General features: G+C 49.2%; 1 protein-coding gene across 1 annotated transcript; it reads left to right on the top strand.

The window, feature by feature from the left end:
- The first annotated feature begins 12,671 nt into the window (after positions 1 to 12,671).
- On the top strand, positions 12,672 to 51,430 carry Grid2ip (Grid2 interacting protein). The gene is made up of 22 exons (XM_070033735.1): positions 12,672 to 13,070; positions 19,203 to 19,357; positions 30,988 to 31,236; positions 31,408 to 31,493; positions 33,805 to 33,874; positions 34,312 to 34,406; positions 34,678 to 34,861; positions 37,830 to 37,984; positions 39,261 to 39,401; positions 39,566 to 39,663; positions 39,886 to 40,003; positions 41,886 to 42,241; positions 42,581 to 42,997; positions 45,304 to 45,391; positions 46,175 to 46,252; positions 47,019 to 47,215; positions 47,498 to 47,653; positions 47,765 to 47,851; positions 48,771 to 48,900; positions 48,990 to 49,108; positions 50,750 to 50,914; positions 51,076 to 51,430. Exons 1-22 carry the CDS (start codon positions 12,672 to 12,674, stop codon positions 51,145 to 51,147), a joined length of 3,615 nt encoding a protein of 1,204 aa, XP_069889836.1. The 3' UTR covers positions 51,148 to 51,430.
- The last annotated feature ends 6,267 nt before the right edge of the window (positions 51,431 to 57,697 follow it).

Consider the following 57,697-nt stretch of genomic DNA (forward strand, 5'->3'; position numbering starts at 1 on the left):
GGCATGGCTCAAATGGTGGAGTATCTACCTAGCAAGCACAATTCAGAATTCAAAACTCAGTACTGAAATTTAAAAAAATTAAGTATCCAGTAATATGAAATAGCTGGAATGATGGCAGCAACATATAAAAAGTCCCCATAATTTATAGATGAAAATGCCACAGTGAAAATATAGGATGCTTTGGAGATCCAGCAGTATATAGAGGCAAGTGCCCTTTATTTCCCAGACACAAAGGCAAATCTATTAATAAAATTCCTTCCTGGCAACTGTCTCCTGGTACAGATTCAAGGAAATGTGCATTCAAAGGCAAGAAAAAGAAATCTTATCCACAAAGCTGCAGTTACACCCTGGTGCAAGGTCACCCAGAATGGATGCAATTCCTTAAGAGGGACAAGGGAGTGTAAAGAGAGAAGAGGTCTTGGTGCTATCACCTCACTGGGCCAGCAGAAAAAGAGGAGTTGGCAAAGCAAGCCAAGTTCAGATGGTCAAAGATGTAAGAGAGCCAGGCACTAGTGGCTTACACCTGTAATCCCAGCCATGCAGGAGGCTGAGATCTGAGGATAATGGTTCAAAGTCAGCTGGGGCAGAAATGTCCCCATGAGACTCATATCCAATTAACTAGAAGTGGTGCTACCCTTGAGCAAAAAGAGCTCAGGACAGTGCCAAAGCCCTGAGTTCAAGCCCCATGACAGAGAGGGGTGCAGGGCTGGGGGGGGGGAAGGGCAGAATAAGGCAAGAGGAGCATCTTGGGAGCTAGAAAGAGAGGTGACACAGGCTCTGATCTCTCCAAGGAGCCAAGAACAACAGTGAAGTCAAGTGGTGGAGCCTGGAATAAGCCACATGCCAGCCCACTAGATGCTAAAAACTCTACTTACAGCTAACTTGACCTTTGGGGAAAGCAATGAGTGTCAGGAATGGGAAGGTCAACTTCAAAATGGGACTCTTGGGCTGGGAATGTGGCTTAGTGGTAGAATGCTTGCCTAGCATGCATGAAGCCCTGGGTTCGATTCCTCAATACCACATAAAACAGAAAAACCCAGAGTGGTGCTGTGGTGCTATGGCTCAAGTGGTAGAGTGCTAGCCTTGAGCAAAAGATGCTCAGGGACATTGTCCAGTCCCTGAGATCAAGCCCCAGGACTGGAAAAAAATGGGACTCTTACACTCCCCAATACCTCACTTGGTATTGGAGACTGAATCCAAGGCCTTGTGCTTGCAAGGCAAGTGCTCTACCACTTACATCCTGATTTTTTAGTTTATTTACTATGCTTTTGCACAAGATGACATCAGACTACAATACTCCTTCCTCCATGTGCCAAGTAGCTGGGATTATGGGCATGCATCACCATGTCTAGCTCACTGTATTTCTTTATATTGGGGAAGGCATGCAAAGACAAAGCAAGAGAAAATCTTTTCTTTTTGGCGGTCATGGGCTTGAACTCTGGGTTTGGGCACTGTCCCTCAGCTCTTCAGCTCAAGGCAAGCACTCTACCACTTGAGTCACAGCACTACTTCCAGTTTTCTGGTGGTTTATTGGAGATAAGAGTCTCATGGACTTTCTTGCCCAGGCTGGCTTTGAACTGGGATCCTCAGATCTTAGCTTTCTGAGTAGCTAGGATTACAGGTGTGAGCCACCGATGCCTGGCTGAGGAAAATCTTAAAGTGAGTAGAAAGGAAAAGAATAGAAAAACAGCAAGGCAAAGCCAGGTGTTCCATCAAGAAGTGTGGTGCTAGAGGCTGACACAAAGACTCCCAGACCAGCACTATACTGTGAGTAGGTGACAAAGGAAATTTGATCATGGGAAACCATGGAGATTGAAGTCTTGTTATAGCAACTCGCATTATGAGGCTGACTAATACACAGCCAAGATGTTGGTGAAAGCCAGAGTGGCCCAATGCCAACCATCAAGCCTGCTCTCAAAATGCCACTGTCAAAATGTCACTGGTCAACCTCAGTTCAGTCATGTGGATAGACAATCATCTGATCCAATTCATTCTCCACTCTAGGCTATCATACCTCCTCCTTGGTCTGTCATCCAAGGTTGGGAGAGGACACAGAACAAACATGTACAGAGACTTTATACAGGTGTGTATGACCTCAAGATATGAATTTCAGCTTGGACTCTGTCTCCTCAGTCCAGAAAGGCTGGATCTGTTGTGTAGGCTCAGCAGGAGAGGACATCTGGATTTCCTAATAAATCCCTGTCTGCTCTCACTTGCTCTCCTTCACGGAGGCCTCTTAACCCCATGCCCTCTCAACACATCCTAAATGGAAAGTCTTTCAGCCCTGTGCAGATGTTAAGTTCACTGTGGCAGCCCATTTGTCTACTAGAGCCTCCATGACAGAATATCAAGCCTGAGTAGCTCCAAACACAGAAACTTATTCTTTCATAGTTTGCGGCCACTGGTCTGAGATCAAAGTGTCAGAATGTTCATTTCTTCTAAGGCCTCTTTCATGTCTTCTAGTCAGAAGTCTTTTTTGTGGTCCATGTGAGTTTCTCCTCTTATAAGAATACCATCTGTTCAGGCCCACAACCGGACCCCCCCCCCCCCAAAAAAAAAAAGTGGTACAGCACTAGCCTTAGCTGAAGAGCTTAAGGACAGCACCCAGGTCCAGAGTTTAAGCCCCACAACTGACAAAAACAAAAAACTGTTGTTTGGGGCTGGGAAGGTGGCTCAGTGGTAGAGCGCTTGCCTTGCATGCATGAGGCCCTGGGTTCGATTCCTCAGAACCCCATAAGCAAAAAGAAAAAAGTGGGAAGTGGCACTGTGGCTCAAGTGGTAGAGCGCTAGCCTTAAGCTGAAGAGCTGAGGGACAGCGCCCAGGCCCAGAGTTCAGGCCCCATGACCAGACCCCCCCCCAAAAAAAAATACCATCTGTAAGCCAGGCCCTAGTGGCTCACACCTATAATTCTAGCTACTCAGGAGGCTGAGTTCTGAGAACTGCAGTTTGAAGCCAGCCCAGGCAGAAAACGCCATGAGACTCAGAAAAAGCCCAAAGTGGAACTGTGGCTCAAGTGGTAGAATGCTAGCTAGCCTTGAGCACAAAGAGGCTCAGAGTTGAAGCCCCATGACTGACAAAAAAGGAAGGGAAGGGAAGGAAAAGGAAAGGAAGGAAAGAGAGAGAGAAAGAAAGAGAGAAAGGAAGGAAGAAAAAGAAAGAAAGAAAGAAAGAAAGAAAGAAAGAAAGAAAGAAAGAAAGAAAGAAAGAAAGAGAACGAAAGAAAGAAAGAAAGAAAGAAAGAAAGAAAGAAAGAAAGAAAGAAAGAAAGAAAGAAAAGAAAGAAAGAAAGAAAGAAAAAGAAAAGAGAGCTGGGCACCAGTGACTCACGCCTGTAATCCTAGCTACTCAGGAGGTTGAGATCGTGGTTCGGAGTTCAAAGTCAGCCCAGGCAGGAAAGTCCGTGAAACTCTTATCTCCAATAAGCCACCAGAAAACTGGAAGTGGTGCTGTAGCTCAAGTAGTAGAGTGCTAGCCTTGAGCTGAAGAGCTGAGGGACAGCACCCAAGCCCAGAGTTCAAGCACCATGACTGAAAGAGCGAGGAAGGAAGGAAGGAAGGAAGGAAGGAAGGAAGGAAGGAAGGAAGGAAGGAAGGAAGGAAGGAATACCATCTGGCTGGGCACAGGTGATTCACACTTGTAATCCTAGCTACTCAAGAGACCGAGATCTGAGGATCAAGGCTCAAAGCCAACACAAGGAGAAAAGTTTGAGTTGTTTTTTTGGTTGGTCATGGGCTTCAACTCTGGGCCTGGGAGCTGTCCCTGTGCTCTTCAGCTCAAGGTGAGCACTCTACTGCTTGAGCCACAGCACCACTGCCTGTTTTCGAGTTTATTGGAGATAAGAGTCTCTTGGACTCTTTCCTGCCCGGGCTGACTTTGAACCGAGAGCCTCAGATCTCAGCCTCCTGAGTAGCTAGGATTACAGGTGTGAACCTCTGGCGCCCGGCTAAGTTTGAGACTTTTATCTCCAATTAACCAGCAGAACGCAGTACTCATGGCTTGAGAGAATGAGAAAGCTGAGTAAGAGTGTGAGGTCCTAAGTTCAAGCTGCAGTCCTGACACAAACACAAAAGCAGAATACCATCTGAAGTCCCTTTCACAGTCCACTGACACTATTAAGGATAGACTGCAGGAAGCACAGGAAACCCAATGAGGAAGATCATTTGATGATGACTTGAAATGGGACAGGCCAGTCATGGGGCCTGAACTCTGGGCCTGGGCGCTGTCCCTCAGCTCTTCAGCTCAAGGCTAGCACTCTACCACTTGAGCCACAGTGCCACTTCCAGCTTTTTTCTTTTTGCTTATGTGATGCTGAGGAATTGAACCCAGGGCCTCATGCATGCAAGGCAAGCGCTCTACCACTGAGCCACCTTCCCAGCCCCTCCCCCCTTTGTTTTGGTTGGTCGTGAGGCTTGAACTCTGACTCTGGGCTTGGGTACTGTCGCTCAGCTCTTCAGCTCAAGGCAAGCGCTCTACTGCTTGAGCTACAATGCCCCTTCTGGTTTTCTCATAGTTTATTGCAGATAAGAATCTCACGGACTTTCCTGCCCAGGCTGGCTTTGAACCCCGATCCTCAGATCTCAGCCTCCTGAGTAGCTAGGATTACAGGCGTGAGCCACCGGCGCCCAGCTGAAATAGGAGCTTCTGATGATTTGAAAGTAGAGGATGGAGTCTAGGATTTGCTGAAGCTTAAATCTAAGATGTAAAGTAGAGAGAGAGAAAGAGAGGCCTGAGGTGGTAGCCCAATGACAGCACTTTCCTAGCACACACAAGACCATGGGTTCCATCCCTACACCACAAATGTGAAATGAGTAGAACAGTAATAAGAACAGAATAGAAAACATGGTTGAAAATAGAATAGAATGAATAGAGACTAAAATAGGAGGACAGAATAGGATAGCAGAATAGAAAGAATAGAATATGTTAAGCTGGGCTGGGAAGGTGGCTCAGTGGTAGAGTGCTTGCCTTGCATGCCTGAGGCCCTGGGTTCAATTCCTTAGCACCACATAAGCAAAAAGAAAAATGCCGGAAGTGGCGCTGTGGCTCAAGTGGTAGAGCGCTAGCCTTGAGCTGAAGAGCTGAGGGACAGCGCCCAGGCCCAGAGTTCAGGCCCCATGACCGGACCCAAAACAAAAACAACAACCAAAAAAAAAAAAAAAAAGAATATGTTAAGCTGGGTGCCGGTGGCTCACCCCTGTAATCCTAGCTACTCAGGAGGCTGAGATCTGAGGATTATACTTCAAAGCCAGCCCAGGCAGGAAAGTCCAAGAGACTCTTATCACCAATAAACTACTTAGAAAAAACAGGAAATGCAGCTGTGGCTTAAGTGGTAGAGCACTAGTCTTTTCTTTTTTGCCAGTCCTGGGGCTTGAATTCTGGGCCTGGGCTCTGACCTGAAGCTTTTTGCTCAAGGCTAGCACTCTACCACTTGAGCCACAGCACCACTTCCAGTTTTTTCTGTTTGTGTGGTCCTGAGGAATTGAACCCAGGGCTTCATGCATGGTAGGCAAGCATTCCACCACTAAGCCACATTTCCAGCCCTAGAGCACTAATCTTGAGCACAAAAATGCTCAGGGACAAAACTCATGACCTTAGTTCAATCTCCAGGACCGGCGAGAAAACAACAACAACAAAACAAAACAAAACAAAAACCTAGAATATTTCAAGAATGCCAATCTTGGGGGATGGGTAGTTGTGGAGGTGGGAGGGAAGGGATGGTAGGGGGAAAACAAAAGGAGGAGGCAACAATTCTCAATAGAAAATGTACTCATTACCTTGCTCATGTAACTGTAACCCCTCTGTAGAGCATTTTTACAATAAAAAAATGTACAAAAAAAGAATGCTAATCTTCCACAGTGCCCCTCAACAGGTTGCAGGGGTTTGTTTTTCCACACCCACAGATAACCCTGCTGATCCAGCACCCTCCCTCTATCAGGTGGTGAGAAGATGGAACATGTAGGATGGAGAAGGTAGTCCGAGCAGGTATGAAGCAATGCCTCTCTTCTACAGTGAATAGAAAGAGCACAGGAGACAAGAGTCCCCCTGAAGGCTGACAGGCAGCTGGGTTCAGTCTTCAGTACCACAAAAATATATAAGATAAAATTAGATCTATATGCTTGAGAAAAATGAAGAGCATGAATGAGCATCCAGAGGAGCAGGTTAGGGATCCACAGAGCAGTGACACCCAGCCCTTCTTCTCAGCATGAAATGCGTTCTTGTTCACCATCTTCACTCTCTTAAGCCAGCCCCTCTTTCTGGGTTTTATGGAACTTCTACCCTGTAGGATGGCTGAGTCCCTCATTTTCCACTGAAGGATCAACTTTCATTGTCAGCCCTTCCTGGGCTGGAGGCTAGGGATTGGGACTGAAAACTCCAGCCATATAATCATCTAGTTGGTTACCCTGGCAACAAGCCCCCATCCCCTGCAGCTCTCCAAGAGCCCACCAAGAGTCAGAGTCAGCTCATAAGAACAAAAGATGCTCCTATAACCCAGGAAATTCCAAGGGGGTTAAGAGCTGTCTCTACTCAGGAAATTTACACAGATCTTGTGTCAGAATCCAGGATTGAGATCAACCTGTGAGTGTGTGTGTGTGTGTGTGTGTGTGTGTGTGTGTGTGTATGTCTCTCTGTGTGCACACGCACAATGTGCACACATACACACCAGTACTGGGACACTGTACATCACTACTGGGACTTGAATTTAGGACCTGGACACTGTCCCTTAGAATTTTTCACTCAAGTCTGGCAACAACTTGAGCCACAGTTCCACTTCTGGCTTTGAAGATTAATGGAGATAAGAGTCTCAGGATTCCTAGGAAATATTTTTGCCTTACTTAGAAATACGATAATTTTTGTACAACAAAAGGGTCAAAGGGTTTTCCAATTTAAATAAAGTTACCTGAATTTCAAAAAAAAAAAAGAGTCTCAGAAATGTATTCTAGCTGTGCACCAGTGGCTTATGCCTATAATCCTAGTTACTCAGGAGGCTGAGATCTGAGAATCACAGTTCAAAGCCAGCCCAGGTAGGAAGGTTCGTGAGACTCTTATCTCCAATAAACCACCAGAAAACCAGAAGTGGCACTGTGGCTCAAGTGGTAGAGCTCTAGCCTTGAGCTGAAGAGCTGAGGGACAGATCCCAGGCCCAGAGTTCAAGCCTCACAACAGACAAAAAAAAAAGAAAAAAGAAAAGAAAAGAAAAATTAAAAATAATGAAAAACAAAAAGAATGTGAGGTGCTGGGAAGATGGCTCAGTGGCAGAGCGCTTACCTTGCATGCATGAGGCCCTGGGTTCGATTCCTCAGCACCACATAAGCAAAAAGAAAAAAGCCGGAAGTGGTGCTGTGGCTCAAGTGGTAGAGAGCTAGCCTTGAGCTCAAGAGCTGAGGGACAGTGCCCAGGCCCAGAGTTCAGGCCCCACGACCGGACTCCCCCCCCCAAAAAAAAGAGAATGTGACTTCTTAAATTCAATCCCCAGTACCAGCTCAACCAAAAGGGGGGAAAAAGTATCAGAAACTTTCCTGCTCTCATTGTCTGCAAACTGTGATCCTCAGATCTCAAGTAATGTATTTCTTATTATTTTACAGAAGCAGATCAAATACTACTACATAGTAAGGTGTGGTGGTACATGATTATAATCCCATCACTCAAAGACTTCAGTGGGAGACTCAAGAATTTGAGGCCAACCTGGACTACACAGTGAAAGATTGTCTCAAAAGCAAAAAAAGCCCAGGAGCCAGAGGCTCATACCTGTAATCCTAGCTACTCAGGAGGCTAGAGGCTGAGATCTGAGAATTGTGGTTTGAAGCCAGCACAGGCAGCAAAGTCTGTGACTCTATTATCTCCAATTAACTTACCAAAAAAGCCAGAAGAGGAATGGTGGCTCAACTAGTAGAGCAGTAGCATTGAGCATAAAATCTGAGGACAGTGCCCAGGCCCTGAGTTGAAGCTGTACACACATGTGTGCATGCACACACACACACACACACACACACACACACACACACACGGAAAGAAAAAATACTCCCTTAGCTGCTGACGGACTCATGTGACCCTGGATTAGTCTCTTACTCCCTCCAAAGGTCTACTTATTCATCTGAAAACTAAGACAAACAACTCAGTTGGTTGAAATGATTGTGACAATTGAATGAGGATAAGAAATATATGAAAACCGATAGAAGAATGAGGTCTGGCTCTACAACCCTTACTTTTCCCAGCCTCTTGAGCTATAGGTTTAGAAAATTTTCCCTCAAGGAATTCAAGTTTTAAAAAAATCAACTTTGGAAGTGGCGCTGTAGCTCAAGTGGTAGAGCGCTCGCCTTGAACTGAAGAGCTGCGGGACAGCGCCCAGGCCCAGAGTTCAAGCCCCACGGCCGACCAAAAAACAAAAAACAAAAAAAATCAACTTTGGCTGGGTGCAGTGTACATGTCTATAATCCCAGCTACTTAGGAGGTATCTAACAGGAACAGATATGTAAATATGCTCACAAGTGTATTTTAGCTTAATAAGATTTTTTGGTTTTTTTGTTGTTTGAGGGGTTTTTTTTGCTTTTTGTTTTGCCAGTCCTGGGGCTTGAACTCAGGGCCAGGGCACTGTCCCTGAGCATCTTTTGCTCAAGGCTAGCACTCTACCACTTGAGTCACAGCACCACTTGTGGCATTTTCTGTTTATATGGAACTGAGGAATCGAACCCAGGGCTTCATGACTGGTAGGCAAGCACTCTACCACTAAGCCACATTCCCAGCCCTAGGATTTGGTTTTTTCCCATTTTCTTCCTCAATCTCCTATCTCTCTGCTTCCTGTTCCATTCCCATGTGAAGGACATAAAGAATGTCTTTAGAGCTCAAGTAAGGTCATCATGATTTTCTCCCTATCTTACTAATCAGAGGAGTAACAGGACATTCAAGACAGCAAGGAATATAACTCTGGAGACTAACACCAGCCCATTAGAAATTAAGGACGCCCAAGGCCACTAACTGTTTGGCCCAGAATAATGCCTTAGCACACACATCCAGAAGCCCTAGCCTGTGGAATTTGCCTAGAATCGCTCACACACACTAGAACTGTGTTTTCTTCTTGGAGAGCTGTGTAAGCAGTTCTCATTTTTGTCTGGCAAAATGAGTAAGCCTTTATTTCCTGTTCTCCAAAACCTTGATCTCATTATTTGTAAAGTAGCACTGAGTTCAGGGGACTGAATTTCCAGTAACAGCTGGACATAAGAGGATCAAGGTCCCAGAATGGCCTGCACAAAAAACATGTGACCCTTCCTAAAAACCAAAATTCTGATGGAGTGGCTCACACCTGTAATCCTAGCTACTCAGAAGGCTGAAATGTTAGGAGTGCAGTTCCAAGCCAGACAGGACAGAAATGTCCATGAGATTCAAATCTCTAACTAGTAAAAAAAAAAAAAAAAAAATCTGGAAATGGCCGAGAGCTGGTGGCTCACACCTGTAATTCTAGCTACTCAAGAGGCTGAGCTCTGAGGATCAGAGTTCAAAGCCAGCCCTGGCAAGAAAAGGCCATGAGATTCTTATCTTCAATAAACAACTCAGAAAAAACCACAAGTGGTACTGTGGCTCAAGTGGTAGAGCACTAGCTTGGAGCACAAAGAGGCTCAGGGACAGCACCCAAGCCCTGAGTTCAAGCTCCAGTACTGGCATACATGCTTACATTTGCATGCACACACACAGACACAGACACAGACACAGACACAGATACAGACACACACACAAATTGAGATAGTAGTGTTCCTTCTCTATCTGGACCTAATTTTCCCAATTGTGGTCATCTTACTTATGGTACATTTGTCACCAAGAGTGATCTATTTTTGTAAATGCATTTTTTTCCTGTTGTGGGGCTTGAACTCAGGGCACTGTCCAGCACCACTTCTGGTTTTCTGATGGTTAATTGGAGATAAGTGTCTCAGGGACTTTCCTGCTTGGGTTGGCTTCGAACCTTGATCCTCAGATCTCAGGCTCCAGTACTCAGGAATTACACACTTGGGATTACAGGTGTGAGACACTGATCGGTGGTACCCAGCTTAACCTATTATTTACTTTTTTTTTTTTTTTTGTCGGTCCTGGGGCTTGAACTCTGGGTCTGGACACTGTCCCTGAGCTCTTCAGCTTGAGGCAAGCGCTTTACCACTCGAGCCACAGCATCACTTCCAGTTTTCTGGCAGTTAATTGGAGATGAGTCTCAACAGACTTTCCTGACCAGGCTGGCTTTGACCCATGATCCTCAGATCTCAGCCTCCTGAGTAGCTAGGATTACAGGCGTGCGCCACAGGCACCCAGCTATTAGTTACTATTTTAGAGTCTGTTGCCATTTGTTTATAAAATGTCCCCAAAGGCTATGTTTACTGAAGGCCCCATTGGTAGTTGCTCCTGAAAGGAGATTAGATTGTGAAGACGCAAACTCATCAATGGAGTTCATCAATGGATTGGCCCAGTGTTATGTTCATCACTAAGTGGAGTATTGGGAGGCGGGACCTGTTGGAGGAAGTTGGTCACTGGTCCCATTGAACCAAAAGCTACTTCCTGCCCACAAGTAGCCCTACTGAGTCTGCTCCCCCCGCCCCCCTTGCCAAGCCCCTGGGCTTCATGGGTGGAAAAGCCCAGTAAATCTCCACTTCCTGCTCAGGAATGGCTGCTTGCCCCCTAAGACCATGCAGTGGGGGCCAATAAGCCTGGGTCTTGGCCAAGCTGCTCAGCATCCCACTGGTCTACCTGGTAACAGGGGCCTGACAGGGGCCCTTCTCAGGTTACTCAGAGGATCACTTTGCCTTAGAAACTCCAGCTGTCCCCTTGGGTGCACCAGTAACCGATGCCAGGGCCCTGTGCAGCCAGAGCCCACAAAAAGCAAGTGTCCCTGTGCGTTCCTAGAGCGCTGTGCTTTGTCATTTGTGACCACAACAATTATCAGCGTGGAAGGTGAGCAAATGCGGGGAGAGGGTCTACCACCCCATGATCCGGGATGGGGTCTCTAAGATGCCTCCACTCATATCCTGAGATAACCTAGTTAGCCTTGAGATGGTGCAGGAGGAGAGAACAGCCAGTCTCTGGGCTCTGGATAAATAGGAGAGAGCTTGGGTCATCTGCAGAGTTGGGAGAAACATCAAAGGGCATGCCCTGCTTTTCAGAAGCCCTGGGGAACTGCTGGCAGCTTCTTAGGTCCCATGGGGACCCTCAGGATGGTTGTAGAGGTTTTAAGGATGTATGTTCTGGCCTTTGCCAGGCAGCCCTGCCACCCAGTGTTAAGTGTGCGTTTGGAGGGGAGTGGGGTCCCCAGTTTCAGCATCTGCTCAGCTTTTCTCTATGGGACCTGCTGGACTGAGGTTTGAGGGGTGGGAGGAAACACTATTCTAAGAGGGAGTGGCCTCTGCCATTCCACAAAGGGGTGACCTTGGATCAAGACCCTCCTGTCTTCAGACGCAGGCATTCTACTGCCTGGAACTGGAGAAATTTGTAAAGTTCTTCCTGGGGTCTGCATGAGCTCCAGACCTCTTCATGTGGGGCTGTGAAGGAGAATGTGAACAGCTATGTAAATATGAACAGATATATAAATTCAAACAGGTAAATAAGAAGAGGGTTGAAGGTTTAGGGAAGAGTAAGGAGAGGGCCATGAAAACTTTGTACCATGGAAACCAGACAGTAAAACAGCATGGAAGACCTTAAGGAATGGACATTTGCCTTTGGCTTACCAAGAAAATAACTGTCTTAAAATGATAAAAGTCTGGGGCTGGGAAGGTGGCTCAGTGGTAGAGTGCTTGCCTTGCATGCATGAGGCCCTGGGTTTGATTCCTCAGCACCACATAAGCAAAAAGAGAAAAGCTGGAAGTGGTGCTGTGGCTCAAGTGGTAGAGCGCTAGCCTTGAGCTGAATAGATGAGGGACAGCGCCCAGGCCCAGAGTTCAGGCCTCACGACCGGACCCAAAAAAAATAAAATAAAATAAAATAAATGATAAAAGTCCAGGGTAGTGCACAGTAGTGCTTATCTGTAATCCCAGCTATGTGAAGGATTGCACAGTTGCACTGACAACCAATCTGAAAATAATCCAAACAAAAGGGCAGGAAGTGTGGGCCAAGTGGTTGAGCAACTGCCAGGCCTCAAGTACAAATCCCCAAATCCTATAAAAGTCCAACGCAAAGGAAAATATGAATGATGTCTTCAGAAACCCTTGTCTTGGTCATTGGTGACCACAGGGTACTGGGAGCAGTCTCAGCGATCCTCGGCCCCCTAACCTATTTTTGGAGACAAGGTCTCACTAGTAGTCCTGGCTGGCCTCAAGTTCCCGACGCTCCAGCCTCAGCCTCTGCAATACTGGGATTACAGACAGGAACCACCATTCCAGGATTCCTCTGCCCACCAGAAACCCCTCCACCCACCCCGCCTTCCCCCACCCCCCATCCTACCTTTCCCCTTCTAATCACATTCTTCTGAACTGTCTCCTCACCATTCTTCCACCTGGATTTAGGGCCAGACAGGTAGGACTCAAACCAAACAGGCTGCTGAATGGGGAAGGGGAAAAGCATAGACAGGCGGACAGAGAGTCAGAAGGAGGAGGAGGCAGGGAGATGTAGAGGCCCAGACCAGCACGTGTCCTGGGCCTCCAAGGACAGGATCACAAGAAACCCCATTCTTTCCCACTCCAGTCACATCGCCGTCACGGCTGCAATGCCAGCCACCAACCAGGGCTGGCCGGAGGACTTCGGCTTCCGGCTGGGCGGCTCCGGCCCCTGCTTCGTCCTGGAGGTGGCCGAGGGGAGCAGCGCGCACGCCGGGGGGCTGCGGCCCGGGGACCAGATCCTGGAGGTGGAGGGGATGGCCGTGGGGGGCCTGAGCCGCGAGCGCCTGGTGCGCCTGGCACGGCGTTGTCCCCGGGTGCCACCCAGCCTGGGTGTGCTCCCAGGCCCCGAGGGTGGCCCTGCTGCCCTGACTACAGCTTTGCGGGCCGCTCGCCCAGGCCGCGGCCTGGCCCTGGGCCGCGAGCTGCTGCGCCTGGCCGGCCGCCAGCGCCCTGACGCCGCGGTGCATCGAGAGCGCAGGCGCAAGGCCCAGGAGTTCAGCCGCAAGGTGGGGCGTGAGGGGCGTGGTCAGAGGGTGCGAGCGGGCTGCAGGCGGGGCTGATTGGCGGATGGGTAACACGGGGGGGGGGGCGGGATTGTTGACGAGTGGGCTAGGACTGAGCCCACTTCTAGAGACGGATTGTAATAGAATGAGGCTCAAGCTTCGGGATCCTGTACCTAATTTTCTGATTTCTGTTCATCTGTTTGAATGGGGTTTTATGACCCCCGCCTCGTTTTTTGTGTGCCCGTCCAGGACCTGGACACTGTCCCTGAGCTTTTTATTCTCAAGGCTGGCACTCTACCACTTGAGCCATACCCCCTACCTCTACCTTTTTGGTAGTTAATGGAAGATAAGAGTCTCATGGTCTTTCTTGCCTGGGCTGGCTTTGAACTTTGATCATCAGTTCTCAGTGCCCAGCCATGACTAGACAATTTTAATTCTTCGACTTGTCCTCCACAGAAAGGGAACTTCCCAGTCCTGTCCTTGTCAGGGCCTGGCCTAGAAATCCTGTTTGAGTTTGGTTATTGCAAAAAAAATGTCTTCTAGCCCACTGTCCAAATGCCAAATCTCCAGCCTCCTCCAATGTCCAAGTTTGGTACACTCCTTACTCCTTCTGAAATGACTATTTAAGAGCTTCTCCATGCTATAACCTAGGACAGACCCCTCTCAGCTTATACCCCCGAGCATATACTGTAAGCATCCCTCTGAGATACATTCTCCATGCACACAGAACCCGCTTCTAATTTCCTTGCATCACCAATATCCAGCAAATCCAAAGTTGGGATTTTTGTAGAATGAGTTGTCTCCTGCCTGTCTTAGTGTGTAGTTTAGGGGTAGAGAGCAATTGATTAGGTTGTGCCAAGACCATGGACTCCATTCTCAGTGCTGAAAACACAAAAATGAGTGACTTTCTTCCTATACCCAGAAGAGGTTCTGCTGAATCAAATCAGCATTGTAATGCCTTTGTGCTTTTTATTTTAAAATGGCAGTCCTAGGGCTTGAACTCTGGGCCTAAGCGCTGTCCCTCCTCTCTTCAGCTCAAGGCAAGCACTCTACCACTTGAGCCATGCCACCACTTCCAGATTTCTGTTGGTTTATTGGAGATAAGAGTCTCACAGACTTTCCTGCCCAGGCTGGCTTTGAACCGCGATCCTCAGATCTCAGCCTCCTGAGTAGCTAGGATTACAGGCGTGAGCACCGGCACTCAGCTGCCTTTGCACTTATATTTCACCTACACAAAATCCTCTAGAAGGGCTGGGAAGGTGGCTCAGTGGTAGAGTGCTTGCCTTGCATGCATGAGGCCCTGGGTTCAATTCCTCAGCACCATATAAGCAGAAAAAGCCAGAAGTGGCACTGTGGCTCAAGTGGTAGAGAGCTAGCCTTGAGTTGAAGAGCTGAGGGACAGAGCCCAGGCCCAGAGTTCATGCCCCACAACCAGCAAAGAAAAAAAAAATCCTCTAGAAGTGCAGACCACTTTCTAGAGCCACTGATATCCAGATGAGATCTCAGCACTTCCTCGTCTTAACAGGGAAACCTCCAGGTTTCCCAAAGGAACAGGAAGTGGACAAGGAAAATTTTGCTTCAGGATTCATGGCATCACTGTCAAATCAATGTCATTTGGGCAGAACTGGGCAAACTGGTCTTCCCAGAGGATGCTGAGAAATAGTCTAATTTCTGCAGTGTTGGAAGGGGGCATGTTTATCCCCCCCAGCAGGGGGCACTGTGGATAGGGAAAGCTAACCAGGAAACAGGACTAGCTAAGGAGAAAACTTTGAATCTGCCAGGTCGGCTAGGATCCATTTCCTGGCAATGAGGAGTCAGAAGTTATGAGTCATCAAGCACTCTGAAAAAGGTGAATGAATCCAAATAAAAGAGCATGTGGAAAATGAAGAGCCTCTGCAAAACCCCCCACTGACTTTCAGGAACCAGCTTCCCACTGGGTTTTCCCCAGCATTCTGCCTGTCCCAGTTTTTTCTCCTTGAAGTAGCTGATATTTAATAGAAAAACCATTAGCGTCCCGTGATGGTGCCACATGCTTGGATGTAGGTTGAGAACATCTGGGTAATAACAGACACCGAACCCACACTGTGGCAAGGTCCCCAGGAGGGAGAACTATTTTTTCCTCTTTCTTACATAAAGCATCTTTGCAGCCAGCCATGTTCTCCTTTGAATCGAGGCTGCTGTCTTTGGTCTCACATCATCAGCCCTCTCTGTAGTATAGCAGGTGCATGAGGAGGGGTGTGCCTGGTGTTACAGCCTGCCCCATCCACTGGAAGAACAACAGAGGCGAACAGGGGACCTGCAGGAAATGCAATGCAATTGCAACCTTTACTTCAGTTCTAGGCTCATGCATAGAGAGCCTACTGTGTGCCAGGAGTCAGACAGTGAGGCATCCATGATGGGTATAAGGTCATGGCGAGAATGTGCTAGCATTCAGACATGTGCAGAAAGTGAGCTTGGTCTGGAATTCTTCAAAGCCCCCTGATAGTGCCTTTTCAATCCTCTCTGAAAAGCCACTGTACATAATCCCCTGGTGGAACATCTAGAAAGCAGATAGAGAGTTCTGAAGTTGAGGAGCGAGCTCCAGGCCAAAGATCAAGATGTGAGTCACCACCAGAGGACATGGGCAGAGCAGTGTTATGCAGCATGCAAGTCAGCAGGCAGACTATAATGGTTAAGGGAACTAGAACATGTACACAGCTTGGGACTAGAAAAGGGAGGAGGATGATAGCGTTGTGGGTACTAGGAGAAATTATTGATTCATTTAATTTATTTGTAAGAGACTGGAACATTTACATAATTTGAGAGGAAGGAAAAATGTGAAAACTTAGAAGTTCCTCATGCACTTAGAAGTCATTGCTTATAGAGTAATGATGTGCAGCACAGGGGAAACAACCATGAATGACAGACAATGGAGATGGGTATAGTGGAGCATGACTATAGTCCCAGTGCTAGGGAACCTGAGATAGGAGAATTGTGCATTCCAGGCCAGACTGAATTATACAGTGAGAACATCTCAAAAAATAATAATAATCAAGCACATGCCCGCGCTGGTGGCTCACACCTATAATCCTAGCTACTCAGGAGGCTGAGATCTGAGGGTCATCGTTCAAAGCCAGCCCAGGCAGGAAAGTCCATGTGACTCTTATCTCCAATAAACTACTAGAAAACCGGAAGTGGCACTGTGGCTCAAGTGGTAGAGCACTAGCCTTGAGCTGAAGACATAAGGGACAGCACCCAGGCCTAGAGTTCAAGCCTCACGACGAACAAAAACAAAAAATCAAACACATATCTATAATCCCAGCTACTCAGGAGGCAGAGGTAGGAAGTTCATAGTCCAAGGGTGGCCCAGGGAAAAGCATAATGTACTTGAAAAACAAAGCAAAAAGTCATGGGAGTATGGCTCAAAAGGTAGAGGGCCAACTTCCAAGTGGTCCAATCCCTAGTCTCTCTCTCTCTCTCTCTCCCTCTCTCTCCCTCTCTTCCTCTCTCTCTGTCTCTCTGTCTCTCTCTGTCTCTCTCTTTCTCTCTCTCTCTCTCTCTCACACACACATATACACGCACGCACCAATAGTAACAAGGAGCCTGGTCCCCTACAACTAACACAACAATCAACAAATGGAGGAAGTGGTTCTGTGGCTCAAGCAATAGAGTGCTAGCCTTGAACTGAAGAGCTGAGGGACAGTACCCAGGCCCAGAGTTCAAGCCCCATGACCAACTAAATAAATAAATAAATAAATAAAGTATATGAGGCTGGGAAGGTAGCACAGTGGTAGAGCGCTTGCCTTGCATGCCTGAGGCCCTGGGTTTGATTCCTCAGCACCACATAAGCAAAAAGAAAAAAGCCAGAAGTGGCGCTGTGGCTCAAGTGGCAGGGCACTAGCCTTGAGCTGAGGGACAGCGCCCACGCCCAAAGTTCAGGCCCCACGACCGGACCCAAAAAACAAAAACAAAAACAAATGGACAAGTAGATAAAGGCAAAATTCCAAAAAATGACCAGTAAGGGAATGGAGTACAGGAGAAAGTAAAAGACACTACTTTGAAAGAGTAGTCAGGAAAGGCTCCCTAATGGGGTAAGTTTATTTAGATCTGGGGAGCAAATGAGTAGCAGGTGGCAGGAAGATAGAGGTTTGAAGCTAACTTGAGCAAAACACGTGAGAATGCCCATCTCCGTGTTGGATGTGGTGGCATCATTCCTATTTTCCCTGAGACACAAAGATGCCCAAGTAGGAGGATCACAGTCCAGGTTGGCCCAACTATTTTAAAAAATGTGATTGGGTGCTGGTGGCTCAAGCCTGTAATCCTAGCTACTCAGGAGGCTGAGATCTGAGGATTTCAGTGCAAAGCCAGCTGGGGCAGGAAAGTCTGTGAGATTCCTTATCCCCAATTAAACACAAAAAGCCAGAAGTGGGGCTGTGGCTCAAAATAGTAGAGAGCTAGCCTTGAACACAAAAGCTCAGGGACAGCTCCAAGATTGTGAGTTCAAGCCCCAGGACTGACAAAACAAAACAAAACCTTTCCTCAAAAATAACCAAAACTCAGGGCTGGGAAGGTGGCTCAGTGGTAGAGCACTTGCCTTGTATGCTTGAGGCCCTGGGTTTGATTCCTCAGCACCACGTAAGCAAAAAGAAAAAAAAAAAAAAAGCTGGAAGTGGCGCTGTGGCTCAAGTGGCAGAGCGCTAGCCTTGAGCTGAAGAGCTGAGGGACAGCACCCAGGCCCAGAGTTCAGGCCCCAGAACTGGACCCCCTCCCCCCAAAAATATAACCAAAACTCAAAAAGTGCTGATGAGGTGGCTCAAGTGGTAGAGTACCTGCCCAGCAAATGGAAGGCATTGAGTTCATACTCTAGTAATGTAAATGAAAAAGAAACAAACAAAAATGGATGTTGACTTCACTGACAGCCAGGAAAGGAATTTGTAGGAACTGATTTTCAGTTCACAGAATCAGTACTAAAGACTCAGACCAAGGTTGACTAGCTGAGCACCGATGGCTCACACCTATACCCTAGCTACTCTGAAGTCTGAGAGCTGAGGATCTAAGTTCAAGGACAGCCTGGGAAGCAATGTTTGTGAGACTCCATATAAACAGCAAAAAGCTAGAAATAGAGTTGTGGTTCTAGTGGTATAGCACTAGCCTTGAGCGAAAAAGCTAAGGGACAGTGTCCAGGCCCTAAGTTCAAGCCCCAGTACCACTGTGCATGCATACATGTCTGTGCACACACACACACACACACACACACACACACACACACACACAGGGCTACATTCCAGAAATGTGTATATCTGCAGGTTCATGTTTGATGGCCACAGAATCCTCTGAATAGATGTGCATGGAGAAAAAAAACAAAACCCAGGAGGGAGAGCTGAGAAAGTCAAAATTCAAGACTGGAACATGTGCTGTATAGCAGCCAGTATGTTCTCTGTGGGACCTCACAGCAGTGCCGTAGAACCCAGCATAGTATTATAATAATAGTAACTAGCAATTAGTGAGGGCCTGTCACATGTATAAGCTCTTGTATTGATTCATTTGATCTTTCCTTCCCTCCCTCCTTCCCCTACTCTCTGCTTCCTTTTTATCTTCCCTGCCTTCCTCCTTTCTTTTCTTCCTTTCCTTCCTTCCTTCCTTCCTTCCTTCCTTCCTTCCTTCCTTCCTTCTCCCTCTCCCTCCCTCCCTTCCTTCTTTCTTTTCTCCCTTCCTTTCTTCCTTGTTTCCTATCTCCCTTCCTTATTTTCTTCCCTCCTTCCAACAAGTATCCTAGGCTGGCCTGGACTCTTCTGCAACAGCTTCCAGAACTCTAGGACTATAGGAATACACCACCACACCAAGCTCTCCTTTGATCCTTAGAATTTTTATTACAATGGCCATCCCTGGACTTGGATCCTGACTCCATAACTTCACAACCCACATTGATACTGTGCACTGTCCCTCCTGTAAACTGCTTTCCTACAAGTCTTCGCTTCTATCAACTCTGCTTGGATTTAAAAAGGAAAATAACATAGGGGGAAACCATAAATTTGGAAATAAAGTCCTATGGGCAAAGTGCTCCCCATGTCAGTTACCCTATGGAGGTAAACTGAGGGAGGAAGAGGTGGGGAATGGATAAATCTGTACAGTTTTGCCTTGGATCCTTCCTTGCAGGTGGATGAAATCTTGGGGGACCAACCCATTGCCAAGGAGCAGGTGTTCATCGCTCTAAAACAGTTTGCAGCTGAACAGCGTGTGGATGAACTGGTGTGGGCTCTCACTGTGGCACTGCCCGGAGAGGCATGGGGGCCACTCCTGGATAACCTCAGGTACTTCTGATGGGGCCCAAAATGGGCAGAGACTGGGTGGGCGTCACACTGAACTGGCCGCCCTCCCATCACCAGCTCAGAATATTCTGCCAGCTTGGGGAGATGCTGCCCAGAAAGACCACTCAGGGAAGGCAACTGTTGGTGTTGCTAGATGCCAGGGCCTCTTCTTACAGGATGGTGACCAGTGCTGGGCAGTGACCTGAGAGAGGACACATTCATGATGTCATGTCACCCGCTTGGTGCCAATCTCCCAATAGGATACCAAAATACTCCTGGGTTGTTTTGGTTTGTTTGTTTTTATGGCAGTACTGGGGTTTGTAGGCTGGCTCTCTTACCACTTGAGTCCTGTCTCTGGTCCTGATTTTTGCTTATTATTATTAGTTTTTGTCAGTTGTGGGGCTTGAACTCTGGGTCTGGGAGCTGGCCCTCAGCTCTTCAGCTCAAGGCTAGCGCTCTACCACTTGAGCCACAGCACTACTTCCTGCTGTGCTGGGCGGTGGTAGCTCATGGTTGTAAACCTAGCTACTCAGGAGGCTGAGAGCTGAGGATCAGGATTCAAGGCCAGCCTGGGCAAGAAAGTCTTTGAGACTCCTATCTCCAATACACCACTAGAAACTGGAAGTGGCACTGTGGCTCAAGTGGTAGAATGCTTGCCTTGAGCTGAAGAGCTGAAGGATAGAGCCCAGGCCCAGAGTTCAAGTACCATGACCGATCAAATAATAATGATAATAATAATAATAATAATAATAATAACAACAACAACAATAATAGCCGGGCGCCAGTGGCTCATGCCTGTAATCTTAGCTACTCAGGAGGCTGAGATCTGAGAATCACGATTCAAAGCCAGCCTGGGCAAGAAAGTCTGTGAAACACTTATCTCCAATAAACCACCAGAAAACCAGAAGTGGTGCTGTAGCTCAAGTGGTAGAGCACTAGCCTTGAGCTGAAGAGCTGAGAGACAGTGCTCAGGCCCAGAGTTCAAGCCCCAAGACCAACAAAAAAAAAAAAAGGAAATGATCTAATAATAATAATGATGATGAAGATGGAATCTAATGAACTTTCTGCCTGGGCCGGCCTTACACTTTGATCCACCAGATCTCTGCCTCCTGAGTAGGTAGGATTACAGGTGTAAGCCACTGGCTCTGGGTTCTTTACAAAGAGGGACCAATGGTGCAATGTGAAGGCAGGACGCTTAGGTACTGTGAATCATGACATTCACCCTCATCCTACAAGTAGTTGTTGTTTTCTGCCTTTGGGTGCCTTTATTATATTTTATTTAATTTTGGCAATACTGGTTTGAACTCAGAACCTCATGTTTGCTAGGCAGATACTCTACTACTTGAGAAACACACCCAGAATTTTTTTTATTTTAGTTTAATTATTTTTCCAAATAAGGATTCCCCTTTTTGGCTTGGGCAGGCTTAGAACCTCGATCTTCCTATCTCTGCCTCTTAAGTAGCTGGGATTAAAAGCATGAGCCACTTGCCAGGCACAAGTGACTCAATACCTGTAATTTTAACTACTCAGGAGGCTGAGATCTGAGGATTGTGGTTTGAAGCTTGCCTGGTCAAGAAAGTCCGTGAGACTCTTATTTCCAATAAACTACTCAGAAAAGGCCAGAAGGCCGGGCTGTGGCTTAAGTGGCTAGCTTTGAGCCAAAGAAGCTTATGGACAGTGTCCAGGCCCAGAATTCAAGCCCCAGGGCCAGCAAAAAATAATTAATTAATTAAAATAAAATTGTGAGCCACTATGCTCTTTGATGATGGTGAAAGGTATGTGCTAAGGACCTCACTAGGTCCTGATGGGACACTGGGTCACTAAATTCACTCTGTGCCACAGAGGTTCAGAGAGGTTCAGAGACTGGCCAGAAACCACACAGCCAATTAGTTGCCATCACAGGACCTAGAACCAGGTCAGCTTTGCCTTAGACTCCCCATTAAGTTTGTTAGTTAGAAAGGAAAAAATAATGATAGTACTGTTCGGTTCTCACCTGGGGTGACCACAGGTGAGAACCCACCCCCCCCAGGAATCACCCCAGCCCACCTTCATGCCTTGTGGGCTCCACTGTTTGGACAACTTCCCATCAGGCTCCTTCTGAGAGCGGTTCTGCCTGGGTCTTGCCAGGCTTTTTCCCCCACCCCTCAGCCCCCCTAAACACCTTCAGAGCCTGAGGCTGTCCCCGCCCCGCCCCCATTCCGCGGCTCAGCCCGCCCCCTCCCCTCGCTGCCAGTCACCCCGAAGCCTGCCCCTCCCTGTGGGCCTGGCCAATGTCAGGGACGGGGCTGGCCACCCGGTCCCTCACCCCCGCCCGGGAGGGAGGGCGCAGCCCGAGCCGAGCACCGGAGGCCACCGACACTGGCTACCATGAGCTGCCTAGGGTGAGTAAGGGGAAGGTTAATGAACACTGACAATAATAACAATAAGAAAAAGTTCTTGCTAGAGCTGAATTTGGCTCCGAGGTGGTGCCCAGCGCCGAGGGCTGCCTGGGAGGGGATGGATGGGCACCACCCCCTACCCCACCCGCCCTGCCCAGGCTGGTCCTGGGAGGTTCTGCCCCGGGGAACTTGGCAGGATGGTCTTCCTGGCTGCCACACTCGGCTTGGAGGCTTGGAGTCCCTCCCAGGCCCCCTGGTGTCTCCTCCGTGCTGCCTGGCGTCTGTCCCACGCCTCTCCGGGTTGCTGTCCTGTCCCCAGGCGATCTATCCACAGCGGGTCAGGAAGGGAGGAAGGGGCGGTGGGCTCGATTTGGATCCCGAGCACCTAGGGAATGTCCCAGGCCCTTAGCATGCTCAGGGCACAGCCCCTGAGCAAAGAAGAACAGCTGTGTTGTCAGCGGGTGTCAAGTGTGACAGGAAAATTAAGGGGAGGCTGCTGGAGGTGGGGGATGGTGCAGAGGGTGAGGCTGGCAAGCAGGGGCTTCAGCCACTGAACCCTGACATCACAACCCTCCTCTTACTTCCCTACATCCCCCCTCCCTTCCCAGGCTGGCCAGTTGCCAGTGGGCTCCAGGCGATCCAGAGATACAATTACAGCATCTTCAGGAAGGGCTCAGAGGGGTTGCAGAAGGGACATTGCCACAGCTAACTGTGATTCTCAGGCCTGGTGGGCAGCTCATGGCTAAGTCACCCACCCATCCTCTCCCCAGAATCCCCACAGGCTTCTGTTCTTTCTTGAGACAGCAGGTGTCTGCACTGTAGCTCAGACGATGAGGATCGTGGGTTCTGTGAAGAGGCATAGACAGTCCCCAAGGAAAGTTCATCAAAACTGGGCTTCTAGCCACAGAGGACAAGGGTAGAGTCACAGTCGCACTCCGAACCCAATAATGCCAGTATGGAATGGGTGTGGGGCACTGGGAACTATTGCTTAGGGAAGACCCCACATGGAGGAGAGACAGGTTTAAATGAAAGGTTAACACAGCCAAAGAGGAATAGATGATGAAGTACATGTTAAAGTTCTACCCAAGCCAGGTGTAGTAGCACACACCTATAATTTCAGCATTCAGGAGGCAAAGACAGGAGGATCAAGAGTTCCAGGTCAGACTGGGCTACATAGTGAAACCCTCTCTCTAAAGAGTCCAGCTTATTTTCATTGGTTGGGACTCAAGCACTAGCTCTGTATGGCCCTTCGGTGCTATCTGGGACAACACAGATGCGGAACATGTCCAGGTGCCTTTGGGCTGAACTGTGATGAACTGTGACAGGTCAGTGTAGAAAAGAATCATCTTGGGGAACCAGTGGCTCATGCCTGTAGTTCTAGCCACTCAGAAGGCTGAGATCTAAGGATTGTTACACAAGATCAATCTCCGCAGGAAAGTCTGTGACACTTTTTTGGTCAGTCGTGGAGCTTAAACTCAGGGCCTGGGCGCTATCCCTCAGCTCTTCAGCTCAAGGTGAGTGCTCTACCACTTGAGCCACAGTGCCACTTCCAGTTTTCTGGTGATTAATTGGAGATAAGAGTCTCTCGGACTTTCCTGCCTGGGCTGGTTTTGAAATCATGATCCTCAGATCTCAGCCTCCTGAGTTGCTAGGGTTACACCATTGCCCGACTGTGACAATCTTATCTTCAATTAACCACCAAAAAGATGGAAGTGGCCGGGCGCTGGTGGCTCACGCCTGTAATCCTAGCTACTCAGGAGGCTGAGATCTGAGGATCACGGTTCAAAGCCACCCCGGGCAGGAGAGACCGTGAGACTCCTATCTCCAATAAACCACCAGAAAACCGGAAGTGGCGCTGTAGCTCAAGTGGTAGAGCGCTCGCCTTGAGCTGAAGAGCTGAGGGACAGAGCCCAGGCCCAGAGTTCAAGCCCCACGACCGACAAAAAAAAAAAAAAGATGGAAGTGGAGCTGTGGTTCAAGTGGTAGAGCACTAGTCATGAGAGAGAAAAAAAAAAAAACAGAAAAAAAAGCTAAGAGATGGCACTCAGGTCCTAACTACAAGCCCCAGGGCCTGGCATAAAAGAAAAAAAAAGCCTAATTTGGGCCCATCCCCAAAGGAAACCCAGTCTGATTAAGTGACAAAATGGCTTTCTAATTAGGCCAGGCCAAGCAGTTTGGAAAGTGTGCCACGGCCAGGAGGGAACCAAAAAGCAACTAGAGGTACAGGGAATAGATGAGGAGGGGGAGGGCAACACTGGGTTCTCTTGTTACGGAACCACGGAACCACGTTATGTAGGCTAATTGACCTTTAGGGTTTGTTAAATAGGGCTGGTCAGACCTATGTGTTCCTACAAGAGTTCTTAATAGGAAACCATAAAAATGAACTTTTCAGACCATCAGTAGAAAAGGGATTTGCTGAGGATGTGGGATGGGGAGGGACCATCTGCACCTTCTTCATCTCTACTGCTCAGTGGCAAGGTTTGCTTGTTTTGGTTTGGGTTGTTTTTGGTACCAGTGCTGGGGCTTGAACTCAGGGTCTGGGCACTGTCCCTGAATTTTTGTGCTCAAGGCTAGTGCTCTATCACTTGAGCCCCAGTTTTACTTCCAGTTTTATAGTGGTTCATTGGAGATAAGAGTCTCAGGGACTTTCCTGCCTGGATTGGATTCGAACCCTGATCCACAGATTTCAGCCTCCTGAATAGCTAGAAATTACAGGCATAAGCCACAGTGCTCAACTGTGGCAAGTTCTTTTTCAGGAGAATTTTATAAACTGGTACTGAGAGAAGAGACGATAGTATGTCCTCAGTCAGTGTTGGTGTCACTTAGAGAGGATCTTTTTTTTCCCTCAGGAGCAGAGAGATATCTCAATGTGGCACTGTTTGTATTTTGGGTCTTGCCATTTTATTGTTTGGAGCCACCCTGGGCTTGTAGACCTCTACTCACTAGATGCCAGTAGTACACCTCTTTTTGTGTGTGTGTGTGTGTGTGTGTGTGTGTGTGTGTGTGTGTGTGTGTGTGTGTACTAGCTTGAACTCAGGGCTTCTTACTCTTGCTTAGCTTTTTTGCCCAAGTCTAGCACTTTTTAGCACTTGAGCTACACCTTCGCTTCCAGCTTTTTAAGAGTTAGTTGGAGCTAAAAGTTTATCAGATTTGTCTGTCTTGGCTGGCTCTGAACCTCGTTCCTCCTTTGAACCTCCAGTTATTAGCCTCCTGAGTAGTTAGGATTACAGGTGTGAGCCACTGGCACCTGGCCAGATGTCATCTCTCTCTCTCTCTCTCTCTCTCTCTCTCTCTCTCTCTCTCTCTCTCTCTCTCTCTCTCTCTCTCTCTCTCACTCTCTCATTCTCTCGCTCTCTCTTGCTTGCGTTTTCTCTCTCTCTCTCTCTCTCTCTCTCTCTCTCTCTCTCTCTCTCTCTCTCTCTCTCTCTCTCTCTCTCTCTCTCTCTCCCCCTCCCTCTCTCACTCTCTCTCTTTTGCCAGTCCTGGGGCTTGAATTCAGGGCCTGGACACTGTCCCTGAGCCTCTCTTGCTCAAGGCTAGCACTTTACCACTTGAGCCTCAGTAACACTTCCAGCTTTTTCTGTTTATGTGTTACTAAAGAATTGAATCTATGGGGCTGGGAAGGTGGCTCAGTGGTAGAGCGTTTGCCTTTGCATGCAAGAGGCCCTGGGTTTGATTCCCCAGCACCACATAAGCAAAAAGAAAAAAAGCCGGAATAGGAGCTGTGGCTCAAGTGGTAGAGCGCTAGCCTTGAGCTGAAGAGCTGAGGGACAGCACCCCAGCCCAGAGTTCAGGCTCCACGACTGGACCCCCGCCCCCCCCCCGGAAAAAAAAAGAAGAATTGAATCCAGGGCTTCATGAATGCTAAGCAAGCACTCTACCACTAAGCCATACTCTCAGCCCTGAATGTCATTGTTCAACAACTGAAAATATCTCTAGACAATAACAAAAGCTTGCTGAGGAGTGTGGGGTGACAAAAATCATCCTGATGGAGAACTATTGCCCTGGAATACTCTTTGGCAGTGTTTCTCATTGAAGTAGTCCCTTCGGAGAAGTCCAGCTATGGCCTGTCCCCTGGCACTGCTCCTGATGCTTGGGTCACCTGGCCTGGTATACCAGCAGCTGGCCCCATCTGAGGCTCTCACTGTGCCCACAAGGACCTGGTCTTGAGGCAATGTGTCTGAAATCCAGCATGAACATTTGCTCTATGTGTCTGTCCTTAGCCTGGAGGACAGTTTTTATAGCCTTTGGAAAGGCCTGGGCCATTGCATCTGGCACAGAAAATCAGAAATGGCTCCATCCTGATGGAATGCTGTAGCCCTGCAGAGGTCTGACAGCTGTGTTCACCATGAGGGTATTCAGACATTTCTCTCTCTGGCAAGGGAGAAGACAGGATGTGGGGATTGTGTGGCATGGAAGGGCATTGGCACTGACTGGCTTCCTGCTGCCACCAGGGAGAAATGCCACCCTAAGAGCTCCAGGCAGTGTGGCAGTGTCATGAGGGTCAGGATGTCAGCTCTGCTGTGTCCTTCCTGGGATTGACTTGCCGGCTCCTCAGATCCCAGCATTTGGTCCTTTCTCACACTCAGGCCTCTGGATTGGCAGGAATGACCGTACAGAGCAGGTGTGTGGCATCTGCTCTTGCATCTGACTTCAGGCCCTGAATGATTCAGATATTTTCCCAGCACTTTTTCTCCTTTCTCCTCTAACAGGGCACTGTCCTTATCAGAGAGGCTCCCCTTCTCATCTGGAAGTCGTCCCTGCCTCTTCCTTGCTTGTACTCACTCTCTACTTACTTATGTTTACTTTTTATTTTGGGGGGGGGGTCCAGTCGTGGGGCCTAAACTCTGGGCCTGGGCACTGTCCCTCAGCTCTTCAGCTCAAGGCTAGCGCTCTACCACCTGAACCACAGCGCCACTTCCGGCTTTTTTCTTTTTTCTTATGTGGTGCTGAGGAATTGAACCCAGGGCCTCATGCATGCAAGGCAAGCGCTCTACCATTGAGCCACCTTCCCAGCCCATTCCTTATTTTTCAAATCTAGCCACTTATCCTACCCAATGGCTTTCCTGGACCTCCTCCCAATGTCAACCCTCCCTTGGAGAGTCAAGCTCTCAGGGGTTTCTCCACATCCCTTTTGAGTCTATAACCACTAGTATGGACACACACACACACACACACACACACACACACACTGCTCTGGAATGTGACAGTCAAGGCCTCCCTCTCCAACCTCTTCAACTGGGTAGGTAGAGAAGGTTTCTCTCTGAGCCCTGGAAACAATGGCCAGCCTCTTTAGAAAACCTCCTTAGGGCCAGGCACCTGTGGCTCACACCTGTAATCTTGGCTACTCAGGAGTCTGAGATCTGAGGATCATGGTTTAAAGCCAGCCAGGGCAGGAGAGTTCTTGAGACTCTTATTTCTTTTTCTTTCTTTCTTTTTGTCGGTCATGGGGCCTGAATTCTGGGCCTGGGCGCTGTCCTTCAGCTCTTCAGCTGTAGACTAGCGCTCTACCACTTGAGCCTCAGCCCCACTTCCAGCTTTTTCTGCTTACGTGGTGCTGAGGAATCGAACCCAGGGGCTCATGCATGCAAGGCAAGCACTCTACCACTGAGCCACCTTCCTAGCCCCAAGATTCTTATTTCTAATAAACCACCAGAAAACTGCAAGTGGCACTGTGGCTCAAGAGGTAGAGCACTCCCCTTGAGCTAAAGAACTGAGGGACAGCACTCAGGCCCAGAGTTCAAGCCCCACAACTGACAAAAAAAGAAGAAGAAGAAGAAAGAAGGAGGAGGAGGAAGAGGAGAAAGAGAAAGAAAAGAAAAGAAAGAGAGAAAGAAAAAAGAGAAAGAAAGAAAGAGAGAGAGAGAAAGCCTTCTTAGGATGCTGGATGCAGGTACTGGTGGCTCATCTCTGTAATCAATCCTAGCTACTCAGGAGGCTGGGATCTGAGGATCATGATTTGAAGCCAGCCTGGGCAGGAAAGTCTAGGAGACTCTTTTTTTTTTTTTTTTTGTTGGTCGTGGGGCTTGAACTCTGGGCCTGGGCGTTGTCCCTCAGCTCTTCAGCTCAAGGCGAGCGCTCTACCACTTGAGCTACAGCGCCACTTCCGGTTTTCTGGTGGTTTATTGGAGATAGGAGTCTCACGGTCTTTCTTGCCCGGGCTGGCTTTGAACCGCGATCCTCAGATCTCAGCCTCCTGAGTAGCTAGGATTACAGGCGTGAGCCACCAGCGCCCGGCAGTCTAGGAGACTCTTATCGCCAATAAACTTCTCAGAAAAGGCCAGAGTGGCATTAAAAGCTCAGAGACAGTGCCCAGGTCCTGCGTTCAAGCCCTGGGACCTGCAAAACAAGAAAGAAAGAAAAGAAAAAGGAAGGAAGGGAGGGAGGGAAGAAAAAGAAAAGAAAAATCTTATGATCTACAGAAGGCAGTGAGGGCTTCCCCTGAACTCTCTGGCTACACCAGGGGTGTTGAGGATCACAGCTCCTGCAGAGAGAAACAGACGGAGCCAAGGAAAGGAGATTGCAGCCGACCCCTTCCCCCCTCCCCCCTTCCAGAGAGCTGTAGCGCGCCTAGACTGGGAATGGTAAAGGGACAGGGTTGGGAGGGGCGTGGCTGGGAGGGGCGTGACCTGTATGTGGGCGTGTTGATGGGGCGTGGCCGCCGCGAGGGGGCGGGCGCAGGACCACGGGCCAGGACGTCTCGGGAGGGGCCGCGCGCGCGCTAGCAGGGCACAGGCGTGTGGAGTCGCGCGGTGCCCTCGCTCCGCTCGTGGGTTCCGCCGCCCCGTGCCCATCAGCACCTGCCGCGCCATCATCCCGGATCCAGATGGGGAAGGACCAGGGCTTCTCTCGGCACTTTAGGTAGCTTCCGCGCCGCGCCTCGCGTCCTTGGGAACCGTGCGCCCTGGGCGCAACGGATCCTCCTGGGACCTGAGCGAAAGTGGGTGGGGCTGGGGCCTGGAGGGGCTTCCTTGCCCTGGGGTAGACGCCCACGGTGTCTAGGAGCCCAGGAACTGGGGATGGTGGAAATAAAGTGGGTGGATACACTAGAGGTTTGGGTGTTTGATGTTAGGTGAACTCAGCGCAGCACTAGGAGTTGTTAGATCAAAGGGCTAGGATAGAAAAGCCCTCTCCCTTTCCCGCAGTGGTGGAGGGAACAGGATGGAGCCAAGGCTGGAGTCCATTGCTCTGGGTGACAATCTAATACATTGGGTCCTGCGATTGGAAGGCACGACCCTGTCCACCCTCTCCACTGCCGCTCACAGCCCAAGCTGATGCTATCCAGTGAACCAGGGCACATTTGCCCTCTCTTCTATTCCCACTAGTTCACTCTCTGGCTGCTCATGATCAAGGGCGAAGTGAAGAGGCTTGGCTAGAGCAGCGAGAGAACGGAGATTCTAGGGGAACCCCATAGTAGAACAGACCCTGAATGCAAGATCATTGTGAGCCCTGGGCCTCAGGCTTGTTGGTATCACAGGGACACAGGAGACCTGGGCACCTTTTGCTGGACTGTCACAGGCAGAGAAGCCCAGGGATACCATTGCTATTATCAGTTCGGTTCTACTGCACTTGGCTGTGATGACTTTAGTCAATTCAGTGCAGACCTGGAGTTGCCAGACCCAGATGCATGGAGAGGGCTCACAAGCCAGGAAGGGTGTCTGGCTTACAGCACAGCCCTGGCCTCTAGCCCAGCCCCCAGGGTGCCAAGCAGAAAACTGGCCAACCAGACTCCTTCCACCTGCCCAATTGGTGACTCAGCCTAGTTCCTACAGCGGTGGGGGAGGCAGAATCTTTTCTTCTTGTTGCTGGATGAAGGGTGGCACTGGGCTGGGTCATCTGGTTCCTTTCTAGGTTGGGCTAGGGGACTGATCCCCTGCAGAGCCTGAGAATTGGAGCTCCTGATGTGAGATTAGACAGTCAAAGGTTTGTCTTCCCTCCCCATGAGACCAGGAGGGAATGGGTATGGAAGCCAGAGTATGGAAGTATGGAAGCCAGAGGGAGAAGGCTGAGGCTTTAGATATGCAGGGATCACCAAGGGTGGGTGAGGAGAGGCTCCTAGCTGGCCATTCATTTCTGGACTTCTGGTCACTTGGAACACTGAGACCTGAAGAGGTAGGGCCCCTGCATGCCATGGGGAGAGAGTGACCCCTTGTCCCCTCCCACCAGGCAGCTTACTCCGATGGTCTTGCTTTGTGGTTTTACTCATCTTCCCCACTGAGGCTGAGGAAACTGTGCTCTGGAAAGTTACAGAGCAGCTGGGAATAGGGACTTGCAAAGCTATTGACCCCTTTTGTCTCCTTGTTCTCCATCATGCCCTTGACATTGGCTCATGGAATCAAGAATGGGGAAGAAATCATTGGGATGTAGCCAGGGAGGCCCAGTGTTGAGGTGCAGGAAGGCCAGTCTTTGATTCCAGCTGTGTGGCTCTGGAAAGGTACAAAACACTCATGCCTCAGCGTCTTTGGTCATAGACCTCGAAGCCCACCAGGATGTTAGCTGCTGTTGTTACTCAGAGATGTGGTTTGGCTGTTGGCAACCCCCTGTGTCTGTTGGCAGACCCATCCCAGATGCCAACCTCTGGCTCAGAACTAACTGCAAGTCTCAAAGAGGAGACCCCTGTGCATGGGAGCCAGGCCTCCCACCACTTCTCCAACGTGACTCGTTGGCAGGCAGTAGCCACAGGCCTTTCAGCTCTGGGCCCCAGTGCCTGGCTGGCACAAATGGCAGAGGAAGCCAGTCCATGAATGGTACTCTGCATTATCTGTAATCCTAGCTACTTAGGAGGCAAAGATAAAAGGATAGAGATTTGAGGCTAGCCCAGTTAATTTTTTTTTTTAAGTTAACAAGACCTTATTTTAAAAAACAAGAGCTAGCCAGGCGCAAGTGGTTCATGCCTGTAATCCTAGCTACTCAGGAGGCTGAGATCTGAGGGTCGCGGTTCAAAGCCAGGCCAGGCAGGAAAAATCCGTGAGACTCATCTCAATTAACTGGCAAAAAAGCTGGAAGTGGAGGTGTGGCTCAGGTGGTAGAGCATTAACCCCGAGCAAACAAAAAAAATCTAAGAGCATAACACACACACACACACACACACACACACACACACACACACACACACACACACACACACACACACACACACACACACACACGGAGACAAGCTTCCCAGGTCACCCCTGAGGACGATCCGGAGGCAGCTTTGGGCAGCGGTGGCGATGCCATCTGTGGCCCTCGTCTCCCATCCCCTACTCCCCACAGGATCTTCATCCCCAAGAAGCACCGGGCGCGCTTCGACGAGGTGGTGTCGCAAGGTCTGTTGGGCAAGCTGTGCCGTGCGCGAAGGGCTCAGGGCGCGCAGCGACTCCGCCGGAGCCGCAGCGAGGAGCGGCCCGAGCGCCTCCTGGTGTCCACGCGCGCCAGCGCCGCGCCGCGCCGCCCGGACGAGCCGCCCCCGCGCAAGGCCGCCTCGTTACTGGGTGGCCGCGTCGGGGCCGGGGGAGCGCGCAGGTATCCAGGGCGCTGAGACACGCGGGGAGGGCACCCAAGAAGGGCAGGGGAGGTACCAGGAGCCGGACAGGGACATCTCCATCTCCTGAGCCATTGGCCTCATTCTCTCCAGCTGGAGGCAGGGAGGCTGTGGGCCTCGGGTCTCCCACCCCACCCTTTCTTTATCCCCAGGACTGTCCGCATCTACAAGGGTAACAAGAGCTTCGGCTTCACGCTGCGCGGCCATGGGCCTGTATGGATTGAATCTGTCCTGCCTGGTGAGAAGAGGGCAGCTGGTCTTGAGCCCTTAAGAGCTAGGGTGGGGTGAAGAATCTTGGTACTTTTACCTGTGTGTGTGTAAAGATTAGATAGATAGATAGATAGATAGATAGATAGATAGATAGATAGATAGATAGATAGATAGATTTGTGTCTGTACTGGGGCTTGAACTCAGGGCCTGGACACTGTCCCTGTGCTCTTCAGCTCAAGGTGAGCGCTCTACCACTTGAGCCACAGCACCACTTCTGGTTTTCTAGTGGTTTATTGGAGATAAGAGTCTCATGGACTTTCCTGCCTGGGCTGGCTTTGAACCGTGATCCTCAGATCCCAGCCTCCTGAGTAGCTAGGATTACAGGCGTGAGCCACCAGTGCCTAGCTCCTTGAGCTTCTTTTGCTCAAGGCTAGCACTCTACCACTTGAGCCACAGTTGTACTTCCTGCTTTCTGTGGTTAATTAGAGATAAGAGTCTCTCAGACTTTTCTGCCTCAACTTCCTGAGTAGCTAGGATTACAAGTGTGAGCCATCAGTGCCTGGCCTGGCAGATATATAGATAGATGTATGTATGTATGTATATATGTGTATATATATACATATATACACATATATATGTATATATATACTGCATATGTATATATACTATATATGTATATATAGCATATACAATATATTGTATATACAGTATATTTTACAGTATTGTAATATATACAATTTATGTATCTATCTATCTATCTATCTATCTATCTATCTATCTATCTATCTATATACAGGTTGTTCATCCACTCCGCCCTCCTAACACCTGCTCAGGTAGCAATCTCATGTAGCCTGTTTTCCAAGGGTCTCAAAGCCTACCTAGGAGGCTTCAGGTCAGAGGCCTGGGTTGAGGCATCTCTTCTCCAAGTTTACCCAAAGCCAAGTGAACCTTGTGGTTCATCCAGACTTTTCCTTGTCCACAGGAGAGGCTGGGGACATTTTCTTGGCTCTGAAGTCAGTCAGGACAGAGCCGGGGTCTGCCCACAACCCTCTATGTATGACCTGGGAACTTGTCAGAAAGCCTTTGAGGCCTCCATGTAGCCTCCGCCCGCCCCTTCTCACACTCAGCCTGACCCTGCTAGATCCTGGGAACTGAGGTCTTGAAGAAGGCAGAGCCTTCTTAAGGAGGAATCTTCTTTTCCTCTCCCTGTAGTGAATACAGAGGGAGGAAGCAGTACTCATCTTCAGAAACCTCTCCTGGCCCTAAATTGAACCCTCCATCCTTGAACCATCACACAGAGCATGGGGTGGGCTCTGTCCTGCATCTTGCTCTCCCCCCACCCCCATTCTAGGAAGGCTACACTGGATTAGTCACCCTATGAGACCCCATACTTGTGGGGCTTGAACTCTGGGCCTGGGCGCTGTCCCTGAGCTCTTCAGCTTAAAGCTAGCTCTCTACCACTTGAACCACACTGCCAGTTTTCTGGTGGTTTATTGGAGATAAGAGTCTCAAAGACTTTCCTGGTCTGGTCTGGCTTTGAACTGTAATCCTCAGCTCTCAGCCTTCTGAGTAGCTAGGATTACATGCATGAGCCACCAGTGCCCGGCAACCCTCTCCCTCTTTAGGGTGCAAGGCAACAGACTTCTCTCCATCCTACCTTCCCAGGAAGTCATCCCTGATCTCCTTCCTCTCCCCACAGGCCCAAGAGAGAACTCAAATCAGAGAGTGTTTTATTTAGGCATTTATCATTTCTCCTACTTGGTTCCAAATCAGGTTTAGCATAATGACAACTTAAAGGTAGGAAAGAAAAATCCACATCCATAGAAGCCAACTTACCAGATGAAAATTGTGACCTTTGGGAGCACCAGGGCAAAAGTGAGAATTAGCTAGCTGTTCCCAAATAACAGGTGTTATTTTTAGTCATGTGTCAGAGTAATTGCCACTCCAAACTAGGTGGTATATCTCTAATGGTTCATGCATATAATCCAAGCTATTCCAGGTATTTGGGAAGTCAGAAAGAGGAGGATCATGGTCCAAGGCTAGCCCTAGCCAAGTTGGCACAATACTGAAAAACAAACTAAAGGCAAAAATAAAATGGGCTTATTTATTTGCCTAGAAAGTATAAATCCCTGTGTTCAGTCCTCAGTACTGAAAAAAAAAAGAAAGAAAAAAGAAAAAATCTGTATCTACATCTATCCTGATTGGTTGGTTTGCAAATGAAATGTATACTTAGAAGTGAGTCTTTTGCCATCCTTAAATTTGCCGTTGGGGCCATACTGGGCCCACTAGGTTCAGGATGAGGCCTGCCCATCTGACCAGTATAGTCTTCTTTCTTCCAGGCAGCCCAGCTGACAATGCTGCTCTCAAGTCAGGTGACCGGATCCTCTTCCTCAATGGACTGGACATGAGGTCAGAGGCCACTGGGGACACCTGAGCTTAATGATGAGCCATCTCCCAATCCTCCTGCCTCTTGAGGCACCCAGCTGTGGTCCTGATTGTTTCTGGACTCTTGATTCCCCAGCATCTCTCTCTTCATTAGGCTAAGACTTCAGTCCATCCTTCTAACTAGAATGTACCCATGCTGGAGAAACAGAATGGGAGGGGCCATTCATGCCTTACTCTGGAGGGGGAGTTTTGGCCTGGTGATGAACAATAGATCCTTCCAGGCCAGAGGGTAGCCACACACCAAACTTCCCAATACCCAGGGCTTCCCTTCTGAAGGTTAACAAGCAGGACAGGCAAGGCCCTGGCTAGTCCCCATCCAGCTGTGGACGTTCTGTGGCCTAGTGGGGAAGGATGGGAGGACTCACCTGTCAGGGCTTACCTGTGTCATGTCTGTTTGGCAGGAACTGCTCTCATGACAAGGTGGTGTCTATGCTGCAGGGCAGTGGCGCAATGCCCACGCTGGTGGTGGAAGAAGGGATCGTCCCATTTGCCAGTGGTGAGACTCTTATGCCATCACCTATACATACATGATTTATAACTCCAGTGGGGGACCATGCTCTTCCCCCAAATCTACAGCTGCACTTCCCAGGGCTTCCCCTGGGTGGCGCTGTAGAGCCTACAATGCTCCGTGTTGAAACCCTGCTCAGGGCTCTGCCTCTATCCCAGCCCCCAGCTGCAGGCAGTAGGTGTGTGTCCCCATGCATGACACACCTCAGCTGCCAGGGACTCTGGATGACCCATTTTTCCCTTGTCTGTGGTCTCCACAGACTCTGATTCCTTGGACTCCCCCAACCGGTCGTCAGCGCTCACGTCCCTGCAGTGGGTGGCAGAGATCCTGCCTTCCAGCATCCGGGTCCAAGGGAAGACCTTCAGTCAGCAACTGGAGCATCTGCTCACGCCCCCCGAACGCTATGGGGTCTGCCGTGCCCTTGAGAGCTTCTTCCAGCACAGGTGGATGGACAGAACTGTGGTGGGCACCTGTCCTGGATGGGCCCTAAGTCTTAATCCAGGTTCACCATCCTGGTCTCCAGGCCTGGGCCTCCTCAGACTCCTACTCTTGGGGAAGTATTCAAGATTGCAGCAATTGGTACCAAGGGCCCAAGGTGGGGGTTGCTAGGAATGCCCTAACACAAACCCTGGCTGCTGACATGATTCACCATGTGACCGTGGACAAATCATAGTCTCTGTGGAGTGAAGCAGACACAAATGTTTTGTGGACCGGCATGAGAGCCTCACTGTGGAGACTTGCCATGGGCCAGGCCCTTGGGATGGGAGTGGAAGTTTTTTGTTCTATTTTTTTTTGTTTGGTTGGTTTTTTTGGGAGGGGGGATTGTTTTTGGGTTGTTTTTGTTTTTTGTCAGTCATGGGGCTTGAACTCAGGGCCTGAACTCTAGCCCTGAGCTCTTCAGCTCAAGGCTAGTACTCTACCACTTCAACCTCAGTGCCACTTTCAGTTTTCTGGTGGTTAATTGGAAATAAGAGTCTCACAGGGGCTGGGAAGGTGGCTCAGTGGTAGAGTGCTTGCCTTGCATGCATGAGGCCCTGAGTTCAATTCCTTAGTATCACATAAGCAGAAAAAGCTAGAAGTGGCGCTGTGGCTCAAGTGGTAGAGTGCTAGCCTTGAGCTGAAGAGCTGAGGGATAGCATCCAAACCCAGAGTTCAGGCTTCAGGACTCAAAAAAAAAAAAAAAGTCTCTGGGACTCTCCTGCCTGGGCTGGCTTTGAACCGAAATCCTCAGATCTCAGCCTCCTGAATAGGTAGGATTACAGGCATGAGCCACCAGCACCTGGTGTTTTTAATTGTTTTTTGTTTTTTTCCTCCTTATTCCAGTACTGGGGGTTGAACTCGAGGCCTCCTATTCTTACTAGACATTTTTACTCAAGGCTGGTGCTCTACAAATTGACCCACACCTCCACTTCTGGGTTTCTACTGGTTTTTTGGATGATATGGATCTCATAGACTTTTCTGTCCAGGCTGACTTTGGCCTTAATCTTCACTCAGATCTCAGCCTCCTGGGTAACCAGGATTATAGGCATAAGGGTATGAAGCCACTGGTGTCAGCGTGGGGTCTTTCTTTTTGGATCACAATGGTAGCAGGCTATATTCTCCCCCTCCTTACCCCATGGGGTTATTAGCATGTTCTGTGCCAAGTCTCTCTTGAATCGATTCCCTTTTGTTTAAACAGTTATGTTAAACTATGATCCACATACCATATAATTCATTCTTGTAAGCAGACACTTCAATATGCTGTGGTACAATCATCACTATAATCAATTTTAGAACTTCCTGATATCAAAAAGAAACCCTAAGCCAGGCGCTGGTGGCTCACCCCTGTAATCCTAGCTGCTCAGGAGGCTGAGATTTGAGGATTGCAGTTCAAAGCCAGCCTGGGCAGGAAAGTCCATGAGATTCTTATCTCCAGTTAACCACCAGAAAACCAGAAGTGGTGCTGTGGCTCAAGTGGTAGAGTGCTCACCTTGAGCTGAAGAGCTGAGGGACAGCACCCAGGCCCAGAGTTCAAGCCCCAGGACTGACAGAAAGAAACCCTAGCCAATGACTCACACTTGTAATCCTAGCTACTCAGAAGGCCAAAATCCAGAGGAACAGGTTTGAAGCCAGACTAGGAAGAAAAGTCTTCAAGATTACATCTCCAAAATGCCTGACATCAAGCAACTACTTTTTGTATCGATAGCTTTTCCTATTCTGGCCTTTCATATAACTTGGAATCATATGGTGTGTGAGCTTTTGTGTCTAGTCTTTTTGTACTTAGCATATGTGTGTATGTGTGTATGTATATATATATATATATATATATATATATATATATATATATATGTACGTATGTGCATTTTTTGTGTCAGTATTGTGGCTTAATTTGTGGCCTGGGTGCTGTCCCTGAGCTTATTTGCTCAAGGATACCACTGTACCATGAGCCACAGCTCCACTTCTGGCTTTTTTGGTAATTAATTAGAGATAAGAGTCACATGGACTTTTCCTGCCCAGTCTGTCTTTGAACTGGAATCCTCCTCAGATCTCAGCCTCCTGAGTAGCTGGGATTACAGGTGTGAGCCATTACTGCCTGGCTTGTATAAGTTATTTTAACATTCATAAATTTTGATGTGCACCTCACTTCTTTGTATTTTCGGTTGTATAGATTCACCACATTTTGTTGATCCATTGGTCCAGTGGTGGACTGTTTCTCTTTTTCATCCCCTTTTGGCTGTCCCTGAACATTTTTGCTCAAGACTAGCACTCAATCATTTGAGCCACAGCTCTACTTCCAGATTTTTTGGTAGTTAATTGCAGCTAAGAGTCTCAAAGGCTTTCCTGCCCGGGTTGGCTTCAAACTGAGATTCTTCTATCTCAGCCTCCTAAAAAGCTAGGATTTCAGGCATGAGCCACCAGCACACCATGAGAGGTGCTATTTTTTTTTCTTCAGTTGTAGGGCTTGAACTCAGGGCCTGGGTGCTGTCCCTGAGCCTCTTGGTGCTCAAGGCTAGCACTCTACCAATTGAGCCACAGCGCCACTCTGGTTTTTGAGTGGTTAATTGGAGATAAGAATCTCACAGGGACTTTTCTGCACTGGCTGGCCTTGAACTGCGATCCCCAGACCTCAGCCTCTTGAGTAACTAGGATAACAGGCATTAGCCACCGGCACCCAGCAGTAGATGCTATTTTTGCCCCTACTTTTCAGAAACTGACCCAGAGAAGTTAAATAACTTGAAAAAGGTTCCTTAGCTGGTAAGTGGCAGAGAAGGTCGGAATATGAGTAGCCTGTGCCTTGGATTCTGCCGGCTCTGTCTTTTGAGGTTGGGGGTTCTGGCATGAGTTGAATTCTGTGGCTTGGAAGTGCCATCCTTGCTCACCAATAGGGGGAGCTAATGAGTAACAAATCCCTCATCCTGTGCTCTCTCCTAGGAATATAGACACCCTCATCGTTGATGTCTACCCTGTGCTGGACACACCTGCCAAGCAGGTGCTTTGGCAATTCATCTATCAGTTACTGACCTATGAAGAACAGGAACTCTGTCAGGAGAAGATTGCATGCTTCCTGGGATACACAGCTATGACAGGTAAGCATCTGCCCAGTCTAGCAGATGAACAGACACCTGTTCTTCCTTATGAGGTTGAACAACTGCTGCTCTAAGCCCCACCCACTCATATATGCCTGAGTGCCAAGCAAACGCATACTCCCACCTTGACTTTCATGCAGTATATCCACATTCCTCAGGACTTTGGACCCCCTGCCTAACTGCCTAGGGTCCCAGATTGGACATGCACAAAGTGGGAAGGATCTCAACTGTCCTTTGATCCCTAGGAAGAAGAACTTTGTACCCAGATCAAGAAATGGGTAGCTAGGTGTCTGTGTCTCACACCTGTAATCCTAGCTACCAGGAGACTGAGATCTGAGGGTTGAGATTCAAAGCCAGCCATGGCAGATAAGTCTCTTTGAGACTCCATCTTCAAAATAACCAATAAAAGGCCAGACTAGAAGCTAGGAGCTGGGAGCTCATGCCTGAATCCTAGCTACTCAGGAGGCTGAGGTATAAAGATCTGTGGTCTGAAGCCAGCCCAGGCAGGAAAGTCCATGAGCCTCTTCAATAAATTACCAAAAAAGCCAAATGTGATTGCTGTGGCTCAAATGGTGGTGCACTAGCCTTGAGCAAAAAAAAAAAAAAAAAAAAAAAAAAAACAGGGAGCTGGGAGACAGTGGCCGTAATCCTAGCTACTCAGAAAGCTTCGATCTGATGATCCAAGTTCAACCAAAGCTAGCTGGGGCAGAAAAGTCCCTGTGAGATTTTTTTTGGGGGGGTCCGGTCGTGGGGCCTGAACTCTGGGTCTGGGCGTTGTCCCTCAGCTCTTCAGCTCAAGGCTAGCTCTACCACTTTTTTCTTTTTGCTTATGTGGTGCTGAGGAATTGAACCCAGGGCCTCAGGCATGCAAGGCAAGCGCTCTGCCACTGAGCCACCTTCCCAGCCCCTCCCTGTGAGATTTTTATCTCCAATTAACCACATAAAAACCAGAAGTGGAGCTGTAGCTCAGCGTGGTAGAGTGCTAGCCTTGAGCCAAAGGGAGTAGGGACAGCATCCACGCCCTGAGTTCAAGACCCAGAACTGGCACAACACATGAAAATCAAAAGCCAGGCTAGAAGCATGGCTCAAATGATAGAGTGCCAAATGAACAAGCAGAGCAAGCATGAAGCCTTGAGTTCAAGCCTCAGGGCTTCCCCTAGACATTTGCCCTATAGACAAACAGAGAAGGCTCCCTGGCACAAATGTCTACCTTCGCTGTCCTTGCTTGTGGAGGCTGAACATGGGCCTCTGTCTCCCCTGCATGTCCTAATAGCAGAGCCTGAGTCTGACCTAGATCTGGAGCCAGAACCCACGCCAGAGCCCACACCAGAGCCCCAGCCACGGAGCTCCCTGAGGGCCTCTTCCATGTGCCGCCGCAGTCTCCGCTCCCAGGGCCTGGAAGCCAGCCTCAGCTGCGGTAAGACCCCCCAGATGGAAAGGCTGGGACTGGGTGATCCCTTTCTACATTGGGTGAGATGAGCACTCACAGAGACTGGAAGGCAAAGCTCCCTCCTGGAGCTGCAAGGTCTGAGCCTGAGAGCTCAGATAGGGTCTCTAGATCTCCATGACAACCTCCAGCAGGTCCCAGTGAATGCCCAGAGCTGCCTCTTCCTCTGATCCCAGGAGAGCGCCAGGCAGGTGATGGCACCTCCCTCCCTGAGACCCCCAATCCCAAGATGGTAAGACTTTGTCTCTGCCTTACAGGGTGGGAGGGGGTCAGAGGAGGGTGGGAAATGGGTGGCCCATAGGACATGACCCAGGAGACCCCAGACCAACACACCTCAGTGGCTACTTCTGGTGGGGGCAGACTGCCATACCCATCCTCTGAAGCCCTTTTGGGGTCCTGGGGGGGGCAGTGGGAATGGGCTAGCCTCACCCTACCCCCACTATCCTTACCTCAGATGTCAGCCGTCTATGCAGAGCTTGAGTCTCGACTAAACAGCAGCTTCAAAGGAAAGATGGGGACTATGTCCACATCCCGGGCCTCTCCGCCAGGCCCCAGCCTGACCAGCACAGCAGGTAGGGGGGCTCAGCTAGCCTCATGTCCAGGATGGGTGCCTTGACTGGATATCTGTCTGGGTGTTGTCCTCACTCCCAGGTACACCCTCTTGTGGGGAATTCTAGAATCCTCTGGACATTGGGACATGAAGGTCAGGCTTGCTTTAATCCTTCCTTCACTCCTGTCATCCTCAGCTCCACTGAGCATCTGGAAAAGCAGAGGACTTCTTCCTAAGAAGTCCTGAAGTCCGCACATGGATTTTGCTTAAAACATTGCTTCTCTGGGGTTAGAAGGCAGGACTAGGGTCTGGATAGTAGTGTACTCCTATAATCTTAGCTACTTAGGAGGCACAGAGAGGAAGTTTGAAGTTTTAAGCCAGCCCAGGCAAAAAGGTAGCAAGACTCTTATCTCAAAACAAGTCAGGCTGGGAAGGTAGCTCAGTGGTAGAACGCTTGCCTGGCATGCATAAGGCCCTGGGTTTGATTCCTCACCACCACATAAGCAGAAAAAGCCGGAAGTGGTGCTGTGGCTCAAGTGGTAGGGTGCTAGCCTTGAGCTGAAGAGCTGAGGGACAGTGCCCAGGCCCAGAATTCAGGCCCCAAAACCAACAAAAAAAATTCCGGCATAAAGGTACAAGCCTGTGGTAGCTACTTGGGAAGCAGAGGTAGGAGGAGCATGGTCTGGGCTAAAGTGAGAGACCCTACCTTAAAAACATGAACAATGGCAGAGGGAAGGGATAGTAGGAGAAAAACAAAGGAGGTGGTAACAATGTTCAACAAGAAAGGTACTCATTATCTTACACATGTAACTGTAACCCCTCTGTATAGCATCTTTACAATAACATTCAAAAAAATAAATAATAAATAAATAAATTAATTAATTAAAAAAATAAAGCAAAAGGACTGGAGGGGTGTAGCTCAAAAGTGCTTGCTAGGCAAGTGCAAGGCCCCGAGTTCAATCCTCAGTACTGCACAAAAGTGGAGACAGAACTCCTAGGAGATGTGTCTGTGTGCCCAAAACTTGCTGGGTAGAGGAAATGTCTCATGACCCTAAACTGGGGCCTAGAAGATGCTTTTTAAAGCTATACCACTGGTTTGTAATCCTAGCTACTCAGAAGGCTGAGAACTGAGGAGCATAGTTCAAAGCCAGCCCAGGCAGGCAAATCTGAGTGACTCATATCTCCAATTAACCAGCAAAATGCCAGAAGTGGAGATGTAGTTCAAGTGGTAGGTTGCTAGCCTTGAGTGAAAAAAAGCCAAGCAAGAGTTCAAGGCTCAGGTTGGAGACATGGCTCAGGTGGTAGAGCACCATCCACTGAGCAAAAGCAAGCATCAGCTAGTGAGTTTAAGTCCCAGTCTTAAACAAAAAACAAAAACCACAAGGCTCTGAGTTCAAGACCAAGTACCAACACACAAGAACAGAAAAAGTAGCCAGGGTAATTCATACCTGTCATCCTAACTCCTCAGGAGGCTGAGATCTGAGGATTGCAATCCAAAGCCAGCTCAAGCAGAAAAGTGAGACTCTCATCTCCAATTAACTACCTGAAAAACTAGAAGTGGAACTGTGGTTCAAAGCAAAAAAAAGGAACAGCACCCAGGCCCTGAGTTCAAGCCCCATGATGCCACACACACACAAAAATGTATTTTTCAGCCCTTCAAGTTGTGTTTGGTGGGTGCTAGATGGGACCCCAAGGAACTTTTTTCTGGGCTCAATTGGGGTTCCCTGCCATCCTGCCTCTAGTCATCCTTCCTTATGGAAGAAGCTGGGGAGCAAGTCAGGGTCTCCCAGTTCTGTACCTAGACAGCGATCAGGGACACACAGCCCTCAGGGACCACCCCTCCTGCTTGCACATGGAATCAGATGCTGGCTGAAAGTGGTCCCCTTGCCCTGTCCTCCACCCAGGACCCAGGACTCTATCCACCATCTCATGGCCAAGCGAGCGGCTTCTGTCTTCCCCCTGCTACGACCCACTGTGCACTGGAGGCCTGGCATCCCCCAGCAGCTCCGAGTCTCACCCTTACGCCAGCCTGGACAGCAGCAGGGCACCCTCCCCACAGCCAAGCCCTGGGCCAGTCCACCCGGACAGTCCCCCGAGCCCTGACCCTGCACGATCGTCCAGCCGCAGGAAGCTCTTCACCTTCTCGCGGCCCATGCGTAGCCGGGACACCGACCGCTTTCTGGATGTGCTGAGCGAGCAGCTGGGTCCCCGGGTCACGATTGTGGATGACTTCCTGACCCCTGAGAATGACTATGAAGAGGTGGGTATGGAGGTGGGGAGGGGGAAAGCAGGTGGGGAGGGAGGCAAGGTGGGGAGCACTGCAAAGGGAACAGCAGCAGCCCCAGGTCCCTTCCCATGCCTTCCTCAGACCGACCCTTCACATGTCTGTCCTAGAGTATATCTCAGGCAACCCTACTCCCTAGCCAGAGATATCCCACTCTGCTCCAAGCAACCCTACATTTTCTCAGGCCAGCCTCCCAGCCTCAGGCAAACCCACAGGATTGTCCCAAGGCTCTCTGACCCAGGCTGTCCCACTTGCCCACCTGTTCTGGTCTGTCTGGGAACATAGCCTTCCTCTTACTTGTTCTCCATGGACCAGATGAGTTTCCATGACGACCAGGGCAGCTTTGTGACCAACGAACGGAGCAGCGCCAGCGACTGTATCAGCAGCAGCGAGGAAGGCAGCTCCCTGACCTACTCCTCCATCTCTGACCACATCCCTCCACCCCCGCTCAGCCCCCCGCCGCCACCACCTCTGCCTTTCCATGACCCCAAGCCCAGCTCCCGTGCCTCTGATGGTCCCCGGGGACCCCCCCAGGCACTGGCCAAACCTCTCACCCAACACAATCACCCAATCCCACCACCTCCCCCACCACCTCTGCCCCCACCTGTTCCCTGTGCACCTCCCATGCTGTCTCGAGGCCTGGGTCACAGACGAAGTGAGACCAGCCACATGAGTGTCAAGCGCTTGCGGTGGGAGCAGGTGGAGAATTCAGAAGGCACCATCTGGGGTCAGGTAGGTGACATGGGGCCCCCGGCGCTTCGCAGAGGTGGGTGGCCCAGGCAACCAAGATAAGACACACCCTCCCAGTCTTTTTCTGCATGAGCTAGGCCATTCCTCGGTCATCTCTGCCCTGAACAGGGGAAAGGAAGCCCACATCAAGGACATGCCCACCTTTGGGGAGGACAGTGCACCCATGGAAGTCAGTCTGTGTTCCTAAGCCAAAGTCATACTGAGGGCATCTAGAAATGCCATCTATCCAGCTGGAGGCTGGGCTAGTTCTCAGACCTTCTTAAAAGGGGGGATGGTGTTGAGCATGGTAACTCATGCCTGTGATTCCTGATACTCAGAGGCAGAGGTAGAATCATCATGATCTGAGGCTACTTGGGAAGTTAGTAGGTAATCCTATCTTTAAAACAAAGCAAATGAGCCGAGCGCCTGAAGCTCCTGCCTGTAATCCTAACTACTAAGGAGGCTGAGATCTGAGGATTGTGGTTCAAAGCCATCCCAGGCAAGAAAATCTGTGAGTCTCTTATCTCCAATAAAACCACCAGAAAACCAGAAGTGGCGCTGTGACTCAAGTGGTAGAGCACTGGCCTTAAGCTGAAGAGCTGAGGACAGTGCCCAGGCCCAGAGTTCAAGCCCCATGACTGACAAAAAAAAAAAACAAACAAACCCAAAATACAAAAACAGCAAAGGAAATGGCCGGGCACTGGTGGCTCACCTCTGGAATCCTAGCTACTTAGGAGGCTGAGATCTGAGGATCGCAGTTGGAAGGCAGCCAGGGCAAGAAAATCCATGAGTCTCTTCTCTCCAATAAACTACTCAGAAAAAAACCAAAACTGTAAGTGGTGCTGTGGCTCAAGTGGTAGAGTACTAGCCTTGAGCAAAAGAACCTCAGGGATAGCACCCAAGCCCAGAGTTTAAGCCCCAGGACCTGAGCCAAAAAAAAAAAAAAAGGCAAAAAGGCTGGGGATTGGCTCAAGGAGGAAAACAAAGTTGAGGCCCAGACTTCAGTTGTCAGTACTGGAAGAGGAAAAAAAAAAAAAAGACATCTTGTAGCCAGATGTGATAGTACACATTTGTAATTCCAACACTCAGGAGGCCAAGCTAGGAAGATCATGAGTCTTAAGACAGTTTAAGCTACAATACTAAGTCCCTGTCTCAAAAAGAAAAAAATCAAGCCAGGCGGCTCACACCTGTAACTCTAGCTACTCAGGAGGCTGAGATCTGAGGATCATGGTTCTGTGAGACTCTTATCTCCAATAAGCCACCAGAAAACCAGAAGTGGTGCTGTGGCTCAAGTGGTAGAGTTCTAGCCTTGAGTTGAGGAGCTGAGGGACAGTGTCCAGGCCCAGAGTTCAAGCCCCATGACTGACCAAAAAAAAAAAAAAAATCAAACCAAGCTGGGTGCTGATGGCTCACGCCTGTATTCCTAGTTACAAAGGAGGCTCAGATCTGAGGATCTTGGTTCAAAGTCAGCCTAGGTAGAAAAGTCCACAAGACTCTATCTCCAATTATCCAGCAAAATGCCGGTGTGGAGGTATGGCTCCAACAGTATAGTACCAGCTGTGAGTACCAAAGCCAAGTGAGAGCATGAGGCCCTAAGTTCAAGCCCCAGTACTCCATCCTTCCACTTTCATGCTTGAATCTCCTCCTGAGCATCACTGTCAATATATACTTGAACACCTTCAGTGATGGAGTACTCACTACCTGTTGAGGGCTCACTGGACAATCTTTTTATGTACTGGGGCTTGAACTCAGGGCTTCAAGCTCTTGCTTCGCTTTTATGCTCAGAGCTAGCCCTGTATCACTTGAGCCACACCTCTACTTCCACTTGTTGTTGTTGTTGTTGTTTTGGAGTGTGTGTGTGTGTGTGTGTGTGTGTGTGTGTGTGTGTGTGTGTGTGTGTGTCCTGGGCACTGCCCCCAAGCTTTTGTGTTCAAAACTAGTGCTCTACCATTTAAACACACCTCCCCTTCCAGTTTTTTTGCTGATTAAATGTAGATAGGACTGTCTTGGGCTTTTCTACTCGGGTTGGCTTGGAATCTTGATCCTCAGATCTTACCCCCTTGAGTAGGTAGGATTACAGACATGAGCCACTGGCATGTGGCTTGAATGTCTATACAGTACTACTGACTGAAATGGAAGACAACTCCTCACCTGATAACTTGGATGATTTAGCTGCTGCAGTCTCCTACTGCTCTTGGATTCATCCCCAAGCCTATTGGATCTTTCCCTCTGAGAATGGGTGTGGCCAGGAAGGTCAGTCCAGCTGTGAACGTGTCTCCTACTTTGAACTTTCCCATGCTCCCTTGCAGCTTGGGGAGGACTCTGATTATGATAAACTGAGCGACATGGTGAAATACCTTGATCTGGAACTCCACTTTGGCACCCAGAAACCTGCAAGTGAGTGGCCTGATGGCTTGGCGGCAGGGGTGGGGGGAGGGGAAGGAGGGGGAAGGCCTACCTCCTGCCTTCTGTGTTGTCATCAGAGACTCTACCCTAAGGTCTGATGGACTGTCATTTATCCAATGTATCTAAAAACTTTCAAGCCCTGGGTTAGTTTCCCCCCCACACCCCATCTCAAAGTAGAGATAATAATAGTTGCCATTTACTATAAACTCACCAAATTCCAGGTACTCTGACTTCTATGTGAATCCCTTGACAACACTACTAAGTACATCAAACGATCACCTCCACTTTCTAAGGAGGAAACAGAGAGGCTAGGTAATTTGCTCTAAGTCACACAGCCCAGAATAGGGTAAAATGGACCATCTGTTCTAGCCTCCCTCTTCCACAGTCCCTTTCTGAAAATCTGGTAATGAGTGGTTAGGTGAGACTCCAAGCAGCCAGAGTCCTGGTTACCTATGGCAGGTAGTCCCAGGATGGAGAAGAAAGAGGAACTATGTGAAGTGTTGAGAGATGTGACTTTTCATTGCTCTGCCAGCTTAGTCCAGACAGGCCAGAGGAGAGAGTGCAATTGGGGGAAGGGGAGGGACATATGGCACAGGCCAAGTGCATTGGACTGAACCTGGGAATGAGGAGAGTAGGGATGCTTGGAGCTGATTTAGTCAAGGTGGTGCCTGTGGAGAGGGGTCTGCTGAGGTTGAATGTGTGGTCATACTTCTCCTGGTAGACCCAGCCCTACCCACCTTCAGCCCCTATTAAGTTATCCATTTTCTCTTCCAGAGCCAGTTCCCCGGCCTGAACCCTTCAGGAAGAAGGAAGTGGTAGAGATCCTGTCCCACAAGAAGGCCTACAACACCTGTAAGGGGCCAGAGACCCCTGGGGATTCTAAAGGTGGACAGTGGCCTTCCTTCTGGGTCACAGTCTTAGGCAAGGGCCCAGGCCCTCGCCACCTAGTTAGCTGAAGGAAAGCTGCCAGGTCCTACAGCTAATAAGATCCCAGCTGGATGCAGGTGCCAGACTTGGTATCATGCTTTATTGGCCAATCCCTCAATTCTCGTCTTGCCTCTAACCACGTTCTCTACTCTGCTTCTCAGACCCCGCCCCAGTTCCTTGTTTTGCACTCATGGGTTTCTGTCCTCGAAGACCCGTTCCTCATTGTTTAATCTGCACTCAAAGATCCTTTCCATCAGTGGAACCAAACAGGCTCCGTCCCCTAAGGGGCTCCTCTCAGGCCCCGCCCACTTCCTAATCCCAGACCCCATCCAATAGTTTATGGCCCAATTTTATAGGTCCGCCCATTCTTCGGGCTCCGCCCCTAGCTCATCCTCCTGACCTCGCCCACCCCTAGTTAATCACCACTACCATCACCTCCCCACCCCCGGCTCCGCCCAATAGCATGTGGCCAATCTTGATGCCCCACCCCCTCCCACCCCCGTTCCTAGTCCTGCTCCAACCCCGCCCACCAAGCACCGTGCCCCAATTTATTTCACGACAACGCAGCTCACCTCATTCCTCAGTCTCCACCCAATAGAGTGCTTGCTAATCTTGAAGCCCCGCCTCATGCGCCTGGCCCCGCCCCCGCCTGGCCCCGCCCCCAAGCTCTTCCTCGCGGCTTCACCCTCAGCCATCCTCCTGGCGCATCTGAAGCTGAGCCCCGCGGAGCTGCGGCAGGTGCTCATGAGCATGGAGCCCCGACGCCTGGAGCCCGCGCACTTGGCACAGCTGCTGCTCTTCGCACCCGACGCCGACGAGGAGCAGCGCTACCAGGCTTTCCGCGAGGCGCCCGGCCGCCTCAGTGAACCTGACCAGTTCGTCCTGCAGGTCCCTCAGCCGTGTCCTCCACCCCCAAGGCCAAGGCCCGTCTCCCTTAGGGCTCCCACTGTAGCTGGGGCGTGGGGCCTGCTTCTGCCTCTCTGACCCAGTTTGACTCCTCAACGGCCATTTCCCCCTGAGGTCAATGTTGATGGCACGTCAGTGTCTAGGGAGCCTGCTTACTTTCCCCTACTCGACTCAAGCTGAGAGCTGGCCCTTCCCCTAAGCTTTGGTGGGGCAGAGGGTCCCCTGGTGGGAGATGGATGAATCCCCACCCTGCTTTCGTGGCAGATGCTGTCTGTTCCCGAATACAAGACCCGCCTGCGCAGCCTCCACTTCCAGGCCACCCTCCAAGAGAAGACAGAGGAGATCCGAGGCAGCCTCGAGTGCTTACGACAGGCATCCCTGGAGCTCAAAAACAGCCGGAAACTCGCCAAGATATTAGAGGTCAGGAGACATCCCCTTCCTGACAGCCTAACCTTCTGTCCTCTGGTACTTGCCACCTGAGCGCAGGTGGGTGGGTACTTGGGCACCACTAGCCCACTTTATTCCCCACAGTTTGTCTTGGCCATGGGCAACTATCTCAACGATGGACAACCCAAGACCAACAAGACCACCGGCTTCAAGATTAACTTTCTAACGGAGGTGAGGGTCAGGCAGCAGTAATTTGCCATACCTCCTAGGCTAGGAAGGCAAACCTGAGTTGTGACAGAGGGGAGGAGAGAACATGAGCCAGGAGGAGATTTAAGCAAGGCCCTGGTGGCTCTCACCTCTTATCCTAGCTATTCAGAAGGATGAGACATGGGGGAATCATGGTTCAAAGCAAGCCTGGGCAGAAGAGTCCAGGAGATTCCATCCCCAGTGAACTAACAAAATGCTGGTCTGGAGCTGTGGCACAGTGGTAGAGTATCAGCTATGAGCAAGAAAGCTGAGCAAGGGCTGGGAAGGTGGCTCAGTGGTAGAGCGCTTGCCTTGCATGCCTGAGGCCCTGGGTTCGATTCCTCAGCACCACATATGCAAAAAGAAAAAAAAAGCCGGAAGTGGCGCTGTGGCTCAAGTGGTAGAGCGCTAGCCTTGAGCTGAAGAGCTGAGGGACAGCACCCAGGCCCAGAGTTCAGGCCCCATGAGCGGACCAAGAAAGCTGAGCAAGAATTCAAGCCCCATCCCAGCAAAAGAAAATGGACCTAGAAACATTGTAGATTTATTCAAGATTTGAATAACTACTTAATAACAAAAATATTCTTTTTAAAAATAGAGGGGCTGGGAATGTAACCTCCTGGTAGAGTGCTTGCTTAGCATGCATGAAGCCTTGGGTTCCATTCCTTAGTACCACATAAACAGACAAAGCTGGAAGTGGCACTGTGGCTCAAGTGGTAGAATGATAGCTTTGCACAAAAGAAGCTCAGGGACAGTGCCCAGGTCCTGAGTTCAAGCCCCAGGACTGGCAAAAAAAAAAAATCCAACATAGAGAATTAAGGCCAACCATATAGGGAGGAAAAGTTGAGGCCATGTTCCCAGGCATCTGATGAGTCCTGAAGGAAGATGTGTTTTGGGTCACTTGCAGCTGAACTCCACCAAGACAGTGGATGGGAAGTCCACCTTCCTGCACATCCTTGCCAAATCGCTGAGCCAGCACTTCCCAGAACTCCTGGGTTTTGCTCAGGACCTGCCCACTGTGCCTCTAGCAGCCAAAGGTAGGCTTGGGTGCAAGACTAGGAAAGCAGATGCTTGCTGTCCTGGCCTTAAATGTGTCCTAATGAGGCTTCCATCCTCTTCCTTACAGTGAACCAACGGGCCCTGACCGGTGACCTGGCTGACCTCCATGGCACCATAAGTGAGATACAGATGGCCTGCCAGAACATGGCTCCATCTAGTGAGGACAGGTTTGCTGTGGTCATGACTGTATCCTCTGAACCAAAGAGAGACTTCCAGAGCCTCATTGAGCCAATACTACAGCTTGTACAAAATGTTCCTTGCTCCATCCCCTTTCATTTCACATAATACCTCAATGTTTGCTAATGAAATCAAGCTATTCAGATGAGGCCCCCTCATTCTAGCATCCATCAGTCCAGGGGTGTCCGCTTGCTTATATAGACTTGGAAATCTCCAGAGCAATGATAGAAGATCTCTCTACAGAGGCACTTGAGTTGGTCCATCAAACAGGCTGAGGCCCAGATCTTGACTCAGTAGCTTACCAGCTATGGGATTTCACGTGTGCCACTTATACCTCTTTGAGCCCAGTCTTCTCATTAGTACAGAGTGGTCTTGAGAATTCCATATGGAATGGCTCATGGCCATCTCATATTGTAAAATTCAGTCCATTTCCAAGAGTTCTCAAAGTCTCAACAATTCCAACATTGGTCAAGTGTCTAAATCTGGAGTCTCTATGAAACCCCAGGGCATTCTTGTAGCTGGGAAACCCTGTAAAGTCAAAAAGAAGTTATAAGCCAGGCACCAGTGGCTTACGCCTGTAATCCTAGCGACTCAGGAGGCTGAGATCTGAGGATTGTGGCTCAAAGCCAGCCCAGGCAGGAAAGTTTGTGAGACTCGTATCTCCAGTTAACCACCAGAAAACAGGAAGTGGCGCTGTGGATCAAGTGGTAGAGTGCTAACTTTGAGCTGTATTGCTGAGGGACAGTGCCCAGGTCCAGAGCTCAAACCCCACGATCGACAAACAAACAAACAAAAGAAGCTACATACTCTCACCATACAATAGCACAAAAGTCAACCTTTCCACTCTTGAAGGGAAAAATGCAGAACTAGAAAAGAAGAATAGTACCAAAGCAAAACCAAACACAGTAAGGCAGAAATCATATCCTGTAGCTCTATCTATGGCATCCAGGGTAGCTGGTGGCAGATAGCAAGTAGAAAGACAAGAAAGGACCAAAGGCAACATACCCCTAGGGACCCACCCTTGTGACCTATTTCCTCCATTTCCTAAAGTTTCCATAACCCTTCAAAATAGTGTCACCAGCTGGGAACACTTTAAGTTATCTGATTTGCTCATAGTTGGAGCTTCACCACTTGAACCATACCAGTCCTGCTTTTTGCTAGTTAGTTGGAGATGGAGACTAAAAATTTTTCCTGCCTTTCTGACTTTTTGTGTTGAACAAATTATATGTTTCCAGGACTTCCTCCTGTCCTAAGTACTGGTAATTCATAGAGAAACCAAGCTTGACCTTGGAGGACAGAAAATGTACCTGTGAAAAAACTTCAGGCTGGGCACCGGTGGCTTGCACCTGTAATCCTAGCTACTCAGGAGAAAAGAAGGAAGGAAGGAAGAGAGACATAGAGAAAGGAAGAAAATAAAAGCAAGCATGGAGTCAGATATGGTGCTATACACTATAACCCCAATTACTAGAGAGACATAGCCCTGCCTGGGACTGACTTCCAAGTTCCAAGGTGAGTTTAGTGGGCAGGGGTGGGCCTGTAAGGCCTCAGGCAAAGCAGGAAGGGAGAGCTCAGACTGGGGTCCCAGCCTGGCAGGAGAGGATCAGTAGTCATCTAGTGGTGGCTGTTTCCTTAACCTATGCCCTGCTCTAGTCCTTCCTGGAGACAGCCCAGCCTGCATTGCGGGCGCTGGATGGGCTTCAGCGCGAAGCTATGGAGGAGCTGGGCAAGGCACTGGCCTTCTTTGGGGAAGATTCCAAAGCCACGACATCGGAGGCCTTCTTTGGCATCTTTGCTGAGTTCATGAGCAAGTTCGAGGTGAGCCAAGGTGATGGCTGAAGGTGCCCCCTAGAGAAGGTGGGACCCAATATCATACAAGGGTTTTGTCCCCTTTTCTGGTCATCAAGCTGAGCTCTGGGGGTGGGAGGCAGGGAGGGTGGCAAAGCCTTGACCACCCCCTTCCATTGTGCACCCACCAGAGAGCGCTCAGCGACCTGCAGGCTGGCGAGGGCCCTCGCAGCTCCGGAATGACTTCACCCCTAGCCTGGTGACAGCTACCATGAAGAATCCTCTGCATGGAGGCAGACACAGGAGCGGGCCCCACCCCAGGGCAGCCAGGATGCTGTGGAGGTCGAGGTCAAGGGCACAGATTGTATAGCAAAGGGAGGTGGGGGGGAGCCTGAGCGCAGCCTGTCTACCTCAACCCCAGCCTCCTCCACCCATCCTCCACCCAGGCCCGGACTCCAGGGCAGCAGGAATGGTGGCAGCCAAGCCCACTCTATGCTTTCCTGGGCTTCCTGAATCTTCTTTCTCTCTGTGGAGCCATTAAATAAAGTGTTGCTGTGCACCCTGTGTGGGTGGATTGCAAAGCAGGTCAATGTCTGCTGTCTGGCAAGAGGATCATTGGCACTAAGGATATTCCCATGGGCCTCAATGAAGACGGATACCATGGGTTTGTCCCACTAAGCCAACAATCAGAAGGCCTGGGAGGGGGTGCTTACCCCCTTAAAGGGCAGTACAAAGGAAGTTAGGCAGGAAGAATGGAGTGACCCAAATGCCTAGGTGACTGATCTTAGAAATGGCAATTGACGGCAGTGAGGGACAGGAAGAGAGGTGCCTCCATCCTCAGAATCTCAGCTTCCTGAGTAGCTAGGATTGCAATGTGAGACACCAACACCCAGCCAGAATTGCCATTTAATCCAGTAGACAAAGTTGATCTCATTTAAGTGATCACTTTCGCAAGTGAAGGGGTTGGGAATGAACTACAGGTCCTCCAGATTGTGAAAGAAAAGGATAAGAGCTAGGTGGCGGGGGACAGAATTGGGTGGCTGATTGATAGCTTTCTCATCCAGATGTTAACAGCAGTCCTTGGCACAGATCATAAGCCCAGGGCAAGTTCAGAAGCAGACACACAATCTGGGATGGAGGAGGGATTCTGAGGCTGCTTTAAATGTCTGGAGATAGAGATGGGAGTTAGCTGGATGCAGCAGGTGGAGCAGCGGAGCAGCAAGCAAGGATTACATACAACTGGTTTTCCCTGCTCTGGTTGGCAGATCCTTGCAACGACTTCCTAACTTCTTCCCTTCACATTTATTCCATGGAAGTCTGAAATGGACGTTCAGCCTCTTCTTGTCCCCATTAGAGTCAAATGACTAATGTTTCTCCCAGACAGCATTTGGGGCCCATTTGGTCTTTCTCAATCTTCCAGCATTTGTCTCCGAGCCCTTGTGTGTTCTCCCTTTGTTTCTCACTCACACATACCATATAAAAATGTTTAAATGGGGCTGGGAAGGTGGCTCAGTGGTAGAGCGCTTGCCTTGCATGCTCGAGGCCCTGGGTTCGATTCCTCAGCACCACATAAGCAAAAAGAAAAAAGCCGGAAAGTGGCGCTGTGGCTCAAGTGGTAGAGCGCTAGCCTTGAGCTGAAGAGCTGAGGGACAGCGCCCAGGCCCAGAGTTCAGGCCCCACGACCAGACCCAAAAAAAAAAAAAATGTTTAAACGGGGGCTGGGAAGGTGGCTCAGTGGTAGAGTGCTTGCCTTGCATGCATGAGGCCCTGGGTTCGATTCCTCAGCACCACATAAGCAGGGAAAAAAAGCTGGAAGTGGCACTATGGCTCAAGTGGTAGAGCGCTAGCCTTGAGCTGAAGAGCTGAGGGACAGTGCCCAGGCCCAGAATTCAGGCTTATGACCGGACCCCTCCCCACAAAAAATGTTTAAACATGTTAGGCACCTGTAATCCTACCTACTCAGAAGCCTGAGATCTGAGGAGAGTGGTTCAAAGCCAGCCACGGCAGGAAAGTCAACGACTCTCTATCTCCATTAACCACCAACATCAGAAGAATTGGAGTTGTGGCTCAAGTGGTAGAGCACTATCCTTGAGTTAAAAAAAAAAAAAAAACAAAAAACCTCAAGAACAGCGCCCAAGCCCTAAATTCAAGCCCCAGAACTGGCACACACAAAAATCCCCATTTGAGGTCCATAGAGATTATACAGATTCCACCAGGCATGATCCCGAGGCCCAGCGACATCCTTTTGGCATTTTTCTGGAAATTAGAAACACAAGATCCAACCCCTGGATTGCACAGTTTGGAAAGCCAAAGCACTAGCTAGAAATTCTCCCTTATATGCCTTGTATCGGTTAGCTACTTGCCACAGCAATACTTGGTAACAAATTACTCCCTAAGCAAGCTCAGTGCCTTAAAATAACAACCACTTATTGCTTATGAATGTATGGGTCACCTGAACACTTCTGATCTGAGTTGGACACAGAAGGCTCATTGCTGATCTGTAATCAATACATTGACTGAGTGGCTGGGAAGGTGGCTCAGTGGTAGAGTGCTTGCCTTGCATGCCTGAGGCCCTGGGTTCAATTCCTCAGCACCGCATAAGCAAAAAAGAAAAAAGCTGGAAGTGGAGCTGTGGCTCAAGTGGTAGAGCGCTAGCCTTGCGCTGAAGAGCTGAGGGACAGCGCCCAGGCCAGAGTTCAGGCCCCATGACCGGACCCCCCCCAAAAAAATACATTGACTGAGCAGCTTTGCAAACCATGTAAGGAGCTCCTCCACATCTGGAATCCTGGCTGAGAGAGCTTGGGCATTCTGGCTGTGATTACTTGGTCTCCCCCCAATAAGTCACTTACCCACAGGAGAGGAGGCAGAGGAGGCAGAGGAGGCAGAGGTCCTTCCATCTCTTCTACCAAGCATCATCCATTTCTGGCTTTGAAAACAACATTGCACAGGCTGCGCATCCAAGAAGTAGAAGCTCTACTTCTAGCTTTTTGGTGGCTCATTAGAGATAAGGGTCTCACAGACTTTCCTGCCTGAATTGGCTTCAAACTGTGATCCTCAGATCTCAGCCTCCTGAAAGCTAGAATTACAGACTTGAGCCACTATAGCCTCCCTTAGCACGTGTGTGTGTGTGTGTGTGTGTGTGTGTGTGTGTGTGTGTGTGTGTGCACTGAGAGTTTTGAACACAGGGCCCCTGCTTCCTAGGCTAGCACAAAACCACTGAGCCATACCCTCAACCCTATTTTACCCTAATTATTTTTAGGTTTGAGTCTTGTTCTGCCCAGGTAGGTTACCTGAGCCAGGCCACTGTGTACCACAACATCTAACCTTCCCCTCATGGTGACAGTCTGGTGCACTTTGCTTCCCCAGGTTTGTTGGTGCTGTGATCCCCTCAATCTCAGTCTCATGTAGCCTGGATGACAAGCATGCACGTCTGTACCTATGGGTTGAAAAGGGGTCTTAGGAACTTTCCTATCTGGTTTAGCCTCAAACTGTAATCCTCCCAGGTGTGATCAGGAGCTGGTGCCAGCTGGTTTAGCTTAAGAACTTTAAGAGTATCTTCATCAGCATTTTGATGACACTTTAGCAGATATCAGCTTCCTGGATGATGGTGATAGTGCAAATCTGTGGTCCCAACTATCAAGAGAAGGAAAAAATAATCTCAGTTTGAGGATCAAGAACATTAGACCCTAACTCAAAGGAGCCTGGTACTGGTGGCTCATGCCTGTAATCCTAGCTACTCAGAAGGCTGAGATATGAGGCTCACAATTCAAAGCCAGCTGGGGCAGGAAAAGTTGTGAAACACTTATCTCCAATAAAACTACCAGAAAACCGGAAGTGGCGCTTCAGCTCAAGTGGTAGAGCTCTGCCCTTGAGCTGAAGAGCTGAGGGACAGCGCTCAAGCCCAGAGTTCAAGCTCCATGACCGACAAAAAACAAAACAAAACAAAAAAACAACAACAAAGGAGTAGTGGATCATTCCTATGATCCTATAGGATCATCACTATAATCCTATATGAGAGATACTCTGGTGGCTGAGAGTTACACTTCAGTTAGAAGCAGATTGAGCAGAGAAGTTTGAGAGATTATATACAAAATAACCAGCAAAAAACATGGTTGGAGAGATGGCTCAAGTGGTAGAGCACCCGCCTAGCAAACAAACATCCCACTGGCAAAAATATATAAAGCTAAAAGCTAATATTTTACAGAGAAACTATTCTATTGGGTGAGACTTTTCCCCCTTGCATACACATCTATAATCCTTTACAAATGTATCCTTAACCACATCCCCTACCCAGAGCTATTTCTCCATCTGTGTCAAGTACCTGCCTCTTCTGTGACCATCAATCACTAGCCATTGGCGCTTTCTGTCTCTCCTTTCTGTCCTTGAAATACCTTGGTGGCTGTTGGCTTCTCCTTCTGCTTCAGAGCCAATGTCTTCAGATATTATTTGCACCTGCTACCTCTATGGTGCTCCACTTACCAGTGGGCACACTGAAGTCTGCTTTCTCTTCCTCGAACCTATGAGAACCCCAGGATTGGAAGCCAGAGGGAAAGCTTAGTCTCCTTATCTTCTTTGACCTTTTAAGTTGGGACACTATTTACCTTCCCTTAGTAAATTCTCACACACCCCGAGTTCAGCCACTCACGGTGTATCTGCTGATAACTCCACCATCTCATTGGCCCTGCTGCTTCCAGCCACTACATACAACAGGTGCTCTATAACTGACCACTAGATCAAACAAAAAAAATTGCATCAAGGTAGAATGTTACCAAGTTACTCAAGAATATGAACTTCTCCAGGCCAGGTATGGCAGTGCATGCCTGTAATCTGGGCTATGTTGGAGGTGGAGGTGGTAGGTTTGTGTTTTGAGACTGGCTTGGGCCTGTAAAATAAAGCAAAAAAGTCTAGACTCCGGGCACCGGTGGCTCACACCTGTAATCCTATCTACTCAGGAGGCTGAGCTCTGAGGATTGTGGTTCAAAGCCAGCCCAGGCAGGAAAAGTCCATGAAACTCTTATCTTCAATAAACCACTAGAAAACCGGAAGTAGCGCTGTGGCTTAAGTGGTAGAGCACTCACCTTGAGCTGAAGAGTGCAGGGATAGCACCCAAGCCAGAGTTCAAGCCCCACGACCAACCAAAAAAAAAAAAAAGGGGCTAGACTTGTGCCTTAAGTGGTAGAACCAGTGCTCATGCTTGTGTGGCTAATTAGGAGGCTGGGATCTGAGGATTGGGCTTTAAAGCCAGCCCAGAAAAGTCTGCCAGACTCTAGCTCCAATTAATAAGCAAAAAGCTGAGCTGGTTGGTATGGCTCAAGTGGCAGAGCGCCAGCTGTGAGTATACAAGGTGAGTGAGAGTTTTCGGCTCCCTAAGTTCAAGCCCTGGCATTAGCACAAAGAAAGGAACCAAAGCAACAACAAAAAAGAACAGTAGAAATGCTTTGGAATCCTGCAGCTCTTGTAATGGAAGAAATATGATCAAGGGTTTCTCAAATAAGACAAAAAAATCCTAAAACTAGACATGACTTAACATTATAATTGAGAAGATGAAAGAAATGTTTCCAAATTATCAAAATCACCTACACTACATAAAATAGTTTTTTCTAGTCTTTCTGTAGAAAATGTGTTAAAACAAAACAAAACAAAAAAAACCCCAATGTTGCCAGGCTACTCAGAAAGCTGAGATCTAAGAATTGCAGTTTGAAGCCAGTCGGGTCAGAGAAGACACTGTGAGACTCTTACGTCCAATTAACCACTCAAAAACCGGAAATGGCACTGTGGCTCAAGTGATAAAGTGCTAGCCTTGAGCACAAAGACACTCAGGGAGTACCCAGGCCCTCAGTTCAAGCCCCACAACTGACAAAAACCAACCAACAAACCAAAAACCAATGTCATATGAAGCGGTAAAGAATGTCTAGTGACAGAAATACAGGAGGAAGCATTGTAGAAGTGTATATGATCGGGGCTGGGAAGGTGGCTCAGTGGTAGAGCGTTTGCCTTGCATGCATGAGGCCCTGGGTTTGATTCCTCAGCACCACATAAGCAAAAAGAAAAGCCAGAAGTGGCACTGTGGCTCAAGTGGTAGAGCGCTAGCCTTGAGCTGAAGAGCGAAGGGACAGCACCCAGGCCCAGAGTTCAGGCCCCACGACCTGACCAAAAAAAAAAAAAAGAAAGAAAAAAGAAGTGTATATGATCATTAATTAGTCAAATTTCATGTCATTTCCTGGCTTTTGTGCTTTTTATAGTAGGAAGCCCTGAGCAGGACTGGTTCCATTGGCCAGAAGCCAATGTTGTTTCCTGGACCCTATTGGGCCCACACTCTAAATCTACTGTCTTGAGTGTGTGCCTCTGTGTGTGTGTGTGTGTGTGTGTGTGTGTGTACTCGAACTCAGGGCCTAGGTGCTGTCCTTTAGCTTTTTCACTCAAGGCCCACTTCTTGAGCAACAGCTCTATTTCTGGCTTTCCGGTGATTCACTGGAGATTAAGAGTCGCATAGACTTTCCTACCTGGGCTGGCTTTAAACTGAGATCCTCAGATCTCAACCTCCTGAGTAGCTAGAATTACAAGGTGAGCCATCGGTGCCTGGCACCTTCTTGTGATCTATTTCCTCAACCTATAGAAAGAAATGTTCAATGTCCTCTCTAATTTTACACTACCATTCCCCACCCCCCCATTTTCTTCGCCAGTGCTAGGGGCCAAGTACTCTACCACTGAGCTACACTCTCTTCCAGCTTTCTCTTGAAAGACAGTCCCCAGAACGGTTAAAAAAAAAAAATCGGAATCCCAACTTCAACTGCATCCTTCTGCATCGACCTC

Source organism: Dipodomys merriami, unplaced genomic scaffold (genome assembly GCF_024711535.1).
Source record: "Dipodomys merriami isolate MVZ:Mamm:240054 unplaced genomic scaffold, mDipMer1.0.p SCAF_22, whole genome shotgun sequence".
In the NCBI taxonomy this organism is placed as follows: domain Eukaryota; kingdom Metazoa; phylum Chordata; class Mammalia; order Rodentia; family Heteromyidae; genus Dipodomys; species Dipodomys merriami.

Bases quoted from the DNA above. Each gene is read 5' to 3' on its own strand.
- Grid2ip (XM_070033735.1), top strand. From the start codon at position 12,672: ATGCCAGCCACCAACCAGGGCTGGCCGGAGGACTTCGGCTTCCGGCTG. The intron at 39,402-39,565 runs GTAAGACCCCCC...AACCTCCAGCAG, and splicing joins GGAAGCCAGCCTCAGCTGCG to GTCCCAGTGAATGCCCAGAG. The intron at 45,392-46,174 runs GTGAGTGGCCTG...TTTCTCTTCCAG, and splicing joins TGGCACCCAGAAACCTGCAA to AGCCAGTTCCCCGGCCTGAA.